We start from the raw sequence: 72,089 nt of genomic DNA, 5'->3' as shown, positions 1-72,089 counted from the left end.
CAAGTAATGCATGCTAGAGGACTCAACACACAAAGCTATACAAAGCAAGTCATAAATGACCAAAACAACACAAATCAGACCTTAAACATACTAAAACATGAACAAAGTCTTCTTAGAACTAAGCCAAAAGCATGCTAAAATGACATGTTACAACATGATGCATGTTAGGCTATTTCATGGAACTACACTACAAGTGTATGGAGCATGCAAGGGCCAACCAAACCAAACCCTAACAAAGGCATGACATGGTAAAAAAATACCAAATACATGCTGAAATGGAAAGAAAACAAGCTAGAATGACATGCTATTTCATGAAGCACATAAAGCTAGTTTGTGTGATTTACACTACAAGTGTATCAACCATGCATGGAGTGACCAAACCAAGCAAAAACAGTGGTATGCCTCAGCAAAATAACCACAAATACAAGCTAAGATATGGCCAACAAAAGCTTATCAACGGTGCTCAATCATGAGGCATATGAAGCTAGTATACACAATACAAGGAGAGGAGATGACCCTCTCTTATTTAGGACACCAAAGCCACCTTTCCACCACTGAAAATCCTTTGGATTTCAGTGGTAGAAAGGTTATGCAAAGGCTTCACCAAGAGCCTAAAGGGATGGCTCAAAACAAGGCCTAACAAGGCCTAAGAAGGAGTAAATCACCCCAAACAAAAAAGTGACCTTAAACAACTATTTTAATCATGCAAAAACAACACTTTTTGTAGTAAGAAGTTAAGCTTAAAAAAGTATGCAAAAGGGTCCAAAAGCTCAAGCAAAAATGGGGGTTTAAAGGTCAAAGACTCACGCCCTTGAAGACCTTTTTTAAAGCTGTAACTCCAGCAACTTTTTCAAGCTCAAGGTAACCCAAGAACACCAAAACCAGCTCCTAAGCACCTTAGTAACAAAAGGATGGTGTTTGAGTGTGTGTTTGTGTGAAAAAGCAAGACAAAACTACACTTTTGAACACAAAACAAGAGCAAAATGAAGAAGTATTGATATAGGCTATATGTATAACTCAAGGGAGTTTTTCTGAACCTAGAGGAGGGAGGAGGAGCCTTCCTTTTATAGAAGAGGAAAGGTAAAGCTTCTAGGAGAAGCTTAGCACTAAGGCAATCCCTCCATACACGTGTATGGAGGATGGCCCTAATGTTCTCCAGCTGTGCTAGCTGGAGGAAAATATCTCCAAAAAGGTGTCAAAAAGCAGTTGACCACTTGAAGTGGTCGGCTTGCTACTTAAAGTGGTCGGCCGACCACTTCAAGTGGTCTTTGAGAGCAAAAAACTGGTCGGCCATGGTGGGAGAGAGTCCAGGGCATGAAAACAATGCAGTGGTGTGGTGGCCGACCAGAAAAGATGCCCCAAAGACCAAGAAAACCAGTTGTCTGACCAGAAAACTGGTTGGCAGAAGAAGAAGTGGTCGGCCAGGAGAAATACTGGTCTCCCACCCTTGTACCACCTTCCAAACAAGGAAAACAAGGTTTGTACCAAAAACAAACCAAAATGAATGCAAGACGAGAGATCGGGAGGCAAAGCACGCGGCCGAAAGCCCCGAAAACTAGCTGACGAGCACCAAAAGTGGTATGCAACCACAAAAGTGGTCTCCCGGACCACAATGTTCCTCTAGGTAGAGGCAACAAGGTGTGGTTCAAAAACCACGCCAAACGGAGAACGTTAAGCGGTCCCGAGACAAGGCTCACGACCAAAGGCTCCAAAAACCGGAAACTAGTCTCCAAACGGGAAAAGTGGTCTACGACCACAAAGAGATGGTCTACAAGACCTCTCCCTCCCTCCGGGAAGAGAAAACAAGATTCGGTCCACAAACCGAGCCAAAACACAAAGAGTTCAGAGGCCCGGAGGCAAGGCTCTCAGCCAAAACTCTAAAACCTCTAAACGAGCACAACATGCACCATCACCGAGCGCTCAATCGATGACGTCTGAGTCTTAAGGTCGGTCAAAAAGAGGGTGTCTATAGTTGTCCCTCTTTGATAGAACTCGGAAGCCACAAGTGACGGGTGTGAATGTCAAAGCCCAGAGACGACCCATTTTTGACAAGGCCGAAGACTTAGACAAACATGCAAGATAATAAAGAGATGCGCCCGCAGGCTGGGGCAAGATGCAAATGACATGCACAAAGCTGAACATAACTTATGATCATGTAAAGAAAGCTGTAACGAAAGCAAATATGCACAATAAATGCAACAGTTTAAGCAAGCGAATACGAACCAAACTATATTACATGCAGAAAGTATGTAAGAGAATTATACAATTCTCGCTACATCTCATGCAGAGAATACAATACCGTCGGGTTCGTCTGATCGTGCCAGCTTCGAATGAACCATACATACAATATCATGCCTGCAAAAGAAAGAAACTCAACAGGTACAATATCGTTAGAAACATGGATAGCAATGTAAGTGAAAAGTGCGTGACAACGCAAGTGGGGGGGCGCATGTCAATGCAACCTAAGTGTGACGCATAACAATGCGGGAGGGATGCAAAACAATGCAACCTAAGTGTGACGCATAACAATGCGGAAGGGATGCAAAACAATGCAACCTAAGTGTGACGCATAACAATGCGGGAGGGATGCAAAACAATGCAACCTAAGTGTGACGCAAAACAATGCGGAATGCGGAAGGAACAAGCATAACAATGCGAGTGAAGTGCAGGACAATGTAAGCGAAGTGTATAGCAATTCAACAAAAGTGTGTGTAATAAAGCGCCTAGTAATGTGCATAACAATGCAACAAGTGGTCGGCATAACAATGCAGGATAGGAAAGTGTGACGAAATAGCACGTTTGAATGAAAAATAAGTACAAGCCTTAAAGAGAGTAATTCAACCGTAACCTCCGATTTACCTCTCGGAGGGGTCACATGTACTTAAAAAAGGATACACCTTGCTCTTGACGAGTAACGATGAGCTATGCACCGAAGACTTGAATTGAAGTTCCCGTAGGGACATTCTTGAGCCGAAAAGTGTACTTTTCTTGTACGTTCCCGAGGGCCGAGGACTCCAATCATCACCAAAATGCATAGGGAGAACAATGGAGCCTTGAGGATCATCTAGGAGGGTGGCCGACCAGTTATATCAGTGGCCGACTAGTTATTGCCCATCAATGTGGTCGACTGACCAGAAAAACTGGCTGGCCGACCAGTTTATAGAATTTTGGGGCAGTTTGGTCTTTTAGCTTCGGTTCTTTAAGTACACAACTCTAAATCAGTTTGTACCACACCTCCAAGTCCGAAATACATTCTCCTTTGCTCCTAGACCCTTTTCTCTCTCAGATCTGCACTTTATATGCGTTTTCCAACACCCCACGTGAAGTTGTTTCGTGAAAACTTTCGATTCTCTTCGTTTTGAACTGATTAGAATTTGTTTTCGGAGCTTCTTTCTCCATTTTCACCACTTGAGGTATGTTTGCCTCAAAATTTAGCACCTTTTTCAGGCGTTGACTTTTGTTGACTTTTTCTCTTCCCGAGAGTTGACTTTTGTTGACTTTTTGCAATTGTGGCTCATTTCGCTCATTTTTGTATCTTTTGCAGATTTCTTCAGATGGCTGACGATATCTCGTATGGCGGAGGTCCTCCATATGCAGAGGACGAGCCCGACATCATATCGTTGCCTCTGAGGATACGGCCGTTTGTCCCAGAGGAGTACGACCCGGAGGAGCACATCCTTTCTCCTAGCACCTTCTACCACTTCATGGACTTCGTGCGGCGGGCACCTGCAGACCTGCTGCTACGAGAGCCGGAGTCCCATCTATCTCATCACGTGCATGAGGTACGTACTTCACTTTTGCATTTCCTGCGATGTACTTTGCACTTTTTGCACATTTACATACACAACACTTCACTCGTTCCGAACGCACAGTTCATACACAGCACTCTGCTCACTTGGCACGCAGCTCATTTTCGGCACACAGCACACCTTGGGCACACAGCTCATAACATTTCTCAATCTGAACACGCAGTCTGTAACACAGTATTCAATTAGTTGGCACACGGCTCATAACGCTGCTCAATCTGAACACGCAGTTCATAACACAACATTTTGTTTAGTTAGCACACGGCTCATAACACTGCTCAATCTGAACACCCAGTCCATAACACAGTATTCGATTAGTTGGCACACGGCTCATAACGCTGCTCAATCTGAACACGCAGTTCATAACACAACATTTTGTTTAGTTGGCACACGGCTCATAACACTGCTCCATCTGAACACCCAGTCCATAACACAGTATTCGATTAGTTGGCACACGGCTCATAACACTGCTCCATCTGAACACGTAGTCCATAACACAGTATTCAATTAGTTGGCACACGGCTCATAACACTGCTCAATCTGAACACGTAGTTCATAACACAACATTTTGTTTTGTTTTGTTTTTTTTTTTTAGTACGCTGCTCAATCTGAACACGCAGTCCATAACGCAGTACACTTTTTCATAACATAGCACACCGCTCAATCTGAACACGCAGTCCATAACACAACATTTTATTTATTTTTTTGTTTTTTCTTTAGCACACTGCTCAATTTGAATACGTAGTCCATAACGCAATACACTTTTTCATAACATAGCACACCGCTCAATCTGAACACGCAGTCCATAACACAGTTTTCATTTTTTTAGCACGCTGCTCAATCTGAACACGCAGTCCATAACGCAATACACTTTTTCATAACATAGCACACCGCTCAATCTGAACACGCAGTCCATAACACGGTATTTATTTTTTTAGCACACTGCTCAATCTGAACACACAGTCCATAACGCATTACATTTTTTCTTAACATAGTACACCGCTTAATCTGAACACGCAGTCCATAACACGATATTCGTTTTTTTTAGCACACTGCTCAATCTGAACACATAGTTCGTATCGCAGTACACTTTTTTCATAACATAGCACACCGCTCAATTTGAACACGCAGTCCATAACACGGTATTCTATTTTTTTAGCACACTGCTCAATCTGAACACACAGTCCATAACGCAGTACACTTTTTTCATAACATAGCACACCGCTCAATCTGAACACGCAGTCCATAACACGGTAATCGTTTTTTTAGCACACTGCTCAATCTGAACACACAGTCCATAACGCAGTACACTTTTTTCATAACATAACACACCGTTCAATCTGAACACACAGTCCATAACACGGTATTCATTTTTTTAGCACACTGCTCAATTTGAACACACAGTCCATAACGCCGTACACTTTTTCATAACATATCACACCGCTCAATCTGAACACGCAGTCCATAACACGGTATTCAGTTTTTTAGCACACTGCTCAATCTGAACACATAGTCCATAACACAGTACACTTTTTCATAACATAGTACACTGCTCAATCTGAACACGTAGTTCATAGCATGGTATTCAGTTTTTTTAGCACACTGCTCAATCTAAACACACAGTCTATCATGCAGTACACTTTTTTATTTTGAACACGCAGCTCATGCTTTTTACTTTGAACACACAGCTCATACTTTTTACTTTGAACACGCAGCTCATACTTTTCATTCTAAACACACAGCTCATACTTTTTACTTTGAACACACAGCTCATACTTTTCATTCTGAACACACAGCTCATGTTTTTTTGTTTTGAACACGCCGCTCATACTTTTCATTCTGAACACACAGCTCATACTTTTTACTTTGAACACGCAGCTCATACTTTTCATTCTAAAAACATAGCTCATGCTTTTTACTTTGAACACGCAGCTCATACTTTTCATTCTGAACACACAGCTCATATTTTTTACTTTCAACACACAGCTTATACTTTTCACTTTGAAACTGAATACATCTGTTCATTCTGAATGCAGGTATCTTCCCGTTTCACACGGGGTTATGGGTCCATCCTCGTGAGGGAGTGGTACATGGAGCTCCCAGACGCTGTCCGGCATATAGTGGACGAGGCAGGGTTTGGCCTATTCTGTGTAGGATTGTCACGTCATCCAGCGAGTAGGACCCTCCTGGGGGCACTTGTGGAGAGATGGTGGGACACCACTAACTCCTTCTATTTCTCGGCCATTGGGGATATGACGATGACCCTATACGACTTCTCCATGCTGACGGGCCTTGAGGTGGGAGGCCGACCGATCCCATACGATGCAGATATGGGTGAGTGGGAAGCCGCTTGGGTTTATTTGCTCAGATCCCGTCCTCCGATCGACAGATCATCAGGCAAGGTCAGGTACACCTGGTTCTCCGAGCGGTACAGGGGGACTTCGCCCTAAACCATTGAGACCGTACAACAGTACGCCCAAGGATTTTTGATGTTCTTCTTCGGGACCACACTGTTCTTCGACAGGGGGAACACAGTTGGGCTTTATCTGCTCAGTGCTCTGGTGGACCTATCACGGGTCCAGCTCTTTGATTGGGGTGGCGCTGCTCTCGCTACTCTTTACTGCTACATGAACACGACCTCCCGTGAGCGGGGGACCATAGTTGGAGGCTACTGGCGAGCCTGGGAGGTACATTCTGCCCTTTTGATTTACAGTTCTGCTTTTCATTATCTGTACATTGCACACTGCACACATTACATTCTGCATTCTGCATTCTACATTTCTTGTATTTTCTGTATATTGTACACTACACACTGCATTTTGCACTCAGCATTCTGTATTAACTATACTGTACACGGCATTCTGCACTCAGTGTTCTGTATTTGCTATACTGTATACAGCATTCTACACTCAGCATTCTGTATTTTCTATACATTCTGTATACTGACAGCCGTTGTCTTGCCTTTCACAGCTGTGGGTTTATGCATACTTCCCGACGCTGGCCCTTGAGCTAGAGGTCGAGGCACCCCTTGAGATCCCTTACTCGCGTAGATTTGAGGGTCGGTGTAGGCCCAGGCCCCGGGAGACTTTGCCCTTTCTCCGGCAGTTCTACGATACTGTACGGGTGACGGAAGTAATTTAGAACTCTCAGTTTTTCATGCTTTCAACTTTGATTTATCTTGCATATTTATGACATCTAATCAATTTATGCACTTGCTACCCACAGGTGTCTTGGCAGCCTTGGATAGCCATGCCAGGAAATCCTCGATTTCTGTTTGATGGGACATGGGACACTTTGCGATACGGGGTTCTGCTTGAGGGACCAATTGACAGAGGCTGGTTCCTCAGAGAGAGCTTCATGCACCAAACGATGGGCAACTCCGATCAGGACATTCCCTCGTTACCTCTACCAGAGATGCAGTCCACAGGGGATCATACGCCCTGAAAGACAAAGGACCTCATGCTGGGTATTGATGCAGTCCTTTTTCTGGAGGAGGGGGATTACGCGACATATCGCCATACGTACTTGATGCCTCCGTTGTCAGGTGTCCGTATCCCCAGGGGGAGAGCTACTGACATGCCTTCCTCGAGTCGCGCCTGAGCTAGAGGCGTTCCTTCAACCAGCGGGGCAGGCTCATCGAGAGGCGGGATCGGATGGATGCCCTCGACTTACCAGTATGTTGGATGGCCAGATCTTCCGACCGAGCTGACGAGCTGGCAGTATGGGAGTTCTTATCTGATTCCACTGGAGCCTCCGATGCTCGACCATCGATACGTTAGTGACCTGGACTCACCACCGATATGTTTTAGAGTTTCCATTTATCACTCAGATATTTAGACCTTCATTCATTCACTGATGACTTGAACCAGTGTGTGCAGCCTCCTAGAGAGTATACTGAGGGGTTACTCAGAGTGGTGGCTTCACTCGAGGGCATGGTTCTGCGGAGGGAGACGATGCTCTGTGCCTCCGGCGTTCAGGTACTTTTCAATTTCCTCTCATTTATCATGCTTCTGATGACATATGGAAACTGAACATTTCACTGTATTGATTCATTACATGTGTAGAGCACATCTGACATATCGCATTCATACACTATATCTACATGCACCCACTCTATGTAATTCTTGCATCTGCATCTGATATACATATTGGCTGACGCATTCAAATTGTCCTTTTCAGGTCCCGCCTCTACAGATTGGGCCATCTAGGCCTTCTTGAGCAGCTAGGAGAGGAGTCTCAACACGCGGTCGAGAGGGACGCAGGGCACCTGTCAGACAGGATGACGAGTCTAGCGAGGAGGAGGAGTAATCACATCTATAGTTAGAGACATCTGCAGGTAGGGATGACGACTCTAGTTTCAGTGCTGAGGACGGAGGCGACGTCGAGGAGGATTTCGATGATGGTGACTCCGTTTTAGATGATGGTGCTGGTGCCGGTGGCGCGGAGGCTACTCAACCGAAGAGGGTGAAGAGGGCCTCTCGGTCTTGAGCTTGTTGGCATTGATGCAGATGTTCCTGCTTTATTTTTCTTTTTACATGTAGTTGTAGCACATTGTACAACTTAGGCAGTTTTATTTTTGTTCCAAAACTTGTACCCTTTTGTAAAATGTTGTAAAAAAGAAGCTATGGTTGAATGAAAATGGCCTTTCGTTCAAAGAGTGTTGTGTTTGTATTCTGAGCCTCACATCGCACCCTTTTGCACAAAAATGAAATTTGAATAAAAATAGAACAACGTATATTGCCAAGTCAAGTAGTGAACCGACGCAACAAACTAAACAACTCGACTAAAAAACAATTCGTTAAACGAATTAACTCGATAAACAAATAAACAACAACTCGATAAACAAAATGAGCAACAACTCGATAAACAAATGAGCAACAACTCGATAAGCAAAGCATTTTAGACGAACAAAGCGATGAAACGCATTCGAAACAGAGGTGAACTCGAACCTTCAGAACTCCCAGCGCATGGGGAAGTTAGAGACTCACTCGTGGAGGCAAGAAACAGTTGCAAACCACCTTCTTGCTCATGGTCGACCACCATAGGAGCCTACCGACCAGTTTTTCTGTCTATAGCCCAAAAAAGTAGCTGGCCGACCAGAAAAAGTGGTCGGCTGACCACTTGACCTAGGAACCTCCAGTTTTCTGACACTTGTCCTCCAAATAGTGTCTTATCCTTTATAAAGGTTCCAGCTTCGTGGTTCCCTCATCCAACTTAGTTTTGCACCAAAATGGAGGCATTTCTCATCCAAAATCTCACAAATTGGGTTGCTTCCTTGGATGGCTTGGAAAAGGTTAATTTTCGGGGCTTTGGCATAAATGCACTATTCACGTTGAGCCGTACCCCACTGCGTTTTACGTTTCTTCATGCCGCGGCAAGGTTTTAGAACCTGGTAACACACGTCTTAAGCTTTGGCGGACAAGAGGTATGTCCTACTTTCGAATACTTCCAAGTCCTGAAGGAGTTCGATCGCGAGAAAGAGATTTTGCCACAATTCCGCTTTGGCCACGTCTAAGCCTTAGGATGGATGTGTGGGCTCACTTTGCATGACACTTGGTCATTGATTCGCGATGGAGTGCTGGATATCCCCAGCTTGATTCGTCAATTTTCTGATACCGGTGACCGCGGCGATCTTGACTGGCAGGGTTATCGGCAACGTGCACTTTGCTTGTGCATGTTGTCTCATTTCTTGTTTGCCCCAGGCTCTGGTGGGTTTAGCACTCGTTTGATTGAAGTCGCGCAAGGCTTAAGAGAGGGCAAGAGCTGCATCACCATGACATTAGCTGAGACATTGATAGGCTTGGATGCTTTTCATCGCCGGGAGACGGCTAGCTTGGCGGGGAGTCCACTACTATTGCAGGTAATGTTTCCCACCCCATCTCACATATATTTCTCACATCACACGGCCCTCAGGCTCAGTTTTTTTCTCAAAACCCTTTTCTCACTTTTTCTCTTGACGTACACCTCTCTATTCTTTAATCTCTCATTTTTAATCCCTCCCCAGATATGGTTGATGGACAAATTGAAGATTGTGGACGCCTGCCCCGCGTACTCAGCGTGTAGCTATTTCTTCCGACGACGTCTAGTCGATGCCCCAGACGAGGGATGGTGGTGCAGTTGGATGCGCAGTTTACCCGCAGACCGCATTGCTTGGCGTTGTCCTTGGCTCAATCTGCCAGCAATAAGCTATAGTATGACTCGCCAGGCAGGGATTCAGTTGATTGGCATGACACACTGTGTGTTCTATTTTCCTTTCCAATTCCGCGTCAGTTCGGACATGATCAGACTTGCCCGGCAGAAGGGATAGAGTACCCTACTGCATTTCCGGTCCGAGGCACTTAGCTAGCTCGGTATGCCATGGCATAGAGGACTAGAGAGCTTCTGGCTCCCGCTCCCACTTTCAATTGTACTCTCTCTGATGAGTGTATAGCTTGGCTTTTTGAGGAGGCGCAAACTGGGCCTACTTTAGTATCAGAGGCTTCGACCAGCTCTGGGAGGGGGCGCAGGAACACCTGACTTATCCATGCCCCGAATTTATTGCTTTATTAGTACTTTCAAGTTTTCTTTGTAAATGTAATAAAAGCAACTTCAATTTGTATTCAAGAGTAGGAGAACTCTGTGTTGAAATCAATGAAATTGAATGTTGTGGGTACTGAAAATTTTCTGTTTGGTCCAAAAATGGTCTAAGTTATAAAAAGGTTAATTTGAACCAAATCAACTTTTATAAAAACTTTTCAAAACCATTTTCAATATGGATCAGAACTGGACACGCTTGAGATCTGTCACTGAGATGCACAACCCCAGATTCCAGCAACTGGAAAGTTGCCCCTAGTTTGAATAGCATTACACAAGAGATCACAACCGAGCTCTTGAACGTAGAGTAGACAAAGATGACCAAACATGATCACATGGACAAAGTTGATCGGGGAAGTGTTTATGGCTGGACTTCAGAGTGAAGTTGTCTACGTGTCCCAAAGATGGGAATCAAGCCTTACGTACTTCGGTTCAGGTTCACTCATGTATTAACACTCTCTTTTTGCGCTCTAACTTTTGCTAAGGCCGCCCTTTGCGGGTTTTCAACCTTGCGAGCTCAGTTTTTATAGTTTCAAATTTTCTGTGCTCTAACTTTTGCCTAGGTTGCCCTTTCGGGTTTTCGGCCTAGCAAGCCACTCAAGGATAATATTTCTTCAACTTGTCCATATTGATCGGTTGGGAGAACTCTAGGCCATCTAGGTCTATCAGAACGACAGCTCATCTCGACCAGATAGACTTGATGATGTAAGGACCAGTCTAATTGGGTCTGAACTTGCCCCTGGGGTCATGGATGGGAGCTCGGTTGTCTTTGAGCACTAGATCCCCTTCCTTCAAATTCTTGGACTTAACCTTCTTGTTGAAAGCCCTGGCGATTCTCCGTTGATAAACCTGAACATGGTACAGTGCTTTCAGCCTTATTTCATCAAACAACATGAGTTCTTCAAACCTGCTTTGCTGCCAATCTGCCTCAGCTATCTGACACTCAGCCAATACCCGTAATGACGGAACTTCAACTTCGATAGGCAAAATAGCCTCCATCCCATAGACCAATGAATACGGAGTCAACCCAGTAGAAGTTCTAATTGAAGTCCGGTAGCCCCACAGAGCAAATGGCAACTTATCTGGCCAGTCCCGGTAGGTTTTTACCATCTTCTGCAGTATGTGTTTGATGTTTTTGTTGACAGCCTCAACTACTCCATTGGTTTGTGGCCGATATGCAGACGACTTATGAAAAGCCACTTTATACTTGTCCAACAAGTCGATCACCTCCTTTTTGAAGTGGGAACCATTATCTGAAATGATCTCATTCGGGACCCCGTAGCGATAGATGATGTTGTTTCTGATGAACTTAGCAACGTGCAAAGCCTTCAACACTGCATAAGATTGGGCCTCAACCCACTTTGTAAAGTAGTTTATTGCTACCAAAATGTACTCATGCCCATTGGACCCCTTCGGAGTGACAGCTCTAATCACATCGATCCCCCAGATTGAAAATGACCATGGCGAAGTCATGTTGTACAACTTTGACGGTGGAATGTTCATGTGGTTGGCGTGGATCTAACATTTGTGGCATCACCGGACAAAACCAATACAATCCTCCTCTATGGGGGACCAGTAATAACCCTGTCTAAGGATCTTCCGGGGTAGCATTACCCCATTCATGTGCGCTCCGCACTCTCTTCCATGGATGGCCTTCATCAGGCACTTCGATTCTTTGGCATCAACACACAGCTTATGCATCCCGAGATGACCTCTCTTTTACAGTTTATCGGCACAGATGATGAACTGAGCAGCCATTCTTCGAATTGCCCTCGTATCTTTGGCGTTTGCCCTTGGTGGATACGCTTCCTTTTCCAAGAAGTTCCAGACATCGTAATACCAGGGGTTCTCATCTTGTACCTCGTCTATGGCAGCTAGCAGCTCGTAGGCCAGCACAAATTTTTGTTTGATGATGATCGGACGCATCCGGACTCCGAAAGGGATGTCTATCCTGGAAGATAGAGTTGCTTGTGAATCTGTGAACCTGTTATTTTCTCTTAACAGATGAGCGAAGTTCAACTTCTCAAACTGAGAAATTAACACGTCCAAGGTCTAGTGATAGATTCTCAACTTTTCTTCTTTAACTTTCCAATCTCCTTTAGCTTGACATATAACAAGGTTTGAGTCCCTGATGACGTCCAACCATTTTGCCCCTAGTTCTAGGGCGGCTTCTAAACCGGCAATGCATGCCTCATATTCTGCTTCATTGTTCGATACTTTGAACCGGAGTTTGAATGCTAGAGGTATACGAGAATTGTCGGGTGCTATCAACAACACCCCTATCCCATACCCATATTGGTTTGACGCTCCGTCAAAGTACATCGTCCAAGTTTCGTCTTCGACATGTAGAATGGCCTCATCTGGGAATAGGTACTCAGCTACTTCATCCCCTTCAACTGGGTTATCGGTTAGGAACTCCGCTACCGCTCCCTCTTTTACTGACTTGTGCGTCACATACTTCAGATCGAATTCGGAAAGTAGAAGCAACCATCGGGCTAACCTACCCGTAAGTGCTGGTTTCTCGAAGAGATATTTGATGGGATCCAATCTCGCAACCAGCATTACAGAGTGAGCTAACAGGTAGTGCCGCAGCTTCCTGGTAGCCTATACTAAGGCTAGACAAGCCTTCTCCAGCGGAGTGTAGCGGGTCTCGTACTCCAGCATTTTCTTGCTCAGATAGTAGATAGCCCCCTCCACTTTGTCCTTAGACTCTTGCGCGAGCATGCAGCCCATTGTAGTTTCAGTCACTGAAAGGTACAAAATCAATGGTTTCCCCGGCTCAGGCAGTGACAACACAGGTGGGTTATGTAAATATTGTTTGATCTGTTCAAAAGTAGCTTGGCATCGGTCATCCCATTAGAATTTTTTTCCTTTCTTCAGGAGACCAAAGAGTGGTTCACAAGTCAAGGTTAATTTTGAAATAAACCGTCTTATGAATTGCACTTTACCCAAAAAGCCTCGCACCTCCTTTTCAGTCCTTTGTGGTGCCATTTCTAAGATGGCCTTGATTTTGGAAGGATCGACCTCGATACGTCTCTGTGTGATCAAGGACCCCAGTATTTTCCCTACTGTGACACCGAATGTACACTTCTGAGGATTCAGCCGCAACCTATACTCTCTGATCCATTGAAAGAATTTTTGCAAGGCGGTGTAGTGGCCCTCTCTTTCTTTGGACTTGACAATCATGTCACCCACGTACACCTCAACCTCCTTGTGGATCATGTCGTGTAATATTAGTATCGCAGCCCATTGATACGTAGCTCCAGCATTCTTTAGCCTAAACTGCATCACCCTATAACAATAGGTTCCCCACGGGGTGGTAAAAACAGTCTTCTCCCGGTCTTCGGGTGCCATCAATATCTGATTGTAGCCTGAAAACCCATCCATGAACAAGAGCAACGCATGCCCAGCAGTAAAATCCACTAACTCATCGATATGCGACAGAGGAAAGTCGTCCTTCGGACTGGCTTTGTTCAAATCCCTGAAATCCACACATATCTAAATTCTGCTGTCTTTCTTTGGCACTGGAACAATGTTGGCCAACCAAGTTGGGTTTTCGGATACCAACAGGAACCCTGCGTCAATTTGCTTGGTGACCTCTTCTTTGATCTTGAGAGCCCAGTCTGGGCAGATCCTTCTGAGTTTCTGCTTAACAGGTCGGGCCTTTGGGTCAAGAGGGATCCGGTGTTGTACAATCTCAGGATCGATTCCAGGCATATCTTCGTAGGACCACGCGAAAACATCTTTGAAATCTTTTAATAAAGCGACTAAGCCTCGCGCTCCTCCAAAGACAACGTGGACCCGATCTAGACCAGCCGCGGGTCCTTCTCAGTACCAACATTAATTTGGGTGATTTCATCAGCCAAGGGTTTAACAAACCTCTCCTGATCTTGATCAAGCAAATATTGCAAAATTGAAGGAGTTTCTTCCTCGTCGTTTTCATCAAAATTTTGAAAATCCTGATTCATGCAATAAATTAAGGGCATAGAAAAGTAATCGAAGGCCACAGCCGCACAATTCTAATTAAGTACTTCCAAGTCACCTGGTTCCTCTGTTACAACAGACTCAAATGAGAAAGAAAAAGACGACCTGGACAGGACTGTGGCATCCAGGTTATCACTCCCAGGAATACCGGACTCAGACTTAGAAGAGTTGGAACCTGATTCCGACTCACAAGACTCAGTGGAATCAGATTTTGGCTCACTACCTGACCCGGTGCTGCTCGATAAGAAGCCTTCTTCGTATTGCCAGACGAGGGAGGGTGCAATGGATGCATCCAAAATGTTTGAAGGTGGGTTCGCAGCCATTTCATTCCCAATCATGGACACTGAGAGGTCATCCCCCAAGCACTCATGTACGATTGGAGGATCTGAAAGTAGACAAGCCAGTGCTACCCCCATTTCAATCTCTGGGCCCTCGGAAGCCTCCTCTTTGTACTGTTTAGCCTCAGCTATCGGGTTTGTTTGGTCCTCGACAACATTATCCTCAGACAATTGCAGGTCAAAGAAGATCTCGAACCCCGGCAAACGTCTCCTCTCTGCATTCAACCATGGCTCTGGGAAGCCGCAGAACGGGAAGTCTTCCCCCTCCCGGACAAAACGTCCGTTCAGGGTACCTTGAATAGGTCGGTGCATTAACTCAAAATGCTTCCCCGCCTGCTTAGCTCTGGTCCTTCCGAACATTTCTTTGCTTTTCCTCACCTAGTCTTCCTTGGTGGATAGGTAACCTAAACCGAAGGTATGTGGGTTATGCGGCACTTCGGCTGATGCTGCAACGCCTTTCCGGCCACTTTTCCCTAATCGCATCCCGGGAATGTGCTGCAGTTTGTTCATGAGATACACCGATTGTGCACTGACATATAACCCCTCGTCGATAGCTAGTATGTTCTGTACGACTCGGGCCTTGGCTAGGGTGAACCCTGATAGGAACACATCCTCCGCACCATGTTCGATTTCCAACACTGGCGTAGAAACCTCTGGAGGCGGATGGATTGAAGAATTCCCAAAAACTATGGCCACCTCCTTCTCGTGGGGGTACTTCAACACCTGGTGGAGGGTGGAAGAGACTGCCTTTACCTGGTGCAACCACGGCCACCCTAGGAGTAGATTGAAAGTTGCAGGAACGTCCAAGACATGAAAGTCAATATCGTGTTGTCCTGGACCGACCTTAGTCCGAATCTGCACAGTCCCCATCACTTCTCTGCTAGTATTGTCATATGCCCAAATTACCTGGGCAGTAGGTACAAAGTCCATGGGTTTCAACCTGATTACATATGCCGTCCTCGACGGACATACGTTATGGCGGATCCTGTGTCGACAATAACTACTGGTACCCACTTGTCTCTATACTCCACAGAGATATAGAGTGGTTTGTTATGGTTTGAACCCTCTAGCGGCATTTCCTTATTAGTAAAGGTCAACGTCGGGGAAGCTCCTCCCAGAAAGACCAATCCTACCAGCTGCTCAGGCGTGGTGCCAATTGAAAGTTTAGCTGTGTCCATTGCAGAAAGGACAACTTGTCTGTGTACTCTTGAAGCCATAAGCAGTCCCCAGATGGAGATGTCTGCCTGTATCTTCTTAAGCTGTTTCAACACAGCCTCCTCTTCGAGTAGTTTTTTCTTCTGCCTTTCCGCTTCCTTGTCCTTTCCGGACGTCTCTGGTTGATCTAGGTGTGGGGGCTTGAAATACCGCCCACTTCTAGTCATGTGGTCAACTTCCTCAACTCCATGATGTTTCCATAGCACCTTAACTAATAGAAAAGTCTTGCTTCACAAGACTCGACTCAACAACAAGGAACGAACATGGATGCCTCCCTAACCGGCAAAACTCGCGGCGGTTTATGAGACAAGAACAAATACTCCTCGATAACAATAATAACAGTAACAACAACAGCGCTCTAAGACATCCACCACGTCTCGACCACCTACAATACCCAAATCACTATTGAGTGCTTAACACTCCAACATAGGGAATAAGGAAACCACTGGCACACAAGGCTTTCGGTCAACTCTTCGTAGAATGAGAATGCAAAATAAAACACGATTAACCAACAACGTTATGGCACACCAATGCCCGACAATTCTAAGTCCTTGCCAAAAAGACACACAACATGTAACTAGCAACTTAGGCTAGATCAAAATGCGACTTCTCAACACTATATATAAGATATTCCGCTCAGGGTAAAGAAAATGCTTTATTTATCCCCATTTGTCTCAAAACATTAGGTTTTTCCCAAAATGTGTTCAAACTTACACCGTACCACTCAAATACATTATCAACTAGCCACAGTAAAACTTAGAGATTTCCATACTATTTTTCTGAAAACCAAAACCACAAATTCACGTTTTAACCCAAAACCGTTTTAGTTTATGAAAAGTACCCAAGGCCACAATACTAAAAAGGAGAGTTTGGTTTTCGTCCAAATCATTTATCAACATTCCTGTAATGAATCACAACACAGTCACCCAACAAAACTCATCACACTCACGGTGGTACCACAATACCCAAAACAAAATTTCCACGATGGGAACCGTTATAAATTTTCGAAATGCCAACAACGCAATAACATAAGGGAAGAAATTTTATACCCACCAATCACATAACGGCACAAAGCGCTTATAAGACCAAAGTTCGCAACTAAAATTCTAAACCGGTTACTACTACTCAAAACAACCTTCCAACTATCTATACATGACTTCCGTCTCTCACCAAGACACCGTTCAATTACATAACCCTCAATTTCGACCTATTTCCGAGGTGACTATATGTCAACCAACCCAAATACTAACCAATCAACTTTCTAACACTATTCACCCGTACCAGCCTTCAAACACCGACATACCACTTAACATCACCCAACTTATTATTAATACCAACATCTTGCCCAACCTCACCAACTCCGAAATGGAGTTCCATACACAACCTCTCAGGTCCATTGAATCACTCTGGATTCTTCAAAGTTAACCCACGGTATTCTGATTCTCCATTCACCCCTCAAACATATGCCTAAGCGGCATGCACATTCTCACTTCACATTTGAGTCCTAACTGGACTTCTCAAGTCAAACACAATGCATATTTTCAAGTCAACGCATACAGTAGTACCTTACACCACTACACATGGACCGAATAAGTCAAAACAACTCTGACAGAGCGCACTATTCATTCCGCACAATCTTACTTCTTCACTCAGAGTTCCACAATTCAAACTAGATAACAAACATTCATACCACAGTGACCCAGTATCATCGAATATTAAACTACTCAATCCAATTATTAACCACACTATGGCCTTACTAGGGCACCCTCCTGGGGTCGTCCTGAGACCGATCCCTCTATACACAACATCTATCCACAATATATGTTTCATACATTGCCACACACCATACTATTAAAACCTCATCACTTATCGCACAACATCTCATCCTTAACTCCAAATGGATTATCTCCGCACTGAATCCCTCTTTCTGTGAATGTACTTATAGCCCCGACCGAATTCACAACAACGAGATTCACATACTTATTCTCTCGCACTGAGTCAACTTGCAAAGACCTACTACACTACAACGCCATCGTTACCACGTAACCACCCAAACTGATCAACAAGTAAACATAACACCACCATCCCTCAATAACCAATAAGGTCAACTCTGTAATCCATATTCTACTTATCACTCCATACACGAGTACAACCAAAACACTAAGTCTTCTAGTCCATCCACTAGCTGTTGATACTTATTGAACAATTGCCCTGAACCAAGCCCCGAGCACATACACGACACTTACAAGGCTTTTAAAGTCTTACCATCCTAACTCTATAGAAGAACAAAAGAAGTTCTCAACCCCCTTACCGTCATTCCAAACCTCGACCCATAAACACAAAACCACTGTGACCTTACATATAGGTCACACACTAACTATAGGTTATACACCTGACCAATCCTTCCAACATCTCTTAACTTAACCAAAATTGAGGTACACACCTCTCATACCCAAATACAATAAAGGAATCCTAGAACTTAGGAAACCCCTACTATACCACTATTCAAAATATAATACCAGCTACTCAGAATACATCACCCACCAACGCCAACAACCACTACTACGATAAGGGACTAACATCCCTCCACAAGAAACAACTAACCAGATAATACAAAGATCCACTACCATAACCTACCATTAAGGTACAAGTCTATACCCAACAAAACTATACGCGATTCACCCTTGAAAACAACACGTTGTATGTACAAAACTTAGTGCCAATCGCACACTTCACATCCTTTCAAGGAATTCTCACGATAGTAGACCAAAACCTTTACCATGCACATAAAAGCAAATAAGGAACGCTAACGAAGTTACACGCACTCGGCAAGTATAACTGTTCTCGCCCCATGGTAATCTCGACCAAAACACGCATCCCTTAACAACTCTTTTTAATTTCAAAATATGGCTCACCAGCCATCACCTTCCCAAACCAAATCACAGGCGTATATATGCATCAATACAAAAAAGAATCGATTCCACAACAACTTATCATATCAATAAAACTTTGAAGTTATTACACACTACAATCTTCCCAATCTATGGAAATAAACAAGCAAAGGTAGATATATATAAACAAGCAGTTATGATGTCTCAACATCCCCAAAATACATTGGTTACACAATAGAACCTAATGATTACAAAACGATAACCCACCGGTTACAAAACAGAATAGCCAAAACAAAACCATCCCATTGGTACTACCGTTACCGTCCCTCATTGGACCGCTAAAGTTGGTTATTCTCAAACCCACGATACCCCAAGAGCTCACAAGCCATAGACAAGAATTGTTGATCTGTCCTAACTGGCCACACCTGGAACAAATGCGTAATTCCCCACTAAGGGTCTGAGAATTTGGCTCTCCTGAGGCCCTCGAAATCTGGCTTGTTTGGTTTCCATAACAGTTGTTACCCAAAAAGCAACCTAAGAGGGGTGAATTAGGTTTCTACAAATTAAAATTAATAATACCCCAATAAAATTAACTACTAGTACAACAAATTATTAACAAGCACAATGATGAACTTAGCAGTAAATGATCAAGCAAAATAACAATGAAGTATAACTAACATACAGGGTAAATCAAATGATTAACACATGAATATTAGATAGCTATAGCAGTAGTAAGAAAGTAAAGAGATTAGGGAAGAGGAGACAAACAGATTTATAGTGGTTCGGCTTCAACCAAGCCTACATCCACTGCTCAAGCTTCACTTGAGATTTTCCACTATCTTCTAGCTTCACAGGGGTGCTAGCAACCTCTTTACAAATGGAGCAATCCTCCATGGATTTTACACAGACTTCACAAGTCCAAACCCTTGCAAATCTTAGGTGATTCACAATCACTCTCAAGATTTCAAGAGCACAGTGTTTGTAACACTTTTACAAGATGAAATGGCATTTTTGCTTTCAAAGAAAGCTTACAATAAATATCTCTCAAAGATAGATATATAAAATGAAGCTTCGATTTTTCTGTAAATCTCACACAGGAAAGATGGGCTTAAAGCTATAAGGCTCAGTGTATAATTTTTGAGAATAGATGTGAGTGATTATAGATCAAAGAATATTTTTAGGTTTTTTGTAACTTGTTTACATTAGAGGCTTTGGTATATATAATGAAAATTATAGCCGTTTATAGCTGTTGTATACATTTGAATTTATGGCCGTTTATAGTCATTTGAATTTATAGCCGTTTATAGCTGTTGTACTTCCATCATTACCAATTTGAACATCTTCCACTCCATCATTACAAATTTGAATATCTTCCACTTGAACCTTTTGAACCTTTTGGCCTTTTGAACCTTTATAGCTGTTTATAGCCGTTGTACTTCCATCATTACTAATTTGAATATCTTCCATTTGAACCTTTTGGCCTGCTGCTGTGCTAGGTAATTTGAACCTTTGTTTTGGGCTGTTTGAACTCCTGATTTAATCAAATATTAAATACATTCTAACAACATTTAGGATAAAGGTTTAGGTGAGAAATAATGGGACAAAATAAATTTTGATTCTATTTTTCTCTTTCAAATAAATCATCAAAATAAATTTCGATTCTATTTTTCTCTTTCAAATAAATCATCAAAATAAATTTTGATTAAAATATAAGTAAAAAATTCATCAAAATAAATTTTGAATTCTATTTTTTTGTTTCAAATAAATTAAAGCATAATTAAATAAATCATCAAAATAAATAAGTCTAACAATCTCCCATTTTTTGATGATGGCATACAATGATGTTTTGATTTGATTTGGGAGTAAGAAAAGCTCCCCCTCAAGTCATGCTCCCTGAATTCATTTCTAAATACATAGGTTAGCACATGTGTAATAAATTGTTAGACTTATTTATTTTGGAAATAAAAAATGTGTTTTTGACAAAGTAGGCATTGGTTTTGATCATCCTAAACCTTTTATGAGATTAAATGCTCTTGAGACTAATCCCTATGGACCCAAGAAAGTATGGGTACCAAGACAGAAATCAAGATATTTTGTAGGTGGAATCTCAAAGAACACCAAGGACTTCGAGAGGAAATGCACAACAAGAGTGTTCAATCTAAAGAGCAAAATCAGCTCCTACAAGAAGAAGAATGATGAAATGAAAATCACCAAGATAAACAATAGAGGTAATATATGGGTGAAGATTCCAAAGAGGTAAATGAAGGTATAACTCCTAACACACCTTTAAGCGTAAAGTTCTATATTCTTTAAGGTGTGATTTGTGTACAATAGGTTGTGTCTAATCATTGCTTCCATGTATCCTAATTGTACTAAGTTTTCTAAGTCATGTTCTGCTAGTTTCTTTCAAACATTCATTGAACTAAAAAATGAGAATTATATTATTTTGATGAATGCCTATTAGAATATGAATGATTCATGTATTCATTAACATTGTATATCATGTCATCCATTGCTATGAAAAAGAGATAAGAAGTGATAAATATGTTTTGTGAGCATACTTTTCACATCTTATATATGACTTCATACTAATATGTTAATTCCTTTTTGAATCATATCTTTGTAGAATCAATTTTGATATCATAGCATGTTTTTCAGATGTATACTATCTATATTTTGAATTGTACATTTATGATCTCAAGAATATACTCAATATGAAAATTTCATGCTTATATGCTTTACATTGGAATATTTGAATAAGTAATGAAATTCGTTGATTATGATCCATCAACAATGTCTAAATGAAAAGAAGTGTCATACGTTTGTAGAGACATTGCATCTATCCTATTGAATATCTTTTGAATATGGATTATATTGGCATACATCTCATGAAATGCTTTTGATTGATAAATTGTAGAATTAATTGTTTATAACATTCATGTTGTGTTCCACATCAAGTAAAATGTTTTATCACACTTGAGTATGTGGATTGAATTGATGAAAATGCCTCTTGATAATGTTATGCGATTGAATGAGATTGTTGCATCATTTCTTAATAAAACAAAGAGCATAACACTATTTTCTTATGCATATTATGCCATGTGCTACAACTTGAAAATTTTGAAAAATAGCATTCCAAACTCTTGTTTGATTATTGAATTATTTTTCACCTTCTGAGTTTGTGATAAGAAGCGATTTGTGCTGTATTTTTATTGAGTAATAGTGATTGTTCTATGAATGCTATATTTACACAAAATCATATTAGAAAAAGGTAACACCAACTTAGGGGGAGAAATCATTTTGTTGACATACTTGTTAAACCCTTTTGAGATGAACTCCTCATGAAAGAAAATTGAAGATTGAAAAGCTTCTAACTCATGAACCAAATGTATGTCTCCTACACTCTCTTAAGCTTTTGAGGTAAAAATTCTATCTTATATCCTTTGAGCTCATACTTTTATTACTTTGATATGAAAAAGATTGATTATACTTCATATGATTTGCAATGTATACTCTTTGATAATGCTCTTACCTAAGAATCATGCCTATGCTTAAATGTGTGCTATATATTGAAATTCATGATTTTCATGGCATATGGATTGCTATACCTTGAACATGCTTCATTTTTTGGAATTACATTAACGTCATGAGATTATATTGAGTTTAACCTATTATGAGAAATATTTGGTATTCTACATAATGTTTGAGCTATGATTGTTAAATCTTCTAGATTGCATATTGGTATCCTTAGTAGATTGCATGTTGGTATCATTTTGGCATCCTTATTGGTAATATTTGGCATCCTACTTGATATTATTGAGGAGAACATTTCAGTTATGAGCTTTTATTTATTATATCTCTTATTGATTTTTCCAAATGAAACAAGGGGAAGAATTTAGACTAGATTATTTTTTTAAAAAAAATCCCCTCAGATTTTATTCTATTTTTGATATCACACTTATGAGTTTGCACCTCACATATTTCTTTTAATTATCTTGTATAAATCTGTACGCTCTTTCTAGAAATTGATTGTTAGATCATGCTCAACTGCTTCACATATACTTTTAACAATTTGGTATCTCATTGGCTCTTGCTTGAAAATAGATTGAAACAACATGAATTCTTCATAATGGATAAGCTCATTGATTCATTGTTGTCATATTATCTTGCTAGAACATCATGTGTGTCTCATTCTTGACCCTTGGAACTTCTCCTTATTGTACCCATGGCATTTATCTAAACTTGATGCTACATTGTGATAATACTAGTGTCATCAATTTAAGCAAAAATCCGGTTCAACGCTCACGAACAAAACATATTGAGATTTGACATTATTTTTTAAGAGATTATGTTCAAAAAGGGGATATTGTATTTGAATTTGTAAACAACGACAAGCAATTGGCGGATATTTTCACAAAACCCCTAAGCGAGGATCACTTCAATTTTATTCGTGGCGAGCTTGGAATGTCGATTTCTACTTAAAAAGTTTTGTTATGACTGTGAAACTTGAATTTTTGTTAAAATGATATATGTGTATTGCTACATTGATATGAAAACATTTATATCAGTTGCATGCTCTCAAGTCCTTCATACATTTGTTCTCCTTAACAGTTTGTTATTCTCAACTGTGTAATTTTTCTTTGGGTTCTGCATCTTGAGGTAAAATTAACTTTGCATACATTGATTTTTTTAAACCCTCGTGATATTTTTTTCATTACCATTCCAGCAACACCAACGTCTCATTAAGTTTAATTTATGCTAGTTTATTTTATTTTATTTTAATTTTTTTTATTTTTCTATTAGGTTTAATTTCTTTTATTTTTATTTTTATTTTTTTCCACTATTATTTTTTGTTTGGGCTTAATTTTCTTTTTTTTTTTTTTGCTTTTTAATTTCATTTTTTAGTACTTAAACATAAAAACAAAAAAAATAAAAATACAAATATTTACATAAAAAAAAACACCCTTCATTTTTTTACGGCCACACGCCGATCAAAATAAACATAAAAAAAAAAAACAACACCCTTCATTTTTTTCCGGCCATACGCTGATCTTACTTACTCGTATCTTCCATCTTTTTCTTCTTCTTTTTATCACCTTGGGCGACCCTTGACGCCCCTGCCCCCGTGCTTTCGTCGAGAGCGACAACTCCCCACTGACTATCAAAGGCCAAGAACGACGTTGCTCCAAATCGGGCCATGGAGGTGGTCTTCCGTTTAAGCTCTTTATTTTCGGCCTTTAGTGCGCCTATTTCTGCTCACGCATCCTTGTACATGCATTGGAGCAGAGCAAGTTGGGCGTTGACCTGATGGAGCTCACTCGTCCTATTCTGCAGTCGGTGAGCCAATTTTGTGACTGCAGTCACCATCTCCATACAGGACGTCAGTGTGAAATGATTTGCTTCAATGTCTGATTGAGCTGCCATTATTTGCTCAATCAACATCATAGGAAGGTTGGGAAGAGTGGGAGTCGGGGCACTCAGCCCAGCAGTGTTTCCTGGATCATTCAGGTCCGGAAAGAGAGTAAGGGGACGGGACGAGGCCATGTAATAGGAGAGAGAGATGTAATCGAAAGGAGAGTAGTTTTTGGCAACCTTTCTGCTCTGCTCAGTCTCTCTATTTTGTCTCTCGAGGAAGAAAAAGATCGAAGAGAGTGATACAAAAGAGATAAAAGAAGAGATAGAAGCAAATAAGGAAGAAGAAGACAAAGAGAGTGATTAAGAAGAAGACGGAGGAGAAGACGACAAGAGGGAAAGAGAGCCGAGGAAGCTGATTTACTGATTGACCCGTCTCGCTTTTGTCGGTCGGCTGACGCAAAAGCGAGGACGCGTGTTCGACATGATTTTCGAAAAAAAAGGGGACGCGGGCGAATCTTATATATAGATATATATGTTTTCATTCTCTATTTTGTGATTCCATTTATCACTATCATTTTCCTCCTCCTTCTCTAGATTCTGGCCCATGATTTCCTTTTGATAATGTCACAAGGGGAGAAATTATATGATGTTATGTATTATGGTATTATTTTCAAATTATGGTATTATTTGAAAACTAATCTGATGATTATGTATTTATAGTTTGATATCTTAGTCTCATATAATGTCTCTAATTAAAGCTTATTTATTACACATGTGCTAACCTATGTATTTAGAAATGAATTCAGGGAGCATGACTTGAGGGAGAGCTTTTCTTACTCCCAAATCAAATCAAAACACCATTGTGTGCCATCATCAAAAATGGGGAGATTGTTAGACTTATTTATTTTGATGGTTTATTTAATTATGTTTTAATTTATTTGAAACAGAAAAATAGAATTCAAAATAGTATGGTTTCCATAATAGTATTGCCCCTGCCCGGACGAATAAGGTTGAACCCGACTAGGTTGTGAAACTCTCAGAGAAGTCCCTGATTAGGTACAGAAATGTTTAGCATAACCCAGCTGATTACACACCTAACAAATAAGGGGTCCTCGAATACGTGACTAGTTCAAAGTCTGAACTAGTGAGGATCCCAATGACTGCTCCCTCGTTGAGCACTCGATCACTTCAAGTCCTGGCCGATTAGATGATCCTGGTGGTGCAACTGTTGGTTAAACCATCAACCTTACCCTCTTCCTCTGTGGGCAAGTCGGAGACTTGTGGCCCAGCTGACCACATTTGAAACAAGTGAAACCCCTCTGCCTACCCTTCCTCGAACCCAAACTCGGCACTGGAAAGGTAGACCTAGATTGTGCCCCCTGGGACTGTTGTGGGTTAGAACCCTTTTGCCTCTTAAAGGGTCTACCAAAACCCCAAGTGTAGACACCCCATTTTGACTGACCTTAAGACTCAAACGTCATTGATTGAGCGCTCGGTGATTGCGCATGTTGTGCTCGTTTCGAGGTTTCAGAGTTCCTGGCTAAGAGCCTCACCTCCAGACCTTGGGACTCTTTGTACTTTGACTCGGTCTGCGAACCAAGTCTTGTTTTCTCTTCCCAGAGGGAGGGAAAGGTCTTGTAGACCATCTCTCAGTGGCCGTGGGCTACTTTTCGTGGTCGTAGACCACTGTTCCCGTTTGGAGACTAGTTTCTGGTTTTCGGAGCCGTCGGTCGCGCGCCTCGGCTCGGGACTGCTTAACATTCTCCGTTTGGCATGGTTTTTGGAACACACCTTGTTTCCTCTGTCTAGAGGGACACTGTGGTCTGGGAGACCACTTTTGTGGCCATACGCCACTTTTGGTGCTCAACAGCCAGTTTTTGGAGCACCCGGCCGCGCACTTTGCCCCCCGAACTCTCGTTTTGCATCGGTGTTGGTTCATTTTTGGCATGAACCTTGTTTTCCTTGTTTGGGAGGTGGTACAAGGGTGGAAGACCACCTTTTCTCCCCGCCAGCCGGTTTTCTTGTCGGGAAGCTGGTTTTCTTGGTCTTTGGGCCACATTTGCTGATCTCCCACCACACCACTAGCTTGCTTTCAAAGTGGAGACCACCAAATGGAGCCACCGACGACTTTTTTGTATAGGAGACCACCTACCCTGGTCGGCCGACCAGGGGAAGTGGTCGGCTGACCACCTTTTCTGGTCGGCCAGCTCCCTCTTGTTTTGTCTGTTTGAGTGGGTGCCAGCTGGAAGGCACAGACTGTATCCTCCACACACGTGTATAGAGGATCTTGAGCCTTGTTTTTTAGCTTCTTGAAGAAGCTTTGGCCTTGTTTGTCTATAAGAGAGGCCCTCCCCCTCCTTGAACCAGGTTCAGAATTTCTCTAAGGCAAAACAATACATATCTCTCTATATCTCTATATTTTGGCTCATAAGATGCATTCTTCTTGACCCTTTTGCACTACACCTCATAGCCATACACTTCCACCATTGATTTGAGGTTCTTGGAGGTTGTTTTCAGAGGTTAAGGAGTTGGTTTTTGCTCCCAAAGTTTGTTTGTTTTGCTAAGCTTCAAGGGTAATCACTTTTCCCTCTTTTAAGCATTATTTTGATCCTTCTCTTAGCCTCATTGGCATACTTATTTGAGCTTTGTTGTCAACTGAAAAAAGGTTCATATTTAAGTAATTTTCATGTTTTTTTAAAGCTCTTTTGGTGTTGGGGGTCATCTACCCTCTTGCATGCTCTATTTAGCCTTGTTTTGAGCCATGCCATGACACCTTTATATTGAGCTTTGCTTGGCCCTTTAGCCACTGAAATCCAGCAGATTTTCAGTGGTTGGCATGTGGTTTTGAGGGCCAAAATCAGAGAGGGGTGACCCTCTCTCTTTTGGCCTTGTTTGCTTGCATTTTTGGCTTTCCAAAGGAGCATATATTTCCACACTTCCTAGCCTTCGTTCAGGCCCTTTTTAGTGACTTTTAGGACCTGCCTAGACTCTGTCTATGGCTGGTTTGGTCACCTTTTGTTTGCCTCTTGCATGTGTAGAACAACCCCTTGCATAGCCTATCAAAGTAACACCTCATTCTTGCATGTATTGGCCATGTTTCAGTGGGTTTTTGGCCATCATTTGGCATGCCATGATTTTTTTTTTTCTGGTTTGGTAGCCTCTCATATGCTTCACATGCTTGTAGTGTAAATCATGTTCACTAGCTTATAATGCATGTTGTTTTGGCCCTCTATGCTAGCATATTTTGGCCATGCTCCAAACTAATTTTGTTCATATTTTGGGCTGCCTTAGCTCTGTTTTGAGGTCCCTTGGTCGAATGATGCTTGCCATGTATGGTCGTAATGTAATAGCCATACTTAGCCTTGAGTTTTGAATCCCCTTGCATGCTTAACTTGAGGTGTTTGCATGTTTTAGCATCATTGAGCATGACATTTCAGAGTTTATTTCTTAGCCATATTCTCATGTTTGTCACTCTTTCAATGTGTTTGAGAGTTGCATCATTATACCACATTTATGAGCCTTTGCATTGAGCTTCATTCTTATGCCTTTCAAGCCACCATCTTGGCTCATTTTGCCACTGTTTTGGGCCTGCTTAAGGTTTGTTTGGAGTCAGTTTTGTCATTTGAGCATCGCCTTGCCTGCCTCTAGTGTAATGTGCTTCACTAGCTTCGGTACTTGAGGCTTTCAACATGCATTGTGTGAGTTGTTTGCATGATTCAGAGCCATTTTGTATGTCATTTCAGAGCTGGAACATGTGTCATTGTATGCCATATTTCATCCTTTCAATGCTTTTGTAGAGTTGCATTTTGTGCCCTTGGGCTTAGGTCCTTGCATTGTGTATGCTAGCATGAGTTTTGGAGTCTTGTTTTCATCATGTTTGGCCACTAATTTGGGTGTGGCTGAGGTCCATCCATTTTGGTTTAAGTCCATTTTGCATTGAGCATGCCATCGTAGTCCATAGTATTGACTATGCCACATTGTCGCATGATTGATCATTGCATTGTGCATGCCTTGTTCATCTCATTGTGTATGTTAGTTCTTAGGTGCATTGTGTATGCTAAGTACCACGTGCATTGAGTATGCCATTGTTAGTTCATAGCATTGTGTATGCTAGTTGCATGTTTGCATGTCATTCTTTGCATGTTTGCATCATTTAGTTGCATAGCATTTAGGTTGCATACTTAAAGTCGCATTGTACATGCCATTGTTTGTTGCATTGTGTTCGAAATAGGAGTTAGTCCGAACACGGGAAACGAGGGACGTTTCATACTCAAAGTGACGAAATGTGCCTGGATTCCCGGTCGCCGACATTCTTGACTACCCATGATGGAGTTGTTGGCTTTAGGTGTTGTATGTGCATTCATTTCACATTAAGTCGTGCAATTCAGCTCCTCGGCCATCAAGCATCGAAATGCGTGATTGGTGGCCCGAGGGTCGAGGACTACACTCCCTTGAGCGTATGCAATGATGGGAAGAGTGGTCGTGCACACATATGTTGCAAATACTTTGTTGTGCCTCTCTCTTTCCCTTTGTTGCAGAAAAACCAGAAACTAGGAGAGGAAACTGGTCGGCCGACCAGGTTTACTGGCTGGCCGACCACTTTTTTTGGTTTCCACCACAAAAGGTGGTCGGCAGCCTTCCCACAATTTCCCGGGGTGGAGTTTCATCTTTCTGGAGCTTTGTGCAAATTTCTGAAATCAATTGCAAACAAAGGCAGGCCGGGGCATCACGATGGATTTCCCGACAAGGCGACTCGAGCATGCATGCATCCTTTATCATTCAAGGCAGAGTTGAGGCAATCCACATTCATGTAGTTTGCATGATAGTTTAATTACGTACTTAGTTAGTTTGTTAATTAATTAGAGTTGTGTAATAATTAGCTGTAATTTATTATATATTTTGGTTGTGTAATAGCTAGCTTAATTAGATTAGCTTAAATTAGCTAGTTGGTGTTGTATTATTTATTCGGACCCTCCGTCGAGAGGGCCAACTGTTGTAATAAGTGTGCGTGTGTGTGATGCATGTCTTCTAACCCCCACGTCTTTTTCCCTTTTATTTACCAGCTTATGATGGTTAGTTTTAGGGCATGTTTCAATTAGCATCCTTATGCTCGCATGATTGCATCTATTAATCTGTCTTGCATGCACCGGGCTCGGCGCATCATACTAACTGTATTGTATTTCAATTCCAAGTTGAATACATGTTATCTGTAACATCTCATATGCCATTTTAGAATAGCCGAGCCTATTTTAGTTGCATCCTGCATGTGTTGCATTAGGCATCTCAGCATAGTTAGGATTCATGCATAATTTCTAATTAGTTTCTGTTTTGGCTTGGAGTACTCGGTGAGTGTTTATGCTTTAGCATCCTTGCATGTGTGTGAGTGACTGCCATGATAGCATGCTTGCCATAAGGCTAACTGCTTATATGATATACCTGCTTGAATGCCTATGGGTGAAGGTCAGATTATTTAAATTAGAACAATTCATCGATCGCGAGTTTTAAGCCCACTTGAGAGTGGCAAATCACCTTGTTTTCTAAGCCCACTTGAGGGTGGCAAAATCCGCATTTTAGCCTACTTGCGAGTAGCAAACCGCTTTAAAAAACAAACATGAGATGTTTTGTTCCAACTTAGACGATCCAGTCTATACTTATATGCTATGTGCATCACATAGTAATCCTAGGCTAATAAACCGGAATAAGAACGCATGCGTTTTCAAAAACTCGATATCATGTTTAGTAGTAGCCGATCTTTGATCGGGCGAACGGGGGTGCTCATTAGATGACCTTCCCCAATCGTACCTAAGTTCCCGAGCCGAGGCAACTTTGGTGATGACGGACACGTGGCCTTAGGCACGAGTCAGGGTTTCCTAAATTCTCACAAAATAAAATATTTAGGTGGTGACTCTGTATCTGGCAAAGCAGTCCATGTTTGGCATTTTTTTCTGAAAATCAGTTTTTCAAAACGATTTGCCAGATTTGGACTCTTTGGTGATTTATCAATCTCGCATTGCACTTTGCGAGATTAGATTAAGAACCGTGACATTGAGTCCGAACTGTAGTAAGCTCCAAAGAACAAAATGGGATTTTCCCGAGACGTTCGGGGACGTCTACACCGAGTCACATGGGTTGCCAAAATGGCCTCCTCCATACTCCGTCCTATGACTAATACCGTGCCTCTACATAAGTCACCGTTTCAACAAGCACACTATAACTTCTATGCCAAGACCCAGCAATCCTTTCTCAGATGCCGTCACACAACCTGCTCTCAAACTCCGAACAATGAAGTTCCTTTGTCTCTACAAACTCTAGAGCAAATCTCGACAGGTTAGTAAACCTTGCTTCAAACTGTACCAAAGGTGTAGTACCTTAGCATAACTCCAAAAACTGTTTCCACAATTCTTCCCGTGCAGAAGGAGGGAAATTGTCACTTCCTCGTCTAGGGATCCTAATAAGGGTAACCTAAAGATTAGCACAATCACAAATATGTCGAAGCCAATTTACTCAAGTCCTAGTACAATAGACAACATTTAATCCACTCCACGTAAGCACCTAGTCACATAAACACATACAAAATTTCCTTCCTGGATAATGACTATCCTGCGGCGTTGCCAGAGTTCCAATTAGAAACAGTCGTGATCAAGTGCTCTTCTAATAGGACTTCTAGAAACCCATAGACCCAATCAACATGTTAGGAGTGAAATCCCATACCCATATAGTCATATAAGCATGTTGTCACGTAAGCGTACTATACATACTAATGTCTCTGCTAAGCGAGACAAACTCATTGTGGTAATAACCACTTCCTACGTACCCAAGCATTCAAACCCGGTACGCTCTAATACCAAGTTGTAACGCCCCAAAATAAATACAATAAACCCATCTCATAAATGGTGGTATATGTGAAATGACATACTTTCATTAATCAGAGTTTAATATACATCCATAACAAAATGGAAGTTACACAGATAGTCATATGCCTAGATGGCTTACATTTTCCCAAGCCACTGCTTGGGTACAACAAAGGTGAGTCATAAGCTCAATACAAACAAAGCCCTGGGCTTGTACAAATAAGAAATACAAAAGACAAGCAAGATAAACAATATGAGCCTTCAGCTCCATAGTCCTCCCAAGCTAAGCCCTTGGCGAAGACATAGCACCAACACTTGAAAATGGTTTTCCCATATAGAGTGAGCCAAAGCCCAGTACAAATAATCCCGTATAACATATGAAACTTAACGAAGATATAAGGGTAATATATAATTTCAATATCATTGATAAACCGTTTCATAATTCTTTTGCAAACCATGCAGTACCAACTGTATTATTTCAACTCATGACATCAGTTCCATTTCATTCAGACAACCAAACTGAGAATACAACTCAATAGGTCTCTAATCAGTACTACCATCATATAATCATTTCTAACGGATCTTCCATCTGCCGAAATTGGCCCCCATATACCCGCGGTGTTTGGGACTTTCACCTTGGACACACAAGCCAACTTAATTCAATGGAGTACATCCTCTATCTTCTCCCAAACATGGAGTACATCCCCTATGTTTTACCAAACATGGAGTACATCTCCTTTCTCCTCCCAAACATCATACATATACAATGTATTTAAAGATATAATAATCATATTTAATGACAACGGATGAGAAATTACTTTCAATTTACCTAATCCTCATACAATTTCTACAACAATCATAGCTATCCTCCATCAATAGCCCAAAACAGATATTTCCAAACAAATACAAAATCTCCAAGATAGATAAATGTAGACACCCCATTTTTTACCATCCTCAAGACTTAGACGTCATCGCTCGTGCGTTCGATGATTGCGTGTTTGTGTTCGTTTTGAGCACCCGAAGTCCTCGGTGGAACACCTTGTCTTTGAGCCTTTAAACCTTATTCTTTCTATGCCTTGTTTTGGACCACAACTTGGTGTCTGGACCTCTTGGTGACCTGACGGCCACCCCCTAAGGCTGTCGGCCATGGGATGTTTCTATCGGCCATGGGTGTGGCCAGTCGGCCACCAATGGTGGCCGGTCGGCTATCAGTGGTGGCCGACAGCCACCAGTGCCTTTTTCTAGATATTTGTTGACAGCTGTGCCGGCTGTTGCACACTGAGCTGCATCTCCATACATGTCTATGGTGAGATGTTTCTTAGCTCAAGGGGTGGTTTTTCTATATATAGGGGGGTTCCTCCCCCATTTTGGAGGGTTAGAAAAATTGGAGCAAAAAATGTCTCTCTCTTTAGCTTTCTCCCATTCTCTTGATATTTTGTACACATTTGCTTAGCTTTTGCATATCAACCCTTAACCAAACACTCTCACCTTTGGGATGAGATTACTTGGAGTCTTGTTTGAGCTCTAGAAGGTGGTTTGAGCTTGAATTTGTGCGTAGTTTGTGCTTTGCGTCAAAGGTATAGCACTTACCTTGTTTAAGCTTATTTTGTATCTTTGTTTTGCCATCTTTTCCAATTGTTTTTGGGCTGATTTTGAACTGTGAAAAACTCTGTTTTTATGGTTTAAAAGTGTTGGTTTGAGGCTATTTTAAGTTAGGGGATGGTCCATCCTTCTTGCTTTTTTGTTTGTTAAGCTTTTGTACCATTTTCCATCACTTTGAAATCAATTTTTTTGGGCCTTTTAACCACTGAATTTCAGAGGTTTTTTAGTGGTAAAACCCTTGTTTTGAAGTCCAAAATTGGAGGGGTTAGCCTCCCCTCCTTGTGTCTTGTTTGCATGCCTAGTTAGCCTCACATGTTAGCTTACTATTTTAGCTTTTTGTGGCTCTAGTCCAACATGTTTTAAGCTCTGTTTTGACCTTTTTTGCCTTTGTTTTTGGTTGGTTAATTCATTTAGGCCTTGTATTGCATAGTTGTAGTGCAATTTACTTCACTAGCTTGATGTTTTAATGTTTTAATCATCATTGTTTTGAGTTAATAACATGTTTTAGTGTTGTTTCACACTTCATTTCAGCACTAAAATCTCTGCAATTTCCCTCCATTCTTCACTCTTTTATTTGCTTTGAAAGTGGTTTCAAACCACTTGTTTGCCTAAGTGTGAAATGGAGGTGCTACACCTAATGGTTTAATCCCTTAGGGTGTTCATTACCAACAATGTAATGCCTCTTTCATGCCCAAAGCAACTTGTTGTTTCAGCCATCTTTTCAGTAGAGGACACTCACTAATGGACTCAATCCATTAAAGAATGGTTTTGGTAATTAAAATGAGTAAATAAAATTGGACAAGTAAAAGGGGCAAGATAAGCATCTTTCGTGTTGCATTGCATGTGTTCAAATCGGATGTTAATTCAAACATAAGGAAAATGGGACATTTCATACTCAAAAGTGATGAAATGTGCTACTTTCTTTGGTCACCATCACCCTTCATCATGCATGATAGGGTGATGGTCTTTTTGAGTTTTGTTTTGCACTCATTAAACTTATACAAACTTGGTTCTTTGGCCATCATGCATGAAAAATGATTGATTGGTGGTTTGAGAGCCAAGAGTTTCACTCATTTGAGCTTGTTTGATGATAAGGAGTGTAAATAGTACACACAAACCTGTGAGAATACACTGTTTTGCTCTGTCTGCTCTCTGTTGCAGCAAAAAGAGGAGTTCATGTCACCAGTGGCCGACCGACCACCACTAGTAGCCGATCAACCACCAGTGGTAGCCGACAAGTCCCATGTCGGCCACCAATGAAATTTGCACAGTGTGTTCCTGAGGTGGAGCAGAGGTTTTGTGGGAGTTAGCAAAATTTTTGGTGTTCAAATGTGCAAACAGAGGCTCATAGCAGCAAAACGGTGGCTTTTCGGGTGGAAAAACCGAGCATGCATGCATCCCTCGTGTCCCGAGGCCGTTTAGTTAACTTGTCTAGTAGATTAGTTGATTAATTTATGTTGTACTTAATTAACTTAATTGCTTTGTAATTAGTTAGTTAAGTGTTGTAATATTTTATTAGTCAACTAGAATAGTTAATTAGTTTCGGTTTGTAATAATTAGTTAGCCTAATTAGTGTAGCTAGTTAGCTTTCATTCGTTCGGACCCTCCTTCGCGAGGGCATAATGTTGTAATAAGTGTTCATGCGTGTGTGTATGTCTTCCAACCCTAAGTCTTTCTCCCTTTTATTTAATCACTTTTGATGGTTAGATTAGGGACATATTTCAAATCAACATAATTTATGCTTACATCCATTCATTTGTCTTGCATGCACCGAGGCTCGGCGCATCATTCAAACTGCATTGCCAGTTCAATATCTTATTTGAATATGTCTTTATCGCATGTTGTTCAAATCGATTCATATGCCATATTAGTAGCCGAGCCTATTAATTGCATATTGCTTGCGTTGTATTAGACATCTTGTATAGTTACGATCATGCATCTTTCTAACTAGTTTTTGTTTTTGGCTTGGAGTACTAGGTAAGTTTTTATGCTTTAGCATACTTGCATAAGTGTGAATATTTCCATATCTAGCATGCTTACCATGAGGCTATGTGCTTAAATGCTAAACTGTTTGAATGCCTGTGGATGAAGGCTTGTTGTTTGAATTGGAACGATTCAACGAATGTGCATTTTAAGCCCACTTTGTTAAGTGGCAAATTATGTTTTAAGCCCACTAAGTTTGGTGGCAAAACCCGTATCTTTAAGCCCACTTGAGGGTGGCAAATTCAAACCATTTTTGCAAACAAACATGAGTTGAATTGTTCCAAGTCTTGAAAACTAGTCTATACTTGCTTGTGCACGTCACGTAGTAAAGCTAGTTTAATCACCGGAATAAGAGCACATAATGTTTATAAAACTCATATCATGATTAGTAAACGCCGATCTTTTGATCGGGCGAGCGGAGGTGCTCAATTCATGACCCTCCCCCCTCGTACCCAAGTTTTCGAGCCGAGGCAACTTTGGTGATGACGGACACGTGGCCTTCGGCACGAGTCAGGGTTTCCTAAAATTTTCAAAGATAAAATATTTAGGTGGCAACTCTGTATCTGGAAAAGTAGTCCAATTTTGACATTATTTGATTTAAAATTGATTTTCCAAAACGATTTGCCAGATTTGGACTCTTTGGTGTTTATCAGTTTCACATTGCACTTGTGAGACTAGATTCAGAACTGAGGGAGTCCGAACTGTGAGGCCTTTCTTTTTGAACCTTTCTGAAAGGCGGGACGTGAGAAAAAGGCGAGCCTACAATAAACTACCCATATTTCCATAGGTAAGTGATAATACATATCTAACTCCACCATTTATAAAAACATCCATCCAATTTCACATTTTCAATACCAATTCCATTTATTTATACAGAATAAATATTTGAGACATTTTAGGGAAAACTCCCTTTTTCTTCTGAAATACACTCAAATATCAAAATTAATAAGTTTTGTTACACCACAACCTCATATTCACTCCCATAACCATTGTCAATACATCCATTTGTAAACCCCTCTTTTGATTTTAAACCAAAACTCTAGGTTTGTTCAAAATCCTCCAAAATCATAACAATGTTTATACAAAACAAATAACTAAGTTAAAAGTCATATAGGAGTATGGAAAATCCTTACCTCAAGTTTAGAAGACGAGCAAAGCAAGGAAGAAACTTCAAAGACGCCGAAACCAGACTTTGTTCGAACCAAAGTAAAGCTCTTGAGATGCTCTACCTCTTTTCCAAGGACACTAGGGTAGAGAAACAACGAATATAGGTGAAAATATAAAGAGAGAATGAGTTTAGAGAGAGAAACTCTAGATCTAGCGTTTTTAGAAAGTTTAGAGAATGAATGAAAGTGAAAAAGTGATGTGAAAGGTCATTTTCACGAACTGATATACGCATAGTCCGCTTGAGCGCAAGAAGTGACGCTCGAGTGTCAGACACAATAAGTTGTTCCGTTCAAGCGCAAGAAGTGATGCTCGAGCGTAGACTGCACACTCCCAGTAGTTTTGCAAGCAACAGACCAACGCTCGAGCGCAATAAAGGCCGCTCGAGCTGACCTCATTCGAGCACAAAAAGAACTGCTCGAGTGTAGAATACACTCTTCCAGTATTTTTGCAGACCTGCCAAAGTACTAAGAGTTTGCAAAGCCCGTTCAAGCGCAAGAAGTGACGCTCAAGAGGAGGAGCCAAAATCTGGGCAAAAAAAGTTTGGAAACTAAGCAACCAACCTGATTCAAATGCAACCACAACAATCCAATAGCCAAATTCAAAGAAGTATAATGGAAATAAGACATGAACAACAATGCACAGCCATGATACTTGAGTCGAGAATATCAAATGGGTCAGGTCTAAAACCAAAATCGCTATAGCTGATTCTCATCTAATATCCCTCTTCTAATAATTGGATCATCATCTAGGAGCAGAAGTAGTAGTGTTTGGGAACATTTTGAAAAAATATCTATAAATAATCCTGATGGTACAATTACATTCAAAGAAAAATGTAAATATTGTGCACATTTACTTAGTGTTGCATGTGCAGGAGGTACTAGTCATCTAAAAAGGCATGCTAACAAGCATTTAGAAAGTCAACAACCTAATATTTGAAGTCAAATGCAATTAGGGCCTTCATCAACTGGTAATTTGCAAACATTTTCATATGATCCTATATGTGCACAAAATTCTGTAGTTGATTATACTATTTAAAAGAATAACCTTTTACTACTAGTGAATGTCACGATTTTACCGAAATGATTCACGAAAGTTTTGCACCGCAATATCAAAGTTTTTCAAGAAATACTACTAGAAACAAGATTTTAAAGAAATTTGAGGTTGTTAAAAGTGAATTATTTGACATCTTTAAAAATTTGAATGGAAGAGCTTGTTTAACATCTGATCTGTGGTCAAATAATGGTTTTGAATATCAATGTATCACTGCACATTTTATTGATAATGATTGGAAATTAAATAAAAGAATTATTTCATTCAAATTAGTTGAACTTCCAAAAATTGGTCATTCGCTTGGTGTAGAAATAAGAAATGTATTATATGAATGGGCTTTACAAAATAAAATATTTACAATTAGTTTAGATAATGCAGCATATTATAATCATACTGTAGCCTATTTAAAATCCACTTTGCAATTGCTTGTTGATGGTGATATAGTTCATGTTCGTTGTTGTGCCCATATTTTAAATTTGATTGGTAAAGAAGCTATGCATGTATACAAGACTTCTGTACTTGTAATAAAAAAATGCAGTTGTTACTATTATGTCTTCTGCTAATCGAATTTCAGAATATCGAAAAATTTATCAACGAGATAATATGCCATTTAAAAAATTAATTTTAGATGTTGATAGCAGGTGAAATTCAACGTATAATATGTTAAAAATTGCTTGTAAAACAAAGAAGAGCAATAGATTTATTTTTTGCAACGACATCAATAGGAGGAGTATTAATTCTCACAGAACTTAATTGGCGCCAAGTAGCCTTGTATAAAGATTTTTTAAAAGTTTTGACACTTTAACAAAATTATTTTCTTATATATATATATATTTCTACTTCATCATTTGTTTTACATATGCTAGCAGAAATAATTAAAGTTTTCGTAACATATATGGGTAATGAATATTATGTAACCATTATTACTTCAATGAATGCAAAATTTGATAAATATTTTGATCATTTGCCTCATCTATTAGGTTTAGCCATAATAATTGATCCTAGGTGTAAAGAAATTGGTTTACAAGAATTTTAAGAATGTCTTTCCGGTGATCAAACACAGTTTGCCCCTATTATGCAAACATGCAACATATTATTTGAAGAATACAGTGCAGCTACATCTGTAAATACATCTACACACACTACACCAGCAGTATCATCTCGAGGAGGGAGATTAAGTGTTTTTTCAACAATAAAAAGTAGAAGAATATCTCAACATACAAGTGTAATTAGTTCTGAACTACAACGTTATTTGGAAAGCCCGTCAGTGGATGATTCTGATGATTTTGACATTTTGGAATAGTGGACACAAAATGAAACTATATGGCCTGTGGTTTCTATAGCGATTCCGATTTTAACCCGACCCTTTTGTATCTTGAACTCTGGTTTCATGGTTTCGTACTGTTGTTCATGTCTTTTTTCCTCATACTTTCTTGAGTTTGGCTATTGGATTGTAATGGTTGTATTTGGAATAGGTTGGTTGCTTGGTTTTCAAACTTTTGTGGCCCAGAATTTTAATCCTCCACTCGAGCGACACTTCTTGTGCTCGAGCGGGCTTTATGAACTCCCAAAACTTTTACAGGTCTGCAAAACTATTGGGAGAGTGTATTCTACGCTAGAGCAGTTCTTTCTGCGCTTGAGCGGTCTCAGCTCGAGCGGCCATTCTTACGCTCGAGCGTTGGTCTGCTGTCTACAAAACTACTGGGAGTGTGTATTTTGCGCTCAAGCGGAACAACTTATTGTGTCTGACGATCAAGCGTTACTTCTTATACTCAAGTGGACTGTGCATATGTCATTTCGCAGCATCACCTTCCTACATCACTTTTTCACATCTTTTTCTCTCAAAACCTTAGATCTAGAGCCTCTCTCTCTCTCTCTAAAACTCATGCTCTCTCTACATTTTCACCTAGATTTCGTAGTTTCTCTACCCGCGTGCCTTTGTTAAAAAGGAAGAGCGCCTCAAGGGCTACGTTTCTATCCTAATAGAGTTGGGTTTCGGCTCCATCTGAGTTTCCTCATTGCTTGCTCATTTTCTAGCTTTGAGGTAGGGACTTTTTGCATTTTTTTATGGTTCTTAACTTAGTTATTTGTCAATGTGTAAAGAATATTGAAATTTGGGATGATTTTGAACAAACTTAGGGTTTTGGTTTAAAATTAAAAGAGGGGTTTTCAAATGTATTTATTAAAAATGGTTATGGGAGTCGATGTGAGGTTGTGTTGTGATAAATTTGTTGAATTTGATACCTGGGATGGATTTTGGAAGAAAAGGGAGTTTGCCCTAAAATGTCTCAAATAGTTATTTTGTATAAATAAATGAAATTGGCATTGGGAATATGAAATTGGATGGATGTTTATATAAATGGTGGAGTTGGATATGTATTACGTCTCAGCTATGGAAATTTGACTAATTTATCCATCTTGGAGATTGCATATTTGTTTTGGGCTATTGGTGGATGATAGCTATAATTGTTGTAGAAATTGCATGAGGATTAGGTGAATTGAAACTAATCTCTTATCCATTGTCATTGAATATGACTATGTCTTTGATACATTATAAATGTAAAATATTTGGAAGAAGAAAGGGGATGGACTCCATTGAATTAAGTTGGCCTATGTGTCCAGGTGAAAGTCCCGAAAATTGCGCGTATACATTGGTGTCGATTCCCGCAGACGAAATATTTGTAAAATGGCAAGATGGAAGTATTTGTATAATGGCTGTGTTGGTTAGAGACCCATTGAGTTGTACCCTCAGTTTGGTTGTTTGAATAAAATAGTGAATGAACCATTTTCAAGTGTAGGTAATGATTTTATCATAGGCATTGGATATGCATGGCATGCATTTGTAAAAGAGTTATAAATGATTTTATCATAGGCATTGGATATGCATATCATACTTATATCTTCGTTAAGATTCATACATTGTATTAGATTGTTTTTACTGGACTTTGGCACACCCAATTTGGGAAAAACCATTTTCAAGTGTAGGTAATATGCATTCACCAAGGCAATAGGTTGGGAGAAATCAGAGCTAAAGGCTTCTCTTTTGTGTATTATATTATTGTTTTGATTCAAGCTGAGGGCTTTACATGTATTAGATTTATATTCGCTTTTGTTGTAACCAAGCATGGTTTTGAAAAGATGCAAGCCTATAGGACATTTATTTTGTTGAACTCTTGTACCATTAACCTTCATGAAAAGAAAGAACATTATACTCTGATTCGTATTGTTATTTACATATGGTCTTGGATGGATTTATGGCATTTATTTCGGGGCGTTACAACTTGGTATCAGAGCATACTAGGTTTGAATACTTTGGGTACATGGGAAGTAGTTATTGCCACAATGGGTTTGTCTCGCTTGATAGAGACTTTAGTATGTACAATGTGCTTACATGATAACATGCTTATATGGTTATATGGGTATGGGATTTAGTTTCTAGGATGTTGATTGAATCTACGGATTTCTAGAAGTCCTATTACAAGAGCACTTGATCACTACTGTTTCTAATTAGAACTCTGGCAACGCTGCGGGACGGTCATTATCCTAAAATGAAATTTGTATGTGTTTATGTGGCAACATGCTTATGTGGAGTGAATTACTGTTGTCCACCGCATTAGGATGCAAATGAGTTAGCTTCGACACATTTATAAATGTGCTAATCTCATGTTACCCTTATTAGGATGTCAGGACGTGGATGTGGTGATGGTAGGTGTGGTAGGCCTAAGAGGCATGAGGTGCCTTTACCGGATGATATTTCGGTGCAAGAAGAAGGGGTTGGTCAGGCTAATGTGGTCGAACTAGTGGGTCAGTAGGCCATGGGCACCTTAGCTCGCGAAATGGCTGGAGCATAGCGGGAGTCTATGGACATTCTCAAAGCTGAGAATAAAGTCCAAGCCCAAGTAGCTAAGACAGGACCGTCATTCCTAAAGCTAGAGTTTTTTTGGTCAAATCCGGATGAGTTTTTCGGTGATCTCAAGGAGCCACTGGAGGCAGATGAGTGGCTAGAGCAGATAGTGAAGACGTTTGAGATACTTGGCATCAAGGACAACCAACTGAGAGTGACCTTGGCATCTTTCCAACTGAAGGAAGATGCAGGTCAGTGGTGGAAGTAAGCACGTGGGTGCATTGGGGTGACCTGGGAAGCTTTTGTTAGCACCTTCCAAGATAAGTTTTTGCCTCCCACAATTAGGAAAAAGCTGAGAGATCAGTTATCCAAGCTTGTGCAATTGAACTCTTTGGTGGCTGAGTTTGAGACCACATTTACTAGCTTGTCGAGGTTTGTACCAGAACTCGTGGTGACTGAGGAGCGCCATTGTTTAGAGTTCTAGAAGAGGTTGAGGACCAGACTCATGTTCAAAGTGGCTGGGTCAATGGTTAGAAACTATGGACATCTTGTAGAGGTGGCGGCTCATTTAGAGACTATAACGTAGATGGAGAAAGAGAGGATGATGGGCTACATGAGAAGTTAGGATATTTAACGAGACAGTAAGAGGTAGAGGACTTCTATTCCACAGCAGTCCCAGGGAGCTCAGTCGAGGTCCACTTTTCCAGTACCAAGTTCGGTTTCTGGGAGAGGTGATCAAGGAGATGCCACTTGTTTTAAGTGTGGTCAGTTAGGCCACAAGTCTCCAGCTTGCCCGCAGAGAGAAGGAGGGCAACGATCTGCATTGTCTTCGACTCGTTCATAGAACCAAAGTCAGGGGAGAGGCCAGCCGCTCACTTGTTATCAGTGTGGGCAGGCGAGGCATATGAAGAGGTTTTGCCCTAAGTTAGGTAGCACACCTGGTGTGTCTAATTTGAGGCAGACATAGAGCCACCAGTCAGCACAGTCAGCACAGGCCTCGAAGGCCAATTAGGGGGCCTCTTCGGCTTAGTCAATGCATCTGGCTTATGCTCCGAGGGGTGAGCAGGTTGAGCAGAGACCTACAGAGTGTGTGTATGCTGTTATTGGGATAGATCTTCTACTAGCTCCTTCTATTGTGAGAGGTACATCCTTGTTTTGTAATTCAGTTGCAAATGTGTTGATTGATACGAGTGCATCCTATTCATTTATCTCGTATGCATTTGCATCAATTTTGGGGTTAGAGTTGGCTCGGTTAGCATCTCCTCTCTGTGTAGAGTCACCTATTGGTGGTGAGATTGTTTTGAACCAGGGGTGTCGGGGTTGTGACATAGAGGTTGCCGGTCGTCGACTTCCTTTTGTATTTGTGCTGATTAACATGTCTGGTTTTGATGTTATTTTGGGTATGGACTGGTTGTTATCATATCGGCCTATCATAGATTGCTACCGTTAGAAGGTTACTGTATGTACCTTGAGCGGTGATTGCTTTTATTTCTTGAGGGACTGGGTTGATAGAGTCTTATCACCGGTGTATGATCTATGTGGGCGGAATGAACTTAGTTGCCTTCTTGCCAACTTCTTGAGTAGAGAGTGTGATATAGTCCGAGTTGAGTTGCCAAGGGTGGTTTGTGAACCCGGATACTTTTCCTGAGGATCTGATCAATTTACCACCTCACCGAGAGATCGAGTTCTCCATTGATGTAGTGCCTGGTACGACACCAATTTCTATGGCACCATATAGATTTGCACCTGCTGAGTTGAGTGAGTTGAAGATTCAACTCCAAGAATTGTTAGATAAGGGTTTTATTTGCTCTAGTACTTCACCTTAGGGAGCACTGGCTCTTTTTGCCAAAAAGAAAGATGGTGCATTGCGACTTTGTATAGATTACCGAAAGTTGAACTGGGTAATTGTTAAGATTACCAACTTTGTTTGATCAGTTGAAGGGGTCTTATTGTTTCTCTAAGATAGACCTGAGATTGGGTTATCATAAGTTGAGAGTAAGGGAGGAGGATATCCAGAAGATGGCATTTCGTATGCGGTATGGCCATTATGAGTTCCTCGTGATGCCCTTTGGGCTAACCAATGCACCAGTTGTGTTTATGGATTTAATGAACCATATCTTCCGTAAGTTCCTAGACCGTTTTGTGGTCGTCTTAGTGGACTCACCCTCTGAGGAAGAGCACGTGGAACACTTGCAAATGGTGCTTGAGTTACTTAGAGCCCACAAACTATATGCTAAGTTTAGGAAATGTGAATTATGGTTGAGGGAAGTTAAGTTCTTAAGCCATGTGGTATCAAGGGAAGGGGTGACTGTAGATTCATCCAAGATAGAGACAGTGCAAGATTGGGAACAACCTAAGAATGTGTTTGAAATCCATAGTTTCTTGGGGTTGGCTGGGCATTATCATAGATTTGTGAAGGATTTCCCTAAGCTAGCCTCACCATTGACTAGACTAACGAGGAAGGGAATTAAGTTTGTGTGGAGTGAGACTTGTGAGAACGCTTTTCAAGAGCTTAAGGTTAGACTCACCACTGCTCCAATTTTGATTGTTCTGGAGAGGGGTTTGGGCTATTTAGTGTATTGTGATGCCTCAAGGGAAGGTTTGGGTTTTGTTTTGATGCAAGAGAGGAAGGTAATAGCCTATGGCTCACAGCAGTTGAAGACACATGAGAGGAACTACCTTACTCATGACCTAGAGTTAGTGGCGGTGATCTTTGCCTTAAAGATTTGGAGGCATTATCTGTATGGTGAGAAGTTTGAAGTGTTTTCTGATCACAAGTGTTTGAAGTATCTGTTTACACAGAAAGACTTGAATCTGAGGCTGAGGAGGTGGATGGAGTTCATAAAGGATTATGAATTTGAGTTACATTACCATCCAGGGAAGGCCATTGTTGTGGCCGATGCATTGAGTAGGAAATCTATTAGAAGTGTAGCTTGTATTGCCATCCGAGAATGGGAAATGTTGGGTGCTATTAGTGAGTTTGACTTGTATTTTGGCGAGTCTGTTGAGTCTGCAACCTTGTTTTCGGTAGTTACACAACCTACACTTGTGAACCGAGTGATAGAAGCACAAAGAGGTGACCTTGAGGCAGAATCCCTTCGGGAGAAGATCTCCAGTGGGAAGGTAGAGAATGGCTTGTATGTGTACTCTTACTCGAGTGTTAGATACCTTGATCGCCTCTTCGTACCGAAGTCTTGCCGAAAGGAAGTAATCTAAGAGTTTCACCATTCACGCCTTGTGGTGCATCCAAGAGGCATAAAGATGTATCATGACCTTAACCGCCAGTTTTGGCGGAGGGGAATGAAGAAGAATGTGGCTGTGTTTGTGTCGAAGTGTCTTACTTGTCAACAAGTGAAGGCCAAACATCGGAGGCCCGAGGGTTTATTGCAACCCTTGCCTATAGCCAAGTGAAAGTGGGAGCATGTCACGATGGATTTTGTTGTGGGCCTTCCAAGGACTCAACGGGGTAGTGATGCAATTTGGGCGGCAGTTGACCAGTTGACTAAGTCGACGTACTTTACACCTATGCGTGTGAGTGACTCGGTAGATCATCATGCCGACCTCTATATTAGGGACATAATAAGGTTGCACGGGGTCCCTATGACGATTGTCTCAAATAGAGATCCGCGTTTCACAACTAGATTATAGCAGAGCCTACAGAGTGCCTTAGGCACGAGATTGACTTTTAGTACTGCGTATCATCCTTAGGCTAACGGACAGTCCGAGCGTACTATTCAGATCCTCAAAGATATGCTTCGGGGTTGTGTTCTTGATTTTAAGGGGTCATGAGAGAAACACTTGCCCTTAGTGGAGTTTTCCTATAACAATAGCTTCCAATCGAGTATTGGCATGACATCGTTCGAGGCCTTGTATGGTCGACCGTGTAGGTCCCCTGTGTGTTGGGCCGAGGTGGGTGATGCACCAATGTTGGGTCGAGAGTTAGTTTGGGAAATGACGGAGAAAGTTGCACTTATTCGTAAGAGGTTGGTTACTGTCCAAAGTCGCTAGAAAAGTTATGTCGACCGTAGGAGGAGACCCTTGTCTTTTGAGGTGGATGACCATGTCTTCTTGAAGATATCACCTAGGAGGGGTTTGACGAGGTTTGGAAAGAGTGGGAAGTTGTCCCCTCGATTCATTGGGGATTTTGAGATCCTTGAGTGGATTGGAGAGGTAGCTTATTATTTGGCTTTGCCACTACAGCTTTCCAGGATTCACGATGTGTTTCATATTAGCATGCTTCGAAAGTATGAGCCAAATCCATCGCACATGTTGGATTAGACAGACTTAGAGGTAGATGAGGATGCCTCGTATGAGGAGAGACCGGTGAGAGTCTTGGATACTCGGGACCAAGTCTTGTGAGGCAAGACAATTCCCTTAGTTAAAGTATTATGGAAACATCATGGGGTTGAGAAAGCAACTTAGGAACGTGACTTGGAGGTCCGTGAGAAGTACCCGGACTTATTTGTTGATGCTTGATCATGTACTAAAATTTTGATTATGTTAATGAAATATGAAAACATTGTATATGTTTTAAGTATCTGGACACATTGTATATGTTTTGGAAACACGGATTTAATGTAAACATTGTATATGTTTTGGAAAAATGTGAATTGTGCTTTCAATGTTGGAACTTGTATATTGAGCTGAGAGTGGGTGATCAGAGGATGGGTCATGTGATGGAATTGATTAATTATCTTTATGGTGATCGGTTTAAACATAGTTTTGAAACTTTATTTGAAATTTCAGGACGAAATTCCTTAAGGGGGGAGATTATAGCGATTCTGGTTTTAATCCAACCCTTTTGTATCTTGGACTCAGGTTTCATGGTTTTGTAGTGTTGTCCATGTCTTTTTCCCTCATACTTTCTTTACTTTGGCTATTGGATTGTAATGGTTGTGTTTGGAACAGGTTGGTTGCTTCGTTTTCAAACTTTTGTTGCCCATAATTTTACTCCTCCACTCAAGCGGCACTTCTTGCGCTCAAGCGGGCTTTTTATACTCTTAGTACTTTTGTAGGTCTACAAAACTACTGGGAGAGTGTATTCTACGCTCGAGTGGTTCTTTCTGCGCTCGAGCAGTCTCAGTTCGAGCGGCCATTCCTGCGCTCGAGCATTGGTTTGCTATCTGTAAAACTACTGGGAGTGTGTATTCTGCGCTCGAACGAGACTTCTTGAGCTCGAGCGGAACAATTATTGTGTCTGACGCTCAAGCATCATTTCTTGCGCTTGAGCAAACTATACGTATATTAGTTTGCAGCAGCACCTTTCTACATCATTTTTTCACATCTTTTTCTCTCAAAACCCTAGATCTAGAGTCTCTCTCTCTAAAACTCACTCTCTCTACATTTTCACCTAGATTTGGTGGTTTGTCTACTTATGTGCCTTTGTTAAAAAGGCAGAGCGCCTCGAGGGCTACTTTTCTATCCGAATAGAGTTGGGTTTCGGCTTCATCTGAGTTTCCTCTTTACTTGCTCGTCTTCTAGCTTTGAGGTAAGGACTTTCTACACTCTTTTATGGTTCTTAACTCAATTATTTGTTGATGTGTAAAGAATATTAGAATTTGGGATGATTTTAAACAAACCTAGGGTTTTGGCAAAAAGAGTTTTTCAAATGTATGTATTAAAAATGGTTATGAGAGTAGATATGAGGTTGTGTTGTGATAAATTTGTTGATTTTGAAACCCAGGATGGATTTTGGAAGAAAATGGAGTTTGCCCTAAAATGTCTCAACTAGTTATTTTGTATAAATAAATGAAATTGGTATTGAGAAGATGAAATTGGATGGATATTTGTATAAATGGTGGAGTTGGATATGTATTACCTCTCATCTATGGAAATTTGGATAATTTATCTGTCTTGGAGATTGTATATATGTTTAGAAATATCTATTTGGGCTATCGATGGAGGATAGCTATGATTGTTGTAGAAATTGCATGAGGATTAGGTGAATTGAAACTAATCTCTTATCCGTTGTCATTGAATATGACTATGTCTTTGATACATTGTAAATATATGATATTTTGGGAAAGAAATGGGATGTACTCCATGTTTGGGAGAAGAAATGAGATGGACTTCATTAAATTAAGTTGGCCTATGTGTCCAGGGTGAAAGTCCCAAAAACTGCTCGTATACATGGGTGTTGATTCCCGTGGATGAAATATCCGTAAAATGGCAAAATGGAATTATTTATATAATGGCTATGTTGGTTAGAGACCCACTGAGTTGTACCCTCAGTTTGGTTGTTTGAATAAAATAGTGAATGACTAATGAATTGAGATATGAAGCTTGGCATGACATGCTTTTATAAAAGAGTTATAAATGATTTTATTATGGGCATTGGATATGCATATCATACTTATATCTTCGTTAAGATTCATACATTGTATTAGATTGTTTTTAATGGGTTTTGGCTCACCTTATTTGGAGAAAACCATTTTCAAGTGTTGGTGATATGCCTCCACTAAGGCAATCGCTTGGGAGAAATCGGAGCTGAAGGCTTCTCTTTTATGTATTATGTTATTGTTTTAATTCAAGCCGAGGGTTTTACATGTATTGGATTTATATCCGCTTTTGTTGTAACCAAGTATGGTCTTGGAAAGATGTAAGCTTATAGGGTATTTAATTTGTTGAACTCTTGTGCCATTAACCTTCATGAAAAGAAAGAACATTATACTTTGATTCGTATTGTTATTTACATATGGTCTTGGATGGATTTATGGCATTTATTTCGGGGCGTTACAATTTCACAGATGGCCCATGATATACTAATCATTCTTATTTCTACAATTGCTTCGAAAACAATTTTTAGTGCAGGTAGACTGGTGCTAAGCGATTACCAGAGCAGGCTTTCACCCCAAATGGTTGAGACACTGATGATATCCATAAATCATATGCATGCGCTTACAAGAAGACAAAATTATAGTGAAAATGAGCGAATTCATAATGATTTGGATGACATATCCTTGGGCAATGTGATTGAAATGTTTGTCTCTTCCGATGATTGATTAACAATTTGTTTTTTACTATTTCATTTCTTTTTTTTTTTTTGGGTATTAGATTATTAAGTTGGAGTATGATGCAAATGATCGGTAGGCTAGTAGGTGTCAACCTAGTTGGGACGTACATGACCTATAGTGATGAAATTGCTCTACCATCATCAATAATCTACACTTATTTTATTTAATAATATCAATTTTTGTAATATTTTATTTCATTTTGAAATAAAAAATTTTCATTCAATAAATGTTATATAAATAATTTAATATTGTAATATTGAAAGTTTCATTTTCATATATATAAAATTATTCATTTTGAAAGAAAAAAAATTACATAATTGCATATTTTTTTAGTTATAAGTTCATAATTAAAAAAATATAAGTCATACATAATTAAATTTAAATATCACCATGAAACATAACCAAACAAAACATCTCATTAATCTTAACTAAAATACTCTAGTGTAATTTTCTTTTATTTTTTATTTCTAATAAATAAATAAATAAATAAATAAAGGCCTAACTAGACTCGACCAGCGTACCAGGCCCTAGGCCCGAGCCCATGCCCTAGGCCCTATTATGAGTGGGCTTGGGCTTGGGTTTGGGCCCCACTTTTTGGCCCATGGACTGGCCTGACCCACTAAAAAGGAGGGAGCCCGCGAGGCCCACTTGGCCGGACCATTATTAAATCCCTAGTGCGATGCAGCCCATTGATTCACTAGAGGCAATATTCATCCGCAAAAAACCGAATGTATTTTTTAGTGTTAATCTTGAAATGAGATTATACAATGTAGTATAATGAAATAAAGTTGCACTATGATGTATTGAAATGAAGATAAATGAAATTATACAATGCAATGAAATGAAATAAATAAAGGTAAATTATACTTACTTCTAAGGGTCATCAATGGGACAAGATGAGCTTATCCAATCCGTAACTATTGTATCCAAATTTCATAATTTAATGAATTTTTTAGGTTTTAACCAATCAATCGGCTAGTACGGGCTAGGCCTATTTAGAAAATTAAAATGATAAATCCAAATCTTACGGGCCAAAATCAAACCAAACTGGGTTATACATTTTTCATTACACTTATATTATTAAGTTCTACACATTTTTCATTCGCATATTTTTAATATTTTCATTAGTTATATTTCTTGCTTATTTTCTAACATAATTGAACTATTTTATTTTATTTTTTTTTACCTTTTTACATCTCATATAATTAAAAATAATAATTAAGTAACATATAATACCTACAAGAAGAGGGAAAAAAATGGAAAGAAAAAAAATTTTAAACATGAGAACAAAAAAATCAAACTAAACATTAAACCAAAAAAAAAAAAAAAACTAAACATTCGACTTACCCATGTGGGTTCTTACAGGCCTTGTTTATGGGCGGGCGCAGGTAACAAACCTTTATCTAAATCCCTAAGTCATCTTTTATAGGTTAGGACGAGCTGGACACTCAAACGGGCTAGGACAGGCCATGAGACTAGTTGGGTAATATCAAGTATTTTGTCCACGGGCCATTTTGGGACCCTTACTTACCTCTCTTGAAGTTTTTGACAATTACAAAGACCTTCCATGTAGTTTCAATAATTACAAAAACCTCTCCTGCTTTTGTTGACATTGTCAAAGTTCTTTCAATCCGTTAAGTTAGCACTAGGGGCGTTCATGGGTTGGTTCGAACCGGTTTCACCGTCAACTAGCCACCCGAACCGACCATCACGGGTGGGGAAATTTAACATTCGATTTCGACCGCAAGCAGTTCAAAATCGCAAGCATCAGGCCATATGGTTTGTCGGTTGGAATCGGTCGAATTCTCAGGTGATTTTTTCATCAACAGCTTATCCTCCTCTCGCGCATAAACAAATATACATACAGACAGATTTGAGAAAGACTAAGAAAGTGAGTAGAAGGGTGTGGTATGTTGTTGACATTCATAGCTTTTTGATCTAAATCCAAGAGCATAAAAACAGAGCGATCTGGAAAATGGTTGTTGATGACCGAATGGATCTAGATGCAATAAACCATCAGAATCGGAGAATGGTTGAAAGAGAGTGTGTTTGAAGAGAGGAGGAATGAGAGAGAGAGAGAGAGAGAGGGCTATTACAGTCCTGCGAGAAGAAAAGAAAAGTAAGCAGCAGACAAACAATAATATATAAAACATGTATATATATCCCAAACACATGTATCCATATAATTATATATATATATATATATGATGTGACTATAATTATATTTATTAAATATATATATAAATATAATTAATCACATGTATCCATGTATTGAAATTAGCAATCTGACGGTGTTATAGGGTTAGGCACTAGACTACCTTACTATTGGTCAAATATTTATTATTTGTTTTTTCTTCCATTTGAAATATGAAACTGAGAGGGTAATTTTGGTGAAAATTGGGCCGAGTTATGAGATGGACTTTATGGCCCAAAGTACGAAGAACTGGGTAAAAAAGTCGAAAAGTTGCTCCGGTCCAGGAGAGATAAAGTTACTCCGGCCCAAGAATTGTAAAGTTACTCCGGTTCAGAAGTGACTTGGAGTTAGGCTGGTCTCAGAGTTAGTCCGGTCATGACGTATTGTGGTTAGAACGGTCAAAACCTTGCTACTTGGTAGCTCAGTCTAAATACACCATGGGTTGAACAGGAGAGAACCGAGATAAGGAGGAGTAAAAGGAAGAACCGAACTAAGGATAGTTCGGCCTACTCAGTGGCTCAGCATAGCCAGTTTTATTTCGGTCATATGATAGTTCGGCCATGGTAAAAACCATCCCACTTGGTTTAAGCAGTGGGGGGGTGTTAAAGGATAAGCATTATCCTACAGGAGTATGAATCCTAGGAGGACTCTGCATGGAGGAGTAGAAGTCCTACTAGGATTGTGCCACATGAAACCTATAAAAGCTCACAAACATCACCTTTGGGGAGGTAACACACAACTTTGCTTTCTGAATACACAGAGCTTTTGTCTATTTGTCAAGCTTACTGACTTAGGCATCGGAGAGGTTTCCGGCACACACCCGCCGGCTAGCTCACGTTTGTGTTTTCAGGTGATAAAGCGACGTCGTATGGAGGAGCACGGACTTGATCAACAGGATTATACGAGAATGTGTATTTCTTTCCCGTACAGAAACGAAAGCGAAAAGAGAGGTTGACATTTTTTTTGAGCCATGTGCTACTGTTTCTGTAATTGATACAGAGATTCAGAGTTTTAATTATTATTATCACGTGAAGAGGAGTGAAGGTATTCAATTCCTATAAGCCTATTGGACTATTTTTCGGGTGGTTCGGATTTAGTCGGTTCCCAAGGAACACAACTGTTAGCCGACCGAAATATTGATAAATTTTACATACAAGGACCGAGCCGACCGTGGAGGCTTTTCAAAACCGACCATAATCATTCGGTTCGGTTCGGATTGGTCGGTTTCATAGGATGATCTGGTTTTTTGAACACCCCTAGTTAGCACAAACGACGTTACTTGGGCTTACAAAATGACCATATTACCCTTTGGCCTAAGCATGAAACCACAAGGGAAGTATTTGTAATTTTCAGAAAGCTCAGGGAATGTAAGTTTAATTTACTCCTCTCATCTTCTTCATAATTTTACCTCTACCAATTCAAAATTTTTTATTAGCAATTATCTCTCAAAATAAGTATATATGTTTCATAAACAAAATTCAAAATAGCTATATGTATTTTTAAAATAATTTTTTTATTAAGAATAGATATTTCAAAATTTTATAAAAATTCTAATTTCTCCATATAGCTATTTTTCATACCCCACTCCCCTAAAAAAATCAAATACCTATATGTATTTTTAATTTTCATTCATACTCTAATTTCTCAAAATAGGTATTCATAAAAAAATTTCAAATTCCTATATGTATTTTTAAAATTTTATCCAAACTCTAATTTCTCAAAATAGGTATTTATCATATAAAAAAAAATCAAATACTTATACTCTAAGGAAGCCACCTACCTCCTTTAGAGCCATATCTACTACACAACAAACATTTCCATGTGGCATTATCATCTATCCCATATCTCTACCACCACTTCATAAGAAGGCAAGCATTCATTTCCCGAATTCTCCTAATACCTAGACAACCAAGACCTTTTACATTTGGTTACCTCTTCCTACTTAATTAAGTGGACTTTTCTTCTCAACTCTGAACACCCCATAGGAATGCAACTTGAATTTTGTCAATTGCCTTCGCAACACCTTCAGGTAACTTGAAGATAGACAAATAGTAAATATGTAATGCCCCAAAAAAATTTACAATAAACCAACTCCAAACACTAGTAAAATGTGATAAAAAAAAAAAGAAAAAAAAAAGAAGCTTTCATTAATCAGAGTTAATATACAAAAGGTGACACATGCGATATACATTTATAAATCGTTCATCCTGAATCTACAACATGTGTTACAAGCTGGTAATAAGAAATGAAAGCTAAACAGATATTTATATGCCCTAATGGCTTACATCTTTCCAAGAACGTGCTTGGTTACAACAAAATGAGTTATAAGCTCCATACAATTAAATCCCAAGGCTTGTGAAAAGTAAATACAAAAATAAGTAGCAATTGAGCCTTCAGCTCCACATGTCCTTCCAAGCTAAGTCCTTGACGGAGGCATATCACCGGCACCTGAAAATGGTTTTTCCCAAGTAGAGTGAGCCAAAGCCCAGTAGAGACAATCTAGCATAATATATGAATCTTAACAAAGATATAAGTATGATATGCATATATAATGCCCATAATAAAATCATTCGCGTTATTGCAAGTTCATAATATGCCAAGTTTCATATCTCAAGCAATTTTATCTAAATTCATTTCATGGCAATTCATTTCACCTCAATCCATGAGTCAAGTGTATTGTTATCCAGACAATCCAACTGAGGCTACAACTCAGTGGTTATCTAACCAATATAATTATTACACAAACACTTCAAATTTGCCATTTTATGAAAATTTTGTCTGCGGGAATCGGCACCCTTGTATACACGCAGTTTTCAGGACTTTCACCCTTGATATACAGGCCAACTTAATTTAATGGAGTCCATCCCCTTTGTTCTCCCAAACATAGAGTACATCCCCTTTCTCCTCCCAAATATCATACATATACAATGTATTAAAACACAGTCATATTCAATGACAATAGTTAAGAGATTAGTTTCAATTTACCTATTCCTCATGCAGTTTCTACAACAATCATAGCTATCCTTCACCGATAACCCAAAATAGATATTTCAAAACAGATATACAATCTCCAAGACAAATAAATTATCCAAATTTTCATAGGAGAGAGATAATACACATCCAATTCCACCATCTATATAAACATTCATCTAATTTCATATTCCCAATACCAATTTCATTATTTATACAAAATAATGATTTAAAACAATTTAGGGCAAAACTCCATTCTCCCCCAAATCCAACCCATGTGTCAAAATCAACAAATTTAACACAACATATCGTCATATTTATACCCACAATCATTTTCAATACCTTCATTTGAAAACCCCTCTTTTGATTTTAAACCAAAACCTTAGGTTTCTCTAAACTCCTCCAAATCCCAATATTGTTTACACAACAACAAATACTAAGTTAAAAATCATAGGAGAGTGTAGAAAGTACCTCAAAGCTAGAAGTTGAGCAAAGCAAGGAGAAAACTTCAAAGATGCTCAAACACAACTCTATTCAGATAGAAATATAACCCTTGAGACGCTCTACCTTTTTATCGAAGAGAGTAGGGTAGAGAAACCACTAGATCTAGGTGAAAATATAGAGAGAGAACGAGTTTTAGAGTGAGAGGCTCAATATCTAGGGTTTTGAAATGTTTTAGAGAGAGAAAGAGATATAAAAAGTGGTTGTTACGAACTGATATACGCACAGTCTGCTTGAGCGCAAGAAGTGACACTCGAGCGTCAAAAGTGATGCTTGAGCATTAGACACAATAAGTTGTTCCGCTCGAGCACAAGAAGTGCAGCTCGAGTGTAGAACGCACACTCCTAGTAGTTTTGCAGGCAATAGACCAATGCTCGAGCGCAAGAAATGCCGCTCGAGCTGAGCCCGCTCAAGCTCGGAAAGAATCGCTCGAGTGTAGAATACACTCTCCTAGTAGTTTTGCAGACTTGTAAAAGTACTGAGGATTCACAAAGCACGCTCGAGTGCAAGAAGTACCCTCACGAGCCTATGAGCAAAATTCTGGGCAACAAAAGTTTGGAAACTAAGCAACCAACCTTTCCAAACGCAACCACAACAACCCAATTTAAAGAAATACAAAGGAAGTAAGATATAAACAACAATACAAAACTATGAAACCCGAGTCCAGAATACAACAAGGGTCGGGTCAAAATCGGAATCGCTATAATCTCATCCCTTAAGGAATTTTGTCCCTGAAATTTCAAATCAAGTTTTAAAGTTATGCTTGAACCAAACACAATAACGATAATTAACCAATTCCATTACCATGACCCATTCTCCAGTCATCCATTCTCATCAACTCGATACACAAGTTTCAACATTGAAAGTGCAATTCATATTTTTCCAAAACATATACAATGTTTATATTGAACCTGTGTTTCCACAACATATACAATGTTTTCACATTTTCAAAACATATACATTACTTTCATATTTCATTAACATAATCAAAATTCCAATGCATGCTCAAACATCAGCAAATAAGTCTGGATATTTTTCATGGACTTCCAACTCACGTTCCCAAGTTGCTTCCTCAACCGTGTGATGTTTCCACAATACTTTAACCAAGGGAATTGTCTAGCCTCGCAAGACTTGGTCCCGAGTATCCACGAATCTTACCGGTCTCTCCTCACATGAGGCATCCTCATCTAACTCTAAGTCGGTCTAATCCAACACGTGCGATGGATCCGGCTCATACTTTCGTAGCATGCTAATATGAAACACATCGTGAACCTCGGAAAGCTATGGCGGCAAGGCCAAATGATAAGCTACCTCATTGATTCGATCAAGGATCTCGAAAGACCCAATGAATCGAGGAGATCGCTTTCCACTCTTTCCAAACCTCATCAAACCTCTCCGGGGTGATATCTTCAAGAATACATGATCTCCCACCTCAAAAGACAGTGGTCTCCTCCTACGGTCGGCATAACTTTTCTAGCGACTCTGAGCTGTAACTTTTCTAGTAACTTTTACGTCATCTCTCAGACTAACTCTGGACCCAACATAGGTGCATCACCCACCTTTGCTTAACACATAGGAGATCTACACAATCGGCCAAACAAGGCCTCAAACGGTGTCATACCAATACTCGGTTGAAAGCTATTGTTATAGGCAAATTCCACTAAGGGCAAGTGCCTCTCCCGTGAACCCTTGAAGTTAAGTGCACAACCCCGCAGCATATCCTCGAGGATTTGAATGGTACGCTCGGACTGCCTGTTAGTCTGGGGTTGATACACAGTGCTAAAAGTCAATATAGTGCCTAAGGCACTCTGTAGGGTCGGCCATAACTGAGCCGTGAAACGCGGATCTCTATCTTAAACAATCGTCACAGGGACTCCGTGCAACTTCACTATGTCCCTAATGTAAAGGTCGGCAAGATAATCTACGGAGTCACTCACACGAATGGATATAAAGTGTGCTGACTTAGTCAACCGATCAACTACAACCCCAATTGCATCACTATCTCGTTGAGTCCTCGGAAGGCCCACAACAAAATCCATCGTAACATGCTCCCACTTCTATTCGGCTATAGGCAAGGGTCGTAACAAACCCGCTGGCCTCTGATACTCGGCCGTCACTTGTTGACAAGTAAGGCACCTCGATGCAAACATGGCTACATTCGTCTTCATTTCCCTCCACCAAAACTGATGACTAAGGTCGCAATACATCTTTGTGCCTCCCGGATGCACCGCAAGGTGTGAATGGTGAAACTCTCAGATTATTTCCTCTCGGCAAGACTCTGGTACGAACAGACGCTCACGATATCTCACACTCAAGTCGGGATACACATTCAAGACTTTCTCTACATTCCTACTAGAGATCTTCTCCCGAAAGAATTCTACCTCAAGGTCGCCCTTCTATGCTCCAATTACTCGGTTCACAAGTGTAGGTTGTGCAACTATTGAAAACAAGGCCGTAGACTCAACAGGCTTGCCAAAATGCAAGTCAAACTCCCCAATGGCACTCAATATCTCCCATTCCCGGTTGGCAATACAAGCTACATTGCTAATGGATTTCCTACTCAAGGCATCGGCCACAACATTGGCCGTTCTCGGATGCTAATGTAACTCGAAATCATAATCCTCTATAAACTCCATCCACCTCCTCTGCCTCAGATTCAAGTCTTTCTATGTAAACAAATATTTTAGACTCTTATGATTAGAAAACACTTCAAACTTCTCACCATACAGATAATGCCTCCAAATCCTTAAGGCGAAAATCACCGCCATTAACTTTGGGTCGTGGGTAGGGTAGTTTCTCTCATGTGCTTTCAACTACCGCAAGCCATAGGCTACTACCTTCCTGTCTTACATCAACACATAAACCAAACCTTCCAATGAGGCATCACAATACATCGAATAGCCCAAACCCCTCTCCAGAATAATCAATATCGGAGTCGTGGTAAGTCTAACATTAATCTCCTGAAAAGACTTCTCACAAGTCTCATTTCACACAAACTTAACTCCCTTCCTCGCCAGTCTAGTTAACGGTGAAGCTAATTTAGAGAAATCTTTCACGAACCGACGGTAATACTCGGCCAACCCCAAGAAACTACAGCTCTTAAAAGAATTTTTAGATTGTTCCTAATCTTGCACTGCCTCTATCTTGGATGAATCTACAGTCACCCCTTCCCCGGATACCATATGGCCTAAGAATTTAATTTCCCTCAGCCAGAATTCATATTTTCCAAACTTAGCGTACAGTTTGTGGGCTCTAAACAACTCAAGTACCACTTGCAAGTGTTCCTCGTGCTCTTCCTTGGAGGGTGAGTAAATCAAGATGTCGTCCACAAAGACGACCACAAAATGGTCTAGGAACTCACGGAAGATCTGGTCCATCAAATCCATAAACACGACTAATACATTGGTTAGCCCAAAGGGCATCACTAGAAACTTGTAATGGTCATACCGCGTGCGGAATGCCGTCTTTAGGATATCCTCCTCCCTTACTCTCAACTGGTGATAACCTGATCTCAAGTCTATCTTAGAGAAGCAACAAGACCTCTTCAACTGATCAAACAGATCACTTATACAAGGCGTTGGGTACTTGTTCTTAATAATTACCCGGTTCAACTTTCGGTAATCTATACAAAGTCACAACACATCATCTTTCTTTTTGGCAAAAAGAGCCGGTGCTCCCCAAGGCGAACTACTAGGGAAAATAAAACCCTTATCTATTAATTCCTAGAATTGAATCTTCAACTCACTCAATTCAGCAGGCGCAAATCTATACGATGCCATAGAAATCGGTGTCGTGCCAGGCATTAAGTCAATAGAGAACTCGATCTCTCGGTGAGTAGATAAATTGGTAAGATCCTCCTGAAAAACATCCGGGTATTCACAAACAACCCTTGGCAACTTAACTTGGAATTCATTACACCTAGTACTCAAGAAGTTAGCAAGAAGCCAACTAAGCTCACTCCACCCAAGTGGATCATACACTGGTGATAAGACTCTATTAACCCGGTCCCCCCAAGAAATAAAAACAATCACCGTTCAAGGTACATATATGTAGACGTCCCCGAACGCCCCGGGAGGAACGAGCTCCCGTTCTGTTCATTTTGGGGTCACTACAGCTCAGGACTCTCAAATTTGTCACGATTCTGAGTCTGAACCAAAGAGTCCAAATCCGGCAAATCGTTTTGAGAAAAATAGATTTTTGAAAGAAGTGCCAAACATGGACTGCTTCGCCAGATACAGAGTCGCCACCTAAATGTTTTTTTTTAATGGGAAATTTAGGAAACCCTGACTCGGTGCCAAAGGCCACGTGTCTGTCATTACCAAAGTTGCCTCGGCTCGGGAACTTGGGTACGATTGGGGAAGGTCACTTCGTGAGCACTCCTGCTCGCCCGATCAAAGATCGGCCTCTACTAACCGTGATATCTATTTTTGAAAACTTTGTGTGTTCTTATTCCGGTTATTAGCCTAGGTTACTATGTGATGCGCACAGCATACAAGTATAGACTGGATCGCCTGAATTGGAACAAAACATTTCATATTTATTTTTGAAAGATGGTTTGCTACTCGCAAGTAGGCTAAAAATGCAGATTTTGTCACCCTCGGACGGGCTTAGAAAAGATGGTTTTGCCACTATCTAGTGGGCTTAAAACAAATAGTTGATGATTTATTCCAATCCAAGTAACCCAACCTTCACCCACAGGCATTCAGGCAGTTATATCATATAAGCACATAGCCTCATGGTAAGCATGCTATTCATGGCAGTCACTCACACGCATGCAAGGATGCTAAAGCATAGAACTTACCGAGTACTCCAAGCCAAAATAGAAACTTCATTAGAAATCATGCATGATCCTAAGTATACAAAAATGCCTAATGCAACACATGCAAAATGCAACTATAGCAGGCTCGGCTATTCTAAGATGGCATATGAAATGCTACAACTATCATGTATTCAATTTGGAATTGAAAGTACAATGCAGTTAGTATGATGCGCCGAGCCCGGTGCATGCAATACAGATGAATGAATGCAAACATGCTGTCATACTGTATGCTAATTTAAACATGCCCTAATCTAACCATCATAAGCAGGTAAATAAAAGGGAGAAAGACGTGGGGTTGGAAGACATACAACACACACACGCACACTTATTACAGTTGTGCCCTCGCGCAGAGGGTCCGGATAAATATACAGTTCCGAATAAAAGAATATTACAATCCAAATATTACAGTCCGAATAATATACAAATTCCTAATTAATTAACAAATTAACTAAGAAAATAAATAAAACTGGCATGCAAGCCAGGGACTGCCTTGCTTCTGATGGATGATGCATGTCCGGGTTGTCTTGCGCGGAAATCCACTGGGATGCCCCAATTAGCCTTTGTTTAGCAGTTATTCTTGAAAAGCGTGCCAAGCTCCAAAACGTTGCTGATTCTTCATTTTGCTGCAACAGAGAGAAGGAAAGGGGCATAGCAATGTATTTTCACAGATATATGCATGCCTCGATCCTCGTGCCACCAATCACGCATACCGAGGCATGATGGCCGAGGAGTCGAATTGCATAACTCAATATAGAATGAATGCACGTATAAACACAACAAGAACCTAACTCCATCATGGATGATCCGGAGTGTCGGTGACTAGGGAATTGAGACACGTTCCGTCACTCAGAGTACGAAACGCACCTCGTTTCCCGTGTCCGGGCTAACTCCTGTCCCGAACACGATGCAATATGCATGACATGCATGAAATACGACTAAGATACAATCCTAACATACACAATGCTATGAAAATGAGATGCCTCGAAATGCGTCCACACGGGCACGCAAACTGAGAAAATGACAGAATGCGATCTAAGATACAACCTAGTATGCACTATGCTGTAAAAATGAGATGCCTCGAAATGCGTTCACACGGGCACGCAAATCGAGAAAATGACATACGCAATGCAAATGACATGGAAATATGATATGGACTTACACTAACATGAGAGAGCCTCAGCCACACTCACATAAGAGGTCGATAGATGAAAATGAAGTGCCTCGAAATGCGTGCACACGGGCACGCAAACCGAGGCAATGGCATATGCAATGCAATATGGCAAAAATGGCATATAGAATGCAACATGGACTTATACTAACATGAGAGAGCCTTAGCCACACTCACATAAGAGGCCGATGGATGAAAATGAAGTGCCTCGAAATGCGTGCACACGGGCACGCAAACCGAGGCAATGGCATATGCAATGCAATAGGGCTAAAATGGCATATAGAATGCAACATGGACTTACACTAACATGAGAGAGCCTCAGCCACACTCACATAAGAGGCGATGGATGAAAATGAAGTGCCTCGAAATGCGTGCACACGGGCACACAAACCGAGGCAATGGCATATGCAATGCAATGGCATGGAAATGATATGCAAACATGCTAATGGAATTTCAGCACTGAAATGTGGGGGAAAACAGCCCCGAAACGAGGCGAAAGCACACCCGATGCATGGAATCTTTCCCGAAATGCAAAATTAGGCACATAGAATGAACTGCAGCTATACAAAGCATACATAATTGGTACATGAGATGAAAAGACAGAGGCAAGGCAGCCTCAAAATAAGCATTTTTACAGTTTAAAGAATGGCCAAACAGCAAACATAAATAGGGCAAAACTAGTATGCAAAAATGACCCTAAATATGAGGTAAAGAAGCAACCCACAGTTGCTGATCCCAAACAGGTTAGGTCCCTTCAACAAAGTTGAAGAGGGGCCAAAAATAAGCCACTTTACAGAACTGTAAAAACCTCAAAAACAAACAAAGATATGGCTAAGCTCTTATGCAAGAAAAAGGGCCAAAAGGTGGCCAAAGAAGCAAGTGGTACATACAAAGCCCAAACTGAAAAATTCCCTTCTGCAACATTGAAGAGGGACCAAAAATATGCATATTTACAGAACTGTAAAAACCCCAAAACAGTATACAAACATGCTAGAAATGCAATGCAAAATGAGGCTCAAAAGTGGCTATAACATGAGGTATACAAAGAATTCACCAAACAAGAAAAGACCCTTAATAAAACATGTTAAGAAGGTCAAAATAAGACTTTTTATGGCTCTGTAAAACGACCAAAAACCAAAGCATGATAGGCTTCCAAAACATGCAAAAATGGGGACCAAAGAGGGGATATAACATGAAGTGGCACATGGAGGTCCCAAACAGTATTGAGCCCTTCTTTAATGTTGAAGAGGGGCTCAAAATAAACCTATCTTTAGTTCTGTAAAACGCCCAAAAATGGAAGCATAATGGGCTGCCAAAGCATGCAAGAAAATAGCATTTAAGGAAGATATTGAAGCAAGTGCAAGATGGGGGGCTCAAACAGGGTTGAGCCCTTAAGAAAAAGTGAAAAAGAGCTCAAAATAAGGCCACTTTCAGTTATGGCCGGAGCTCAAAGCAAAGAGCATATATGGCTAAGAAAAGATACCAAAATAAGCTCAAAAAAAGGGAAAATACCACTTACCCTTGAAGGCTTGACTTTGGTTGCCTCTTGGCTTGAGTTTGTGGCTCCTTAGGCCTTGGAGAACACCTTCAAACTTCTGGAATGGAGGATGGAAGGGTGGGGGTTGGTGGTGTAGAAGAAATGGTGGTGTAAGACTTGGAGTTTTTTGCTTGAAAGAGAGGGATGGAGAGAGATTTTTGTATGCAAGCTTGAAGACCAATTTCTCTAACTCCTAATACCAATGCTTGCAGCTGGTTATAAGGAAAAACAAGAGGGAGCAAAGGGAGGCAAAAGGTGGAGGAAAAGTAGGCAAGTTTTCCCCCACAAAATATCCCCCCGGATTGGGATATTTTCTGGGGCAAGCAGCTATACAGCTGTAAAGTGTACTGTGTGAGGAACATGACCGGCCAAGTTTTGGGACTGCAGGTGGCCGGCCGGCCACCTACCCTAGCCGGCCGGCTAGGGGTCAAAAAGGCCAAGTTGGAATAGTGGCCGGCCACCACAAAAAGGTGGCCTCCCAGGTCTCCTCTTCACAACCCTGTGGTTCGAATTTGGAAACTCTAAAACAGGAGAGAGAACAAGCCATTTTGAGGAGGGGTTCAAAAGGTTCAAATGGAATTAATGGCCGGCCATAAACTTTTAGGGTCCTCCCATGTGTGTACAACACAAATATGTGGTTTGGGGTTGAAGAAAGTGGCCCCAAGGTGTTCAACATTGGCTCGGAAGGAGGGGTTCAAAAGGTTCAATTGGATTTTCTGGCCGGCCATGAAATTTTAGGGTCCTCCCATGTGTGTACATCACAAATATGTGGTTCAAAGTTCAAGAAAAAGGGCCCAGGTTGTTCAACATTAGCTCGGAAGTGAGAAAAACGGGCGTCGGAGGGCGCCGGAGGAGCAAAAACTAGTTCTAGAAACAATTGCTGGCCTCCCACCCCTTCTACGGCCTTCCCGGTGATAAAACAGAGGTACCTGCCAAAAATGAACAAAAACCGATGCAAAACGAATGCTCGGGGGCCAAAACGCGCAGTTCGAGGCCTCGAAAATTGCTGTTAAGCACCGAAAGTGGCATTCGGCCACGAAGTGAGTTTCTCAGACCCCGGTGTCCCTTGAAAGGGAGTAAATAAGATGCATGCCAAAAATTGGAGCGATAAGAGATGGTTAAGCGGTCCCGAACAGAGGCACACGGCCTGACGGCTCCGAAAACCGGGAACCGGGTCCCGAAATGGGCAAAATGGCCTATAGCCACAAAATGTAGCCCACGGCCACTGAGAGATGGTCTACGGGGCCTCTCCCTCCCCTTAGGAAAAGAAACAGAGAAAACCGAGTCTGGTTCACAAACCGAGGCAAGGCACAGAAGAGGGTTCGGAAATCCGGAGGCAGGGCTCACGGCCGCGACTCTGAAACTTCTGAACGAGCACATTATGCAACATCACCAAGCGCTCAACTGGTGACGTCTGAGTCTTAAGGTCGGTCAAAAATGGGGTGTCTACAATATAGTAACGCTCTAATGGTAGCAATCTATAACAATCCGATAGGATGACAACCAGTCCATACCTAATATAACGTTGAAACTAGACATATCAATCAACACAAATGCAAAAAGAAGTTGGCGACCGGCAACCTCTATATCACAACCTCGGCACCCCTGCTTCAAAACAACCTCATTACCAATAGGTGATTCTACACAGATAGGTGATGCTAACTGAGCGAACTCTAACTCCAAAACTGATGCAAATGCAGATCAAATAAATGAATGGGATGCATGCCTATCAATCAACACATTAGCAACTGAATTGCAAAACAAGAAGGTACCTCTCACTATTGAAGGCACTGGTACTGGATCTGGCGTGGTAATAGCATACACATGCCCTGGAGCATAAGCCTAATGCACTAACTGAGTCAAAAAGGCTTCCTGATTGGCTCTCGAGGCCTGCACTGATTGTGCAGGCTGGTGGCTCTGTGTCTGCCTCGAACCAGATGCGCCAATTGTGCCACCCAATTGAGGGAAAAATCTCTTCATGTGCCCCGTCTGCCCACACTAATAACAAGTGAGCGGCTGCCCTCTCTCCTGACTCTGGCTCTAAGAACGAGCCGAAAATGATGCAAACCGTTGTCCTCCTCCTCTTTGCGGGCAAGCTGGAGACTTAAGGCCTAACTAGCCACAGTTGTAACAAGTGAAGTCTCCTTGACCACCTCTCCCAGTACCTGAACTCAGCACTAGAAAAGTGGACCCTGACTGAGCTCTCTAGGACTGCTACGGTGTAGACACCCCATTTTTGACCGACCTTAAAACTCAGACGTCGCCAGTTGAGCACTTGGTGATATAGCATAATGTGCTCGTTCAAAAGTTTCAGAGTCTTGGCTGCGAGCCCTGCTTCTGGACTTCCGAACCCTCTTCTGTGCCTTGCCTCGGTTTGCGAACTAGACTCGATTTTCTCTGTTTCTTTTCCTGAGGGGAGGGAGAGGTCCTGTAGACCATCTCTCAGTGGCCGTGGGCTACATTTTGTGGCTGTAGGCCATTTTTCCCATTTCGGAGCCCGGTTTCCGGTTTTTCGGGACCGTTGGCCGTGTGCCTCGGTTCGGGACCGCCTAACCATCTCCTGTCGCTCCAATTTTTGGCATACATCTTATTTTCTCCCTTTTGAGGGACACTGGGGTCTGAGAAACCCACTTCGTGGCCGAACGCCACTTTCGGTGCTTAACAGCCCATTTTTGGGACCCCGAACTGCGTGTTTTGGCCCCCGAGCATTCGTTTTGCATCGATTTTTGTTCATTTTTGGCAGGTACCTCTGTTTTATTACCGGGAAGGCCGTAGAAGGGTGGGAGGCCAGCAATTATCTTGGCAACCTGTTATGTTCCATTTTCGCCCTCTGACGCCCGTTTTTCTTCAAACCCAAACCACATATTTGTGATGTACACACATGGGAGGACCCTAAAAGTTCATGGCCGGCCACTAATGTTTCTTGACCCTTTTGAACCCCTCCTTTCGAGCCAATGTTGAACACCCTTGGGCCACTTTCTTGAACTTTAAACCAGATATTTGTGATGTACACACATGGGAGGACCCTAAAAGTTCATGGCCGGCCACTAATGTTTCTTGACCCTTTTGAACCCCTCCTTCCGAGCCAATGTTGAACACCCTTGGGCCACTTTCTTGAACTTTAAACCACATATTTGTGATGTACACACATGGGAGGACCCTAAAAGTTCATGGCCGGCCACTAATGTTTCTTGACCCTTTTGAACCCCTCCTTCCGAGCCAATGTTGAACACCCTTGGGCCACTTTCTTGAACTTTGAACCACATATTTGTGATGTACACACATGGGAGGACCCTAAAAGTTTATGGCCGGCCATTAATTCCATTTGAACCTTTTGAACCCCTCCTCAAAATGGCTTGTTCTCTCTCCTGTTTTAGAGTTTCCAAATTCGAACCACAAGGTTGTGAAGAGGGGACCTGGGAGGCCACCAATATGTGGTGGCCGGCCACTAAAGCCACTTGGCCTTTTTGACCCTTGGCCGGCCGGCTAGGGGGGTGGCCGGACGGCCACATCCAAGTCCAATAATGGGTCGGCCATGTTCCTCTCTCTGCACACTTTACAGCTGTATAGCTGTTTCCCCCAGAAAATATCCCAATCCGGGGGATATTTTGTGGGGGAAAGCTTGCCTCCTTTTTCCCCCACCTTTACACCCTCTTTTTGTGCCTTATAGCCAGCTCCCAACACTTGTATGAGGAGTTGGAACAAAATTGCTTTGAAGCTTTACATACAACTCTCCCTCTATCTCTCTCATTTTCTCAAAAATATCCAAGTTCTACACCTCATTTTCTTCATCATCATCAAGCTCTACCACCACCCCTCCATTCCAGCAGCAAGGGGAGGAATTCCAGCAGCTTAAAGTCATCAAAGTTGGTCCAAGAAGCAACAAAAGCATTGGTCTTCAAGGGTGAGTAGCATTTCCCCCTTTTTGGTCCATTTCTTGGACCATTTATAAGCCATACATGCTTATTGATTCGAGCTCCGACCAAAATTGAAAAGGTCATTTTTTTGAGCTCATTTTCCTGTTTCATTAAGGGCTCAACCCGGTTTGAGCCCTCCATATTGCACTTGCTTCAATATCCTCCTTGAATGCCATTTTCTTGCATGCTTTGGCAGCCTATCATGCTTCTGTTTTTGGTATTTGGTCTTTTTACAGGCCTATAAATAGTCTTATTTTGACCTTCTTAACATGTTTCATTAAGGGTCTTTGGCTGTTTGATGAATATTTTGCATACTTTGTGTTATAGCCTCTTTTGAGCCTCATTTTTGCATTGCATTTCTAGCATGTTTGTATACTGTTTTGGAGTTTTTACAGTTCTGTAAATATGCTTATTTTTGGTCCCTCTTCAATGTTGTAGAAGGGAATTTTTCAATTTGGGCTGTGCATATACCACTTGCCTCTTTGGCCACCTTTTGGCCCTTTTTCTTGCATGGGAGTGCAGCCATACTTGTGTTTGTTTTTGAGGTTTTTACAGTTCTGTAAAATGTCTTATTTTTGGCCCCTCTTCAATGTTGTTGAAGGGCCCTAACCTATTTGGAGTCAGCAGCTGTGAGTTGCTTCATAATCTCATGTTTAGGGCCATTTTTGCATGCCATTGTTGCCCTATCTTTGCTTACTATTTGGCCATGATTTGTACCGGAAAAATGCTTATTTCGGGGCTGCCTTGCTTCTGTATTTTCATTGCATGTCCATATTGTGCATGTTTGGTATAGCTATAGGCCATTTCGGGTCCCAAAATTCATGTTTCGGGACTATTCCATGCATCGGGTGTATTTTCGCCTCATTTCGGGGCTGTTTTCCCCCACATTTCATTGCTGAAAATCCATTAACATGTTTGCATGTCATTTTCCATGCATTTGCATTGCATATGCCATTGCCTCGGTTTGCGTGCCCGTGTGCACGCATTTCGAGGCACTTCATTTTCATCCACCGGCCTCTTATGTGAGTGTGGCTGAGGCTCTCTCATGTTAGTATAAGTCCATGTTGCATTCTATATGCCATTTCCATGCCATTGCATTGCATATACCATTGCCTCAGTTTGCGTGCCCGCGTGCACGCATTTCGAGGCACTTCATTTTCATCCATCGGCTTCTTACGTGAGTGTGGCTGAGGCTCTCTCATATTAGTGTAAGCCCATATCACATTTCCATGTCATTTACATTGCATATGCCATTGCCTCGGTTTGCGTGCCCGTGTGCACGCATTTCGAGGCATCTCATTTTTACAGCATAGTGCATACTAGGTTGTATCTTAGATCGATTCTATCATTTTCTCGGTTTGCGTGCCCGTGTGGACGCATTTTGAGGCATCTCATTTTCATAGCATTGTGCATGCTAGGCTGTATCTTAGTTGCATTCATGCATGTCATGCATATTGCATCGTGTTCGGGATAGGAGTTAGCCCGGGCACGGGAAACGAGGTACATTTCGTACTCCGAGTGACGGAATGTGTCTCAATTCCCTAGTCACCGACACTCCGGATTATCCATGATGGAGTTAGGTCCTGTTGTGTTTTCATGTACATTCATCCCATATTGAATTGTGCAATTCGACTCCTCGGCCATCATGCATCGATATGCGTGATTGGTGGCACGAGGATCGAGGCATGCATATATCTGTGAAAATACATTGCCATGCCCCTTTCCTGCTCTCTGTTGCAGCAAAATGAAGAATCAGCAACTTTTTGGAGTTTGGCAAGCATTTCAAGAACAGGTGTAAACAGAAGCTAATTGGGGCATCCCGGTGGATTTCCGCGCAAGACAACCCGGACATGCATCATCCATCAGAAGCAAGGCAGTCCCTGGCTTGCATGCCAGTTTTATTTATTTTCTTAGTTAATTTGTTAATTAATTAGGAATTTGTATATTATTTGGACTGTAATATTCTTTCATTTGGAACTGTATTATTTATTCGGACCCTCTGCGCGAGGGCACAACTGTAATAAGTGTGCGTGTGTGTGATGTATGTCTTCCAACCCCACGTCTTTCTTCCCTTTTATTTACCCGCTTATGATGGTTAGATTAGGGCATATTTCAATTAGCATACAGTATGACAGCATGTTTGCATTCATTCATCTGTACTGCATGCACCGGGCTCGGCGCATCATACTAACTGCATTGTACTTTCAATTCCAAATTGAATACGTGTTAGCTGTAGCATTCCATATGCCATGTTTAGAGTAGCCGAGCCTGCTATAGTTGCATTTTTGCATGTGTTGCATTAGGCATTTCTGTATACTTAGGATTCATGCATAAGTTCTAATGAGTTTCTGTTTTGGCTTGGAGTACTCGGTGAGTTTTATGCTTTAGCATCCTTGCATGCGTGTGAGTGACTGCCATGATAGCATGCTTGCCATGAGGCTATTTGCTTATGTGATATAACTGCCTGAATGCCTGTGGGTGAAGGTTGGGTCATTTGGATTGGAACAATTCATTAAATGCGAGTTTTAAGCCCACTTGAGAGTGGCAAATCATCATGTTTTCTAAGCCCACCTGAGGGTGGCAAATCCACACTTTAGCCTACTTGCGAGTAGCAAATCGTTTTCAAAACAAACATGAGATGTTTCGTTCCAATCCAGGTGACCTGGTCTATACTTGTATGCTGTGCGCATCACATAGTAACCTAGGCTAATAACCGGAGTAAGAACATATAATGTTTTCAAAAATAGATATCATGGTTAGTAGAGGCCGGTCTCTGACCGGGCGAGCGGGGGTGCTCACGAAGTGACCTTCCCCAATCGTACCCAAGTTCCCGAGCCGAGGCAACTTTGGTGATGACGGACACGTGGCCTTTGGCACCGAGTCAGGGTTTCCTAAATTTCCCATTAAAAAAACATTTAGGTGGTGACTCTGTATCTGGCAAAGCAGTCCATGTTTGGCACTTCTTTCAAAAAAATCTGTTTTTCTCAAAACGATTTGCCGGATTTGGACTCTTTGGTTCAGACTTAGAACCGTGACTACGAATCGAGTCCGAACTGTAGCGAGGTCCCCCGCGGGCTGGTTACATACGGGGTAGAACCCCTCTGCCTCTTACTGTCTCCCTGAATATCCTGACTTCTCTTGGAGCCCCCCATCCTCTCCTTCTCTATCTGCATTACGGTCTCAAGATGAGTCGCCGCCTCTACAAGGCGTCCCTAATCTCTAATCATTGATCCGACAACTTTGAACATGAGCCCGGTCCTCAACCTCTTCTCGAACACTAAATAACGGCATTTCTCGGACGTCTCTAACACTGGTGCAAACCTAGAGAGGCCAGTAAACGGGGCCTCAAACTTGGAAAACTGGTCTCTCAAGTTCTCCCTAATAGTGGGAGGTAGAGACTTATCTTGAAAGGCACTGACAAAAGCCTTCCAAGTCACCCCAATGCGCCCACGTGCATACTTCCACCACTGACCCGCATCACCCTTCAATTAAAAAGATGCCAAGGTCACTCCCAACTAGTCGCCTTCTATGCCAAGCATCTCGAATGTTTTCACTATTTGTTATTGCCACTCATTTACCTTCAGTGGCTCCTTGAGATCACCTACAAACTCATCCGGATTTGATCGGAAAAATTTACTTCAAAAAAGACGGTCCTGCCTTAGCTACTTGGGCATGGGCATCATTCTCTGCTCTGAGAATGTCCATAGATTCCCACAATGCTCCAGCCATTTCATAGGCTAAGGTGCCCAAGGCCTATTAACTAACTGGTTCAGCCATATTAGCCTGACCAACCCCTTCTTCCTGTGTCAGAATTTCATTCGGTAAAGGCACCTCATGCTTCATAGGTTTACCACGCCTACCAACACCACGTCCATGTCCTGACATCCTAATAAAGGTAACATAAGAGATTAGCACATTTACAAATGTGTCAAAGCTAACTCACTTGCATCCTAATGTGATGGACAATAGTAATTCACTGCACATAAGCACGTTGTCACATAAACACATACGAATTTCATTTCCAGATAAAGACCATCCCACGGCGTTGCTAAAGTTCCAATTAGAAACAGTAGTGATCAAGTGCTCTTCTAATAGGACTTCTAGAAACCCGTAGACTCAATCAACATCCTAGAAATTAAATCACATACCCATATAATCACATAAACATGTTATCATGTAACATTGCAAACATATAAACATCTCTGTCAAACGAGATAAACCCATTGTGGTACTAACCACTTCCCACGTACCCAAAGTATTCAAACCCAATACGCTCTGATACCACGCTATAATGCCCTAAAAAAATTTACAATAAATCGACTCCAAACACTAGTACAATGTGATAAAAATAAAATAAGAAGCTTTAATTAATCAGAGTTAATATACAAAAGGTGACACATGCGATATACATTTATAAATCGTTCATCCTGAATCTATAAAATGTGTTACAAGCTGGTAATAAGAAATGAAAGCTAAACATATATTCATATGCCCTAACGGCTTACATCTTTCCAAGGCCATGCTAGGTTACAACAAAATGAGTTATATGCTCCATACAATTAAAGCCCTAGGCATGTAAAAAGTAAACACAAATATAAGCAGGAATTGAGCCTTCAGCTCGACATGTCCTCCCAAGCTAAGTCCTTGGCGAAGGCATATCACCAGTACCTGAAAATTGTATTTCACAATTAGGGTGAGCTAAAGCCCAGTAGAGACAATCTAGCATAATATAGGAATCTTGACAAAGATATAAGTATGATATGCATATACAATGACGATAATAAAATCATTCGTGTTGTTACAAGTTCATAATATGCCAAGTTTCATATCTCAAGCAATTTTATCTTAATTCATTTCATGACAAATTCATTTCACCTCAATCCATGAGTCGAGTCCGTTGTTATCCAGATAGCCCAACTAAGGCTAACCCTCAGTTGTTCTCTAACCAATATAATCATTACACAAACACTTCAAATTTGCCATTTCATAGAAATTTCGTCCGCGAGAATCGACACCCATGTATACATGTAGTTTTCGGGACTTTTACACTGGATACACATGCCAACTTAATTCAATAAAGTTCATCCCCCTTCTTCTCCCAAACATGGAGTACATCTCCTTTCTCCTCCTAAATATCATACATATACAATGTATTAAAACACAGGCATATTCAATGACAATAGTTAAGAGATTAGTTTCAATTCACCTAATCCTCATGCAATTTCTACAACAATCATAGCTATCCTCCACCGATAGCTCGAAATAGATATTTCTAAATAGATATACAATCTCCAAGATAGATAAATTATCCAAATTCCCATAGGAGAGAGATAATATACATCCAACTCCACCATCTATATAAACATTCATCTAATTTCATATTCCCAATACCAATTTCATTATTTATACAAAATAATTATTTGAAACATTTTAGGAAAAAACTCTATTCTCTCATAAATCCAACCCATGCATCAAAATCATCAAATTTAACACAACACATCCTCATATCTATACCCATAACGATTTTCAATACCTTTATTTGAAAATCCCTCTTTTGATTTTAAACCAAAATCCTAGGTTTGTCTAAAATCTTCCAAATCCCAACATTGATTACACAACAACAAATACTAAGTTAAAAATCATAGGAGAGTGTAAAAAGTCCATACCTCAAAGCTAGAAGTTGAGCTAAGCAAGAAGAAAAATTCAAGGATGCTCAAACACAACTCTATTCGAATAGAAATGAAGCCCTTGAGACGCTCTACCTTTTCATCGAAGAGAGTAGGATAGAGAAAACACTAGATCTTGGTGAAAATATAGAGAGAGTGAGTTTTAGAGTGAGAGGCTCAAGATCTAGGGTTTTGAAATGTTTTAGAGATAGAAAGAGAAGAAAAAGTGATGTAAAAAGTGCTTGTTACAAACTGATATACGCACAGTTCGCTCAAGCGTAAGAAGTGAAGCTTGAGCATCAGACACAATAAGTTGTTCTGCTCGAGCACAAGAAGTGCCTCTCGAGCACAGAATGCGCACTCCCAGTAGTTTTGCAGACAATAGACCAGCGCTCGAGTGCAAGAAGTGCCACTCGAGCTGAGCCTACTCAAGCTCTGAAAGAACTGCTCGAGCATGGAATACACTTTCCTAGTAGTTTTGCAGACCTATAAAAGTATTAAGGACTTAAAAAGTCCGCTCAAGCGCAAGAAGTGCCGCTCCAGCAGAGGAGCAAAATTCTGGGCAACAAAAGTTTAGAAACTAAGCAACCAACTTGTCCCAAACGCAACCATAACAACCCAATTTAAGGAAACATAAGGGAAGTAAAATATGAACAACAATTCGGAACCATGAAACCCGAGTCCAGAATACAACAAGGGTCGAGTCAAAACCGAAATCGCCATAATCTCCCCCCTTAAGGAATTTCGTCCCCTAAATTTCAAATGAAGTTTTAAAGTAATGCTTGAACCAAACACAATAACGATAATTAACCAATTCCATTACCATGACCCATTCTCCAGTCATCCATTCTCATCAACTCGATACACAAGTTTCAACATTGAAAGTACAATTCATAATTTTCCAAAACATATACAATGTTTATATTGAACCTGTGTTTCCACAACATATATAATGTTTTCACATTTTCAAAACATATACAATACTTTCATATTTCATTAACATAATCAAAATTCCAATACATGCTCAAACATTAACAAATAAGTCCGGATATTTTTCGTGGGCTTCCAACTCACGTTCCCAAGTTGCTTCCTCAACCGTGTGATGTTTCCACAATACTTTAACCAAGGGAATTGTCTAGCCTCGCCAGACTTGGTCCCGAGTATCCAAGACTCTCACCAGTCTCTCCTCATACGAGGCTTCCTCATCTAATTCTAAGTTGGTCCAATCTAACACGTACAATGGATCCGACTCATACTTCCAAAGCATGCTACTATGAAACACATTGTGAACCCCAGAAAGTTATGACGGCAAGACCAAACGATAAGCTACCCCTTTGATCTGCTCAAGGATCTCGAAAGGCCCAATGAATCGAGGAGATAGCTTCCCACTCTTTCCAAATCTCATCAAACCTCTCCAAGTTGATATATTCAAGAATACAAGATTCCCCACCTCCAAAGACAATGGTCTCCTACTACGGTCAGCATAACTTTTCTAGCGACTTTGAGCTATAACCAACCTCTTATGGATAAGTATAACTTTTCTGTTGTCTCTCGGACTAACTCTGGACCCAACATAGGTGCATGACCCACCTCTGCCCAACACACAGGAGATCTACACGGTCGGCCATACAAGGCCTCAAACGGT

This window comes from Camellia sinensis, chromosome 4 (assembly GCF_055761805.1).
Source record: "Camellia sinensis isolate YWXY chromosome 4, ASM5576180v1, whole genome shotgun sequence".
Lineage (NCBI taxonomy): Eukaryota > Viridiplantae > Streptophyta > Magnoliopsida > Ericales > Theaceae > Camellia > Camellia sinensis.
The sequence above is the reverse complement of the archived record's forward strand: the minus strand, read 5'-3'. Positions refer to the sequence as shown.